This window comes from Taudactylus pleione, unplaced genomic scaffold, assembly GCF_031769625.1.
Source record: "Taudactylus pleione unplaced genomic scaffold, aTauple2 ptg000248l, whole genome shotgun sequence".
Taxonomy (NCBI): Eukaryota; Metazoa; Chordata; class Amphibia; order Anura; family Myobatrachidae; genus Taudactylus; species Taudactylus pleione.
Window position 1 is genome coordinate 4918973 of NW_028284650.1, and position 72089 is coordinate 4991061.

At 44.9% G+C, this 72089-nt stretch overlaps 1 protein-coding gene across 1 annotated transcript; it reads left to right on the plus strand.

Annotated features, from left to right (window-relative positions):
* Positions 1-6250: 6250 nt before the first annotated feature.
* Positions 6251-33802, plus strand: PIN1 (peptidylprolyl cis/trans isomerase, NIMA-interacting 1). The gene is made up of 4 exons (XM_088479879.1): positions 6251-6388; positions 16425-16625; positions 28463-28573; positions 29503-33802. Exons 1-4 carry the CDS (start codon positions 6265-6267, stop codon positions 29610-29612), a joined length of 546 nt encoding a protein of 181 aa, XP_088336005.1. The 5' UTR covers positions 6251-6264; the 3' UTR covers positions 29613-33802.
* Positions 33803-72089: the final 38287 nt, after the last annotated feature.

A 72089-nucleotide genomic window follows, 5' to 3' on the forward strand; every position in this document is an offset into this window, starting at 1 on the left:
GTCACGTTACACATAACATGTGAGCGTCGTTTGACTCGGTAGCGAGCGTCTTTTTGTGTGACTTTTTCCCTTAATATGCAAAACAATGTGAATATGATGCACAAGCAGCTTCTGCTGATTAATGATAAGTGGCATGCCTATATTCTGTGTACCACTGCGGGTGTATGTGAAATGCTACTGTACGTTAGTGTCAGCGGCTGTTACACTGTAATGTAGCATTTTGCATGCAGATACACCACAGTCGCACACAGAATATAGACATGCCACATATCATTAATCAGCAGAAGCTGCTTGTGCATCATATTCGCATTGCTATGCAATGAAGGTGCACATTAAGGGAAAAAGATGCACAAAAAGATGTTTGGTGCTATCGACTCATGCCACAGCATGGTGCAACAAGGGCAGTTTTGTTTTTATATAGGGCACTATATATGGAAACTTTAAAGACAGCACATACCAAACCAGAATGGGTATGTAATACCGACAGTGGCATCCTGATGGTCGTTATCCCAACAGGGGTAGGGTAAGTATACGTACCCTCCATCCTTTTCCCTGTAACACAAACCCTCCCTTCTTGTAGCCTAACTTTAACCCTCCCCACCCCGCACCCTAGCCCTCCCCATTAGTGCCTAAATAATTATAAATTATTTTCAAAGAACATAAACAAATTGAAACTGCCACATGGTGATGTTCTCAAGAAATGTTTCTTATGACATATGAAGTAACTTTATGCACAGTGCCAGTTTATGAATTGTTAATGCCTTAATCCCCCTCCCCCCAACCCATCTTGCCTTGGATATCGCCACCAGGGTCTCATAAAATATGAAGCGGGTACAGGAAGACTTCTTGGGAATGTAGAGTTGGGCTGTAATACCATACCCTAACTGCTACACTCTCAATCAACTACAAATATGTAGGAGCAACAACCAGCATCTTCACAGATAAGTGACTAATGATAAGTTTGGGGGAATCACATTGATAAACTAAGAACACTATGGGCTCTATTTACTACAATCCACATATTGAATGCGGATTGTAGTGTGATATTACCGAGTGAATTCGCATTGCGAATTCAGGCAATATCACAGGGATTTACTATAAATCCCTTGCAGGGACAGAGCTTGTGATAAAGCTATGTCCCTGCGGATCCCATCCACACTCTAGTCGCTGTATTTTCGGAAAAAATACCGCGACTAAGAGCCCACGCATGTGCCGACCCACTGTCGCTGCTACCCCCCACCGACGCTAAGCCCCTCGATCGCGTACCCCCACAACCCCCCCCCCCTCCATTACACTTACCTGCATCCTACTGGCCTCCGATGATCTTCTCCGGGCTTCCCGATCAGGTGATCTCCCATACTGCACTGGGACCCGATCACCTGATGACCGGGCCGTAGTGCACTGTGGGAGACCAGCTGACCGGAGAGGAGCCATCACCGGAGGCCCGATCACCGGTCCCTGGATTCAGGTAAGTAAAAAAAAATGTTTCAATTTTTTTTTTTTTTTACAGCAATCAGCTTGCGGTCTGTTTAGACCACACAGCTGATAACTGGTACCGGCTCCCGTCTCTGCTCTCCCCGTTAGAGAGTGGGAGCCCGGTAACTGGGGGAGACCCTGGATAACGCCACCTCCAGGTGGCGTTATTATCACAGGGCTTCCCCCGGTATTTTTTTTACAATTTATTTTTAGTAACTCTGGTCGGATCACATTTCCCATTACAATTATGGGAAATGCGATCTGCTTTACTAAAAATAAGTGATACTTAGGGGTTGGAGTAGAATTTTACTAATTCTACTCCAATTGCCCTGTAATAACTACAGGTGAAACTAAAATAATGTGAAAAGGGTGTGAAAACACCCTTTTTCACTTTATTTTAGTAAAAATAATGTTAATAAATAGAGCCCTATGTCATTCATTTAGTGAATTTTCCCAGGAGTAGCACTGAAACGGTTTATGCACAAAATAAAAGTGAACATTTATAGATTCATCAATTTTTAGAACACAACAAAACATGAAAGTGTAATCATAAGAAAGCAAAATGCACTATGTTAAAAATGTTAGCTACAGCATGATCTGAAAACTAATTAATGTGTTTATACAAAACAACCACACCTGACAGGGAGTTTGTACCCACATCCCTGAGTTTAAGCATCTCATGCTCGACCTATACAGACCAAAAGAGGGCCTGATTCAGAGCCGGACGCTATTTGCGGACACTCGTTCAGAAAAAGGGGCTGGCTATTTAAATTGAGCGCTCGCTCTTTGCGGTCTGTTGACGCCTCTATGTCTGAACGAGCGTCCAAAACATGCGCTCGCTATTTTGTAAAGACGCCCCTTGGCAGCTCGCATCATACGTCATGTCCGCTATTTATTAGATTAATCGAGTACATCAAAAGGCGTATGAACTGCTCGCTATTCTTGTGGTAGCATTTTCCTACCGCAATCATGCGAGCAGTCAGGCTAAAAGACAACCAAGTGACGTGGTCGATGACGCTGCTTTGTTAATTATGCACACCCTTAAAACGCCCGTTTTGACCGTTTGGCACGCCTGCGTTCGGATCTCCACTCCCCGTTTTCAAGCACCTTCCCGTTACCACCCACAAACGCCTCATCCTGTCAATCAAATTAGCAGGCATTCGCTATTTTGTGAGCATACGATTTCCAACCGCACTGACTTGTTGGTGCATGCAATTACAACCCATACGCATGCGCAGATGTGCGAACATCGCTCGGAGCGGCCGCTTACGAGCGGCTCTGAATCAGGCCCTGAGTCCTTATCAAAACAGGGAGACCACATGCAAGTTACATTATTATTTTTTTATTCATATTTATTCAAGCGAGCAGTGTTCCTAGAACTTAACCCACATTTCATGATCTATTGTGTGCACGCAGATACTGTCATACCCCTTTTACACCAGAGATAAAACCCGGGTTATTGCAGGGTTAACCCGGGTTGTTCCTTGGTGTGAAAGGGGACAGGGTTGGATTCCCAGTTGGAGTGACCCGGCAATCCAACCTAGGTAACTTGCAGGGTTTAACACAGGAATGACCCTTGAATCTCTGCAGTTTAAATGGCGCTATGCGGGTCACGATGACCTGGAGCGCACCGCATGCCGGACGATTGGCCGGCTTCAGTGGCGCTTGGAGATGACGTCATCTCCAAGCGTCCACTTCCATGCCGGAAGAGCCGGGTCACTACAGACCTGGCTCCGGTGTGAACGGCGCCAACTCGGGAATATCCTGGGTCGGTGCCAGCCAAATTCTGGGTCTGATCTGGTTTGGAACCCTGTTCCAACCTCCGAGTCAGACCCGGAATTTATTTATAAAAGTGGTATCAGTTAGGGATTGCCATTGGAAGCCAATGGTTGGCAAAGATTAATGTTTCTGATCTGAAAGGGATGCTTTTTTTATTCAATGGCGGGATTACAATAGTGGCCACCATCGCATGCTTATTTCCAATGGCAGCTGGCATCACTCCTGCTGTATAAACCATGAATGAGATACTCTATCTGTAGCCGAGTGCCTTTTGTGCATGCACAGTTGTCCATTGCGCATGTGCCCTAGCATACCATGGATGGTTAAACCATCAAATGGATAACGGATGACTGCTAGGTTACCGCAAGGCATGCTGCGATGGCAGTAATGCAACAACTATTTGATGGTTCCACTCCAATGGCCATCCTACTGTGAGTTGTTCTGCACAGATTGTGGCGGGACGGTTCCATTTTGCAGAATTCTATCAGGGTAGGGGAAGGTGCTAAGTGTTGTAACAGGGGCAGGGCTAAGGACCATACACCGGAAAATAAGAAAAAAAACATTGCCGCGTTTTTGCAATCAATGGTGGAGTAATATCAAACCTCCACCTTCGTTGGCAAACTATCGATGATGGACTGCCAACCTTATCTTCGTGGAAATTCAGCACAAGATCATTCTGTCTGTTTTGGGGAAATCAGCCTGACACCCCCCAAAAGATGCACTGACATGGGGGATCACTATGGATACCCCCGAATAGCCCTGCTGAAGGTATTTGGGGTGCTTTAATGCTCTCAATTGGTGCTATTTACAGGGGTATTCAATTTGGAGCGAAAATTTCGGAATCGGTGATAAATTATGTGCAGAATTGGGGTTTAGGGGTGCAGGCTTAAAAAAATAGCCTGCACCTGCTACTTTCATTTAAAAATGAACTGTGTCAAAAAAAAAAAAAAAATCAGGACACCGCAAAAAAATAACTTTAATTTTGGGGTTTAATAAAAAAAAAGTGTTTGAAAAAACTCTTAAATTAGCAGAATAGTCTCGGGGGGGGGGGGGGGCATGTATGTGGCAGGTGTTTTCTAGAATGCAGGTGCTAGCGGCAGGTGCATTTTTGCAGAATTTTGAAAAATCACTTTAGGGACTTCAAAAAATGCTTACCCCCATTTTCATGTACCCCAAATTTGATGGGACCACTTAAAAAAAATAAAAATAACCTAAGTGCTCTTCTGCATCACTTCTTCAATGTCGGGAAAAAACACCTTGCGCGGCTATTTAAAAACCCGACTTTCTTTTGCAGGCAAAAACGGGGGTAACCATAGTGATCCCCCATGTCTGGACATCTTTAGGGGGGTCCCAGGCATATTTCCCAAAAATTCCCGTTTTTTTCGGAAATGTGGTCATTTTAAAAAAACAGGGATAATTTGTCAATTACCTATAGCAGGTGAAAAAAAGTGCAGATTTGGGGTTTAGAGGTGCAGGCTTATAAGAAATAGCCTGTACTCTTGGGAATGCACCCTTAAACCTAAATGTGCAAAAAAAAAGTAAAAAAAAAAAAAACCAGGACACCCCCCCCAAAAATTCCAAATTTTGGGGTGAAAAAAAAAATATGGAAACAAAATGCCAAATTAACGAAATTAATTCTGGTAAGGTCCCCAAGTAAGTGGCAGGTGTTTTTTTGCTGAATTTTTAAAAAATTCGTTTAGGGACTTAAAAATATGCTAGTACCCATTTTCATGTACCCCAAATTTGATGGGACCACTTAAAAAAACGAAAAAATAAACCTACTTTCTTCTGCAGGCAAAAATGGGGGTACCAATAGTTATCACCGAGGTCTGGACATCTTTAGGGGGGTCCTACAATTATTTCCCTAAAATTCCCCAGTTTTTTTTCGCCGATCCCAATTCGCCGGGTCCCGTTTTTGCTGGTTTTAAATTAAATACGGGGATAAAGCAGGCGCGCACCTGATACTTTACCCCAGGAAATGCTGCGATGTGGAGCGAAAAGTCCAGCACGGACTTTTCACTCCCAAATTGAATACGGGCCTTAGTGTCTTTGTTCAAGTGGTGAATAGCATTTGGCAGGTTTTTTTGGCCAAAATAAGTAGTCCCAGCAAATTTGGGGTACATGGAAATGCGTGCAAGCATGGTTAAAAATCGCTAAAGTGCGATTTAAAAATCGTTAAAAACGCACCTTCAGCAAGCACCTGCAATTTAGAAAACCGCTTAGGCATACTTGGGGGGCCCCCTGGAGTCGATTTTGCTAGTTTTTAAGTTTGTCCCCCAACTTTGTTTTTTTTTTGCCCCCAAAACAAAAGTACGGTTTTGGGGTGTTCTAAAGTACGTTTTAATCTTTTTTGACTCAGTTTACCTTTGGGGGACTGTCCCATGGCTGCAGGGGTGTTCCCGATTCTGCACTTTTTTCTGCCTCCTTTTAGAGGCGAATCTTTCCCACTGGTTACAAGGCGAAAAGTCTGTGGAATTGAATACAGAGAAAAGTTCTCGCCTGGCGAAATTACGTCACTGGCAAAAACTTTTTGGCGATCTTGGCTTTTCACCGGCAATTGAATACGGTCCTATGTCACCTTGCACGAGAAGTGCAGCTATACGCCCCACTTGTGATATCTCCAGACTATCTGATTTAGGTACGTAACCTCATATGGCTGCTTACAAAAACTTCACTTTTGGGGTGAGATCTGCCCGTAAGGGGGACAAGATGAGGTGCTATTGTCAGCGGTTAAATGCCATTACAACAGCAATTTACCACTCTCTATACAACGTGCTGAGCAGATGGAACTCAGCAAACGTTATGATTATATGAGAATAATTCAGAATGAGGATTACGCATGCGCAGTAAGGCGGCCAAGGCGCAGCACCTCTCCCGCCTCCCGTCGTATCCTGATTGTTGTCACCCGCGCCACCTTGATTGGTTCCGTCCTTCCCGCCCTTTCCTTCTATCCCCCACAGTGATGACGTAATTCAGTGTCAGCCACTCACAGTTCACTGATCCCAGCCAATGGCAAGCGCCCATCTTCTGTGTGACGTCGCGAAGGGCGGTGCTCGACCTGACGCAGGAGGGAAGATGGCGGACGAGGAGAAGCTGCCGCCTGGGTGGGAGAAGCGGATGAGCCGCAGCTCTGGTAATGGTGACCGGGGTAGTCGGGGAGCCAGGCTCGGCCGTGATCCGATCCTTTGTGTAAATGATGTGGTCACTGGTGTATAGATGTATCTGCGGGCGCGCAGGCATTGATCAGGCACTGTGTGAGTTACATAGTCCCAGCACTCAATGTAACAGGCGGAACGAGCCGGAACAGGGAAGGGGTGTGCCTGGTCACAGCGCCTCCTGCAGGCCTCAAGGAGAATGATCGGCTTGCATGTCTGCAGTGGACTCCGTTCCTACACTACAGGGAGTGAACAGAATGGGCCTAACTAATTTCTTTTATTCCCTTGTAGTTGACACTATCATATAGACAAAAAAATATACCAGGGTTTACTTACTCCTTTATTTAGCTTTTGTCCTATGCTATGTAATGTTCTTACACTATAGTTGTCTGTTATGTTGTAACACTACACTGCACACTGGTAGCAGCATGTACTCCTATACCTTCCTTTATCTCAGTTATAGTCTATGGCAGGGATGGGGAACCTCAGGGCCGGGGGCCGTATAATGCCCGTGGAATTATTTGGTCTGGCCCTGGAATGGCACCCTGAAGCCAGAATGTATGCAGCAGTGCTGCCTGGAGCATCCTTAAGATGCTTCAGATGGTCACAGCGCTGCCCTTACAGCTCCCTGGAGCATCGTCAGGATGCTCCAGGCATTGCTGTAATCACCAGCGATTGTGGGCCCGCCCCTGTATGACTCCACTCGGAGAGGGCGTGGTCATCACCGGCCCTCAAATAATGAGAGATATATCAAAATTACCCTCGGCAGAGAAAAGGTTCCCCTTCCCCGGTCTATGGAATTGGTTCGATTAGACTTCGCAGACTTGTTTATTTTGCAGCTGCATACAAAAATTCTCCAGTCCGGATGAGATGCCGGTGTTTCCACATCGTTACAATGACAATCCCCCTCCTTGTGGCTAATTAAATCGACCCTCTTGTGTGTTTTCCTATTTATTTCCCTTAAACTGTACATACAGTTACCATATGTATGTATAAACATTTGTGGTATATTTGGCCCAAACTACAGTTAGGCACTTTCTGGGGCAGCTCACACATCTTGTGAAATAGTATCATTACAGAAGTTACATTGGATGGATCATATTTTCGTGATCCATCTGATATTCAGTATGAACTGTGGTGCTGATGCTGTGTCCTGTTTATCTAGCATATGTAGTGTGAATTTACACTGTGTATGCTCAGAAAATGGGCATGCACCAAAGCGACTGTGCACAGCCATGTGCGCTTTGGATGTTTATGACCAAAGAGGTGGTACTGGGTGTGTGTATGTGGGGCGCAAGGCTGAAGCTATGCCTAGGGTGCCAAGAAACCTTGCTCTGGAACCCAGAACTGAAGAAGACTGAGTGTTGGTGCACCATGAACAAAGGCAGGTGGGCTAGTGTGTGGATTGTTTAGTGTAGCCCCAGAATTGTTAAGGGGGGTATCCACTACCAGTTCTGAAACCGACTGCACGATTACGACATTGTCGTTTGTCAGTTGTGTGATGAGCCTGCACTGAACGAGCAGACGTTCAGTGCAGGGTCATCAATCATCTGGAAACATGCTGAACCCGACGATATCGTCAGGTTGACCAGCATGTTGGCGAGATCATAGATGTCTAAACGACCAGTGGGCACGTGCATCGCTGGTCATTTTTGCAAACTATTTGTGAACGATCGTTCAATCGTTCATAAAAATCGCTAAGTGGATACCCCCCTTTACACAGCCCATGTGACTTGCTTTTTTACCACCTTTGAAGCAGGCCACCCATAGTGCCGGGTGTTGCGGCACTCACAAGAGGAGAGTATATCTGCGCCAGGATTGGGCTAACTACACATTAATGTGGTCTTTCTAGCATTAGAGGGGGGAACCATATGGCCCAATTTTTCTGGGGCAATAGTCATTTTGGTAGGGCTATCCCTTAGATGAAGGCAATTAGTGGAGAGTACAACAATTCTGGGTCTAAATTATGCAGTAAAAGTACAAGGGCATTACAAATTACTGATAAACATATTGGGCGTCGCCACTATGATATAATTTAAATGTACATTACAATGACTGGGTTTGTTTGGCATCAGGGTTACCACTGGCCAAATATTATTAGTCATCTTACTGGATAATAAACTTGAATAGCAACTTTGCTGTTTTCACTGCATATAACTTGTCATTACTATTGTCACAATACAGTTTTCACTGAGCCTTCTGTACTTGTGCCAGCAAGTGAGTTTCTAACAGAATTAACGGTTTATGTATCAAGCAGTGAGAAGTGCCCCAATCAGCTCCTAACTATTATTTTATAGACTGTGCTTGTTAATTGCTACTTCAAAGCTGATTGGTTACTATGGGCAACTTCTCCACACTTTTCACTACTTGTTACATAAAACCCCTTGTCTGTTTAATCAAATATATTTGTACTTCCATCTGCTGGACTGAATAGTGTACCCTGACAAACTTCCCTTGTGCCTTGTTCTTTCAACAATCTTATATTGATTATACTCAACGGACATAGGTGAGGTGTGCGTCTTGAGTTTGTCAATCCCGGGTTAAGATTTTCTTCCCACTCGAGTATTCATTTGGCTGAAAAGATGCAAAAAGAGATCTCAAATGATCCTCATACAACAAGAACTGTGTCGGGAGAATCAGGTTTCTTAAGGGGCACATCCACTAGACGATCTACTCCCTGTCCAATCTCTAAACGATTTTCCCTTGATTTTTTCCCTTGAAATTTTATCTTTCAGTCTGAACGATTTGCAAACTATCTTTAATAGATTAAGTGAAATTGATCTGCATGTTCAGTCGACTGACGAGACGATCAAACAACCAGTGGGAGTGCGCATCGTTGATCGTTACCGACCAAACACTGCGCGATTTAAACAATTTTTAAACGATTGAACGATAATGACGTCGTTATCGTTCAATCGCCTGCTAAAATCGTGTAGTGGATGCCCCCCTTTATACAGCTGACCTCAAACCAGATAGCAATCTCTTCCTCTAAGTACTGAATTTCATGAAGGGGGAACATTCCAGGTCAGGCCTGGCCAAATCCCAGCATGCTTTACCAGACGATTGGTTGGAGGATATGCTGGAACTTGTAGTTTTACTACAGCTGAAGAGCCATATGTTAGCTAGTCCTGCTCTAGGATCTATACATCCAATTGTTAGGTGCTGTTTGGGACCACAGGTGAAGTACCATTGATTCTCCGTGTTGTCTCTATATATTTATGTCCCTCAACCTTCATACACTCTCCTTAATAGCCCTATCACCCTGGCTGCCCTACTTTTACTTTCCTACTTCTCTAGGCATTCGCTCCCTTCCTGCTAATATCCTTGCCCCTTCCAACATTCACTCTACCAATATCTCTTAAGGCTCATACACACTAGACGCTAAACTGAACGGTAATCGTTCAATATCGTCCATTGTGTATGAACGATATGATTAACGATGCGCGCTCCCGCAGATCGTTAACAATGTCTTTCATCGCTCGAACTTGCAGGACAACCTGACAATATAGTCAGGCACTGCAAGTACGGGGATGAGGCAGGTGACGTCACTGAACGATATTGTTCAGTGTGTATGCTCAAAGTCGTTCCCAACATTGAGCCCGGCAGTTCAAGGGATAACACTTAACGGTATGCTCCATGAGCGATATCGTTAAGTGTGTATGAGCCTCTGTCTTGCACCTTCATGCCAGTTTACCTGACATCTGGTCTCCTTCCTGTCCACCTCCTGGGCTAGTTTAGGAAATTGCACTAATCATGTCTCTACTGTCATGTCTCCCTCAACTTCTACAAACCTCTGACCCTTGTTGCCACTGGCATTCATTTACGCCTTTATCTCTTTCTACCCTTCCCTCACTATCTGCTGCCATAAGGCATTGCCACCTTTCCTCCGTTCCACACACCCACAGTTCACCAGAGCTCATAATCTTAATAGCGTTCCCGCTAGGCTGTTTTAGTGGGGCGCGGCGCCCTGCCCTCCTTCTGGAGGGTAAAAAGCACCCTGCCCTCCAGAAGGAGGGCAAAAAGCGCCCTGCCCTCACAGCCTGCGGGTGCCGTCTTCACCCGCGGGACGCAGTGTCCCGCGGGTGGAGAAATGTGCAGTGACCCGGTCACCGCCGGAGAATAGACGCCGGGTGAATGCGCCCGGCATCTATTCTCCCTGTCTGCAGCGCTTGGGGGCTGCCCGGCGTGTCCGTAAGTGCCGGGCACGCCCCCAAGTATGACGAAAAGGGGATGCGTCTTATAGATATGCCCCCTTTTAATGGCCACGCCCCCTTTTCGGGCGGCGCGTGCACAAAGTTGCTCTCTCTAGCTCCGGCCTGCCGCCGGAGCTTGAGTGAACTCTACTTAAGGAGGGTATACACTACGCTATCTATTGAACAATCTATTGTTCGACGCGGATCAGGACGACCGATTGTGCCGATCCCATATTGTGTACGGACTATCTGCGCACGCCTGCGGTTGCATGAGATATCGCCGGTCGGCCGCGCTGCATGGCCAACCAGACGAACTCGCGTGCGGTGCCGTTGGAGGTAACGAAGAATGGAACGAAGGATCGTTCCTTTGTTCATTACATCGCTCAGTGTGTACCCGTGGTATAATATATTGGTCCGTCGGGTCAACAATCGTCCGAGTATGCATCGGAAAGTGTACCCAGCTTTACAGTTCTCCTAATGGCTGGTGACCTCAAACCTAAACCTGTGATCTCCTCCCTATTCCATCTATTAGCTCGAACTAATTGCAAAAGCTCCCATCAAACCACATCTTCACATTCGCTGCCCCTTCACCTGTGCTTTCTAGGATGTACATTCCATCTGCAATAAACTTTTATCTATGATCTCTTCCTTTCTCATATCCTCAGTATCCTTTCCTTCTTTCTGCATAATCTATCTTTCCCTCTGATACCACTTACCCTGCCTCCCTCTCCTTTGGCTGCTTTTACTTTAACATGCTGCATCCAGATACCAAATTTAACAGAGCACTGCAAACGTGATGTAGTCAACATCCCTGCGCCGAAATCCCGACAGCGGGTCGTATTCAATTAGAAGCGATAAGCCGAGATCCATGAAAAAATATCACAGATTGCTGCTTTTTGCCTGTCGGAAACTTATCTCCATATTCAGTGCCATCCGCTTTTCACGTACGCGGAAAGTCAATGCAATATAATAGGCGAAAAAGATTCGCCTCTGAATAGCAGGAGAAAAGAGGTGCAACATTTTTGTTTTGGTGCAAAGCTGGGGAAACCATTCAGGACCCTTGGGACAGCCCCCAAAGGATAACTGTGTCAAAAAGTTCCAGAGAAAAATGTAAGAACACCCCAAAAAAGTACTTTGAATTTGGGGGCAAAAAGCACAAAGTGGGGGGACAAGTTCGCAAACTAGCGAAATAAGGTTCTGTGGGTGCACTAAGAAGGGGGGTCAAGTGTTTTTGGGATTGCTGGTGCTTTTATGAGGTTGGAAATTTGCATTTGTTAAAACTGCACTTTAGAGACATTAAGATGCTCGCACCCATTTTCAGGTGCCCCAAATTTGACAGGACTACTTATTTCCTAAAAAAAAAAAAATATTGCTTTATGCTATTCTTCAACTCTTGTGCAAAGACGGTAATTCGTGCCAATTTTGCGAACTTAAGTAGCCCAAACAGTTGAATTAGGGCTAATCGGGCACAACTACATTGATCCCCCGATGTTTCTGCATCTTTTCGGGGGGTTCAGGCTGATTTCCCCGATTCTGACACCACTTTTCGCACATTCTGACTAAGCGTGTCGCCATTTTCGCTTCTTTTGGTATTGAATAGAACTAATCGCTGGTACGCGTTAGAAGTTTCCGCGGCTAAAATATGCGATGTAGGCAAAGTTCAGCATGTGTAACTTTATCGTGTACGCAAAACTAATTGAATACGGCCCAGCGTCTGGATCCTGGCACCAGAATTCCGACCCCCGGCATCCCGAAGGTATGTATCGGACGTTAGGGTGCAAGGTTAGTTTTAGGCACCAGGGAAGGGAGTGTTGGGGTTAGGGTGGGGGGAGGTTAGGCACTGGGGAGGGAGGAAGGGTTAGGTTTAGGGTGCGCGGAGTTAAGGCACTAGGGGGGAGGTTAGGGTTAGGCACTGGGGAGGGAGGGTTAGTGGTAAGGATTAGTCTTACCTGCTTTCCTTATAGGTGTCGGGATCCTGACCAGCGGTATCCCGACCGCCGGGTGCTTATACCCAACCCCTGCAAATTTTGACAGAAGACCAACAGTGGAGGCAATACAGTCCCATATTCTCTCCCCTTTAAAGACAATCTTGGCGATAGACCTTACTGCTGGCATATTATTATAAGACATAAAACATATTATAGATAGAATTTGTATTATTGTTGGTATTTTGCGTATGGCATATAAGGTTTGGTTTTACTGGCAAGTCTCAGAAGAGACTGGTCAAGTCAAGCGTTGTCAATATGTGGCTGCACAAGTAAGGCAAGATGGGAGTGGCCTGTGAGATGGGTTCTGTGGCGGCACAATCTTGTGAAACCTGTCTTTGTAAAGCCATATAGCATTTATAATGAGGCCTTCAAGTATGTAGGGGATGAGTCTGTTTTTATAATGGCACTTTCCTGATGGGCGCCCGACAGCAATTCAGTTCCCTTTGGGCGCGAATATCTGTGGCTGCACACATTTCTGCTTACACCGTCCTGAGGTGGCGAGAGGAAATGTGTGAATACTCCTGTTTTTGGGTGCCCAAACTGCTTTTTGAGCACCATAACCTGGATGTTAGATTGGTTTAGGCATTTTACGCAGCTAATCGCAGTCTACTTGGGCACAATAATTAATGGGTGTCCAAAAACAATTGAATTGCAACATTGGGAACCCATTAATTAGTGCAACTGAAAATAGTTAAATTGCCCCCCCCCTCTATATCAGTCCTAGTGTGATGAGTGAAAAATGGCATAAAACAACAACAAAAATAACACACTCCAAAATGAATATTTATTATATTTAGGCTATTTAGAACCTTGGACAGGAGAGTAGTGTACTGGTTAATATAAAAGTTTTGATCTCTGCTGAAATATAGATTAAGAATAACTTTAAACATTGGGAGTGCTTAACCACCTGCCTGGACCTTGTCAGAGGAGCTTGCCAGCTGCTTCTGGAAGCTCATCTTCCAGCAGCTGCCGGGCTCAGCCCACCCAGCCTGCAACCTCTCCTCTACTCGCTCCTGCCGTCCGGGCTTCAGAAGGGGGCAAATGTAAAAGGGATCGCCCACCAGTGGCTGGCAGAAGACATTCTTCCTGCAGCCCGAACTCGGGGATCAGGGAAGCTGATCACACACTAGGCTGGGCAGCTGACTGCAGTGCAGCAGCCCTGCCTCCCCCTGCCCTCTCCCCCTCTCAGCTGGCACTCATGTTAGATAGATAGTATAGTTTTTATTTTAAAACTATTGTTTTCAAAATGTCCCCAAAAATTGTTGCTTTTTATGTAAAGAATTGCTTTTTAACCCTTATTCAGTATAATGTTATTAATACTGAATTGGGTTTAAATAGCGATTTAATGTTTTTAAAAAAACGACAATTTGGGGGATATTTTTGGAAAAAATATTAGCCAGTTAAATGCCAAAGAAAATTTTGCCCTTTTTTTTTCTTCCACTTATTGTTTAAAATGATCTTTTAGTCACAAAAGCAAAATTGAAAAATGAATTGTAGTGACAATGTTCTCTAGAAAAAAATAAGTATTCCTTTGTTGCTTAGCAAGCTACAAGGTAAGTGTTCACGCTAGGTCTGGCACCGGGCAGGGCGTTGGAGCTAGAAAGGGGCACGCGTGCCCGAAAAGGTGGCACCCCAATTTCATCACTTCTGGGGGCGTGCCAGGCATGTCTGGGCTTCCCCCAAGCTCTCCTGTCTCTGTGAATCTATTCACTGACGGTGGTCGCTGCACCGCAAATTTTCCCACCCACAGGACACTGCGGGTGGGGACTGCACCCGCAATGTTGTTTTAGCCGGGCGCTGCCACAAGGGCAGAGCGAATTCTGCCCTTTTGAAACCTGGCAGGGCGAGGCGCCCTGCTAGAACATCCTAGCGGGCACCCTAGGTGAGCTATTCCTAGAGAAAACATTATGTTGCGCTGTTGAGACACTGTGGCCCGTATTCAATTCTCCAAATTGTGCATCTGCTCACATCGCGGTAGAATATTTTCCAACATCACAATGTGGTGCAAAAGAAGATTGATGATGTTGGTGGTTGTAAAGTGCTGTTATTCATTAGGCACTTCATTGTTTGCAATTGATTCGCCTCCTAATTGTTAACTGTACTCCTGTGAGGATACCCACTATGTAGTGTTCACTCCAGGTGCCGAGCAAGACAGGTATGTAATCGGGACACTTTACGGCGCACTCAAAAAAGGTGGAGTGGTCACGCAAAAGGGGTGTGGTCTTGAGACACGCCCACTTTTCAGCACAGTAGGGGGTGTGCCCAGCACGCAGAGATGCTGGGGTGCCTCCAAACTCTCTCAGCAGTGTGAATAGATGCCATGCGTATGGCATCTATTCACTCGGTAATTGTTTCCCTGGAATTCCCCCCTCCACATGGGCCACTGGCCTGCGAGTGCTGGCAAAAGGCTAAGGTGCATTTTAGCACTTTAAAATTGGGCAGGGTGAACAGCCTAGTGGGAACACTATATGCAATTAACCCTTGCTTGACAGATATTGGAGCCAGTGTGCAATGCACACTTAAAGTAACCTTGGGGTAGAAGCACACACAGATTGAAATTTAGACTGCTACAAAGAGGCTGATATAGTTAGTAGCATAATGGGCATACATGCCTGCAAATAAATTAATAAATCCACAAAAAATAGCAAATTTCCTCACATCTGCATAGGAGGTTTACATGAGCTGCATTTGCGTGAAAATAGTGTTCATTCTAGCACCCTGCACCTGTCACAACCCCCCCAGTTCCTCTTTCCTGCTTGTGGTGTCACACTCTGGTATGTATCTCAGCAGTGTGTTGCATCAGCTGAGTGCTAGAAGCACCAGAGCAGAGTGACCCTACAGGCATGACAGAGGAACTACATGGGTTGTGTGACAGGTGCAGGGTAGAATGAAGACTAAACATAATTCCATCTGTCCAGTGGTAAATATGGGTGGGTCTGCATAGGTGCATATGCTTGCATTCACTTTCTAAGTATGCACAAAGCTGTATCGCACGAAATGCAGCATGCAAACTGGGGAAGTACTCTTGGGGAAAAAAATGTTCAGAATCCAAAACTATTCATTTGTGTATTATGCAACATAAATTTGTTCATTTAATATGACCCCATCTAACTATAAAACTAAAAAGTCTAAAACTCAATACAGGTAATAAACATATATGCTCACGTGAGGCAATTTTCCTGTACATGGAGCCTTAATCCCCCCCTCATTGTAACTGTCAGATATTATGAGTGTCAACCTGAGAGTAAATAGGTCAGTTATGCTTTAGTTGCACAGTTTGTGTTATTTCACACATGCTGCCAGTGATGACCTGCAGAAAATAACAGCTGGTCTGATGGGGTGGATAGGCAGATTTCTTTCACTTGTTTAGTTCATAACTGAATGGTGGAAAAGATTATCAATTATGCCACACAGTTGTGGCCTTACTGCACAGTTCCAGTCATTAAATGTCGGGCCTAGTAGGCCAATTGCGTTTCATTGAACCGCTCTTCCCTCCCCTTTACTTACATGTTCTTAGTGCAGTAGCGCTGTATGTCGGCTCCATCATAACATATCAAAATCTGGTCCCTGTTGAATATAAATAGTCTTGTTATGATGATGAGTCCTTTGTATGTGTGTTGTATAATCCGCCAACATTACTTATTTACCTCATAAGTTAATTGTTATTCAGCTGGCTGATGTTTGATATGTTAAGATGGGGCTGCTGTTTCCAGCATGTGTGGTTTCAACAGGTTGATCTGCAAATGTTTCTGCCCTGAGGTATAGAAACGTTGCTGAATTTAAACTTGTTCACTCTCCGTATTGAGATAAAATGTACACACTTTATTTTTCAGGCCGTGTGTATTATTTCAACCATATGACAAACGCCAGTCAGTGGGAGCGGCCCAGTGCAGGCGGAAAGAATGGGCAAGGTGATCCGGCGAAGGTGCGATGTTCTCACCTGTTGGTGAAGCATAATCAGTCCAGACGTCCTTCATCGTGGAGGCAGGAGAGGATCACACGCACCAAAGATGAGGCCCTGGAACATATTAATGGTAGGTAAGCACTCGATATGCTGGTGAGTAGAATGCCGTGTGTGGATATGTAGGTTCACCCCACAGTCTTTGTAGAACTACTGTACCTATAGGGTCTTGTAATCGTATTCTGTATAAGTATGTCTCTCACATAACATTTGAGAAATTCTGGTCCTTCCCTCCTAACATCACTACGTCAGATCGCTAAAATTTGACGACATGCATTCATGCACAATTATTTTCATTCCCCGTTACTACATATATATTGGGTGAGCAATGGACTTTGGTTTGGTCATTGCAACTGAAAATATATGCAGAGTTGCTGGTGGGCTCTGGATCTTTATTTCTAACTTCAGCTAAGCTTCAGTTGTCAAAAATGGGCTCCACAGTTAAGGCAGACTTGTGTCCGTGCCTCGGGTCACTGAAGCACCTTTTTAAGCCGCGGCACACGTTGAGGCAGCGGGCAACCTCAGGGTACAGTTAAAATGGTGGGTATTCCGTACAAGCATTAAGGGGAAGGAGTTCATCCCTGTCAATCTGCATTCAGAAAGCCTGCCAAAATTCTCTCCCAAGTGTCTTGAGAGAAGATGCTGTGTGTCTGCTCTGTGAAACGGGCTTCATTTAGTGTATTGGGAAGCTTTTATTATCTTTCTATAACGTAGTTATATGTTTATCATTGAGGGGAAAATTTATATTACTGTACACCTTGTTAATTGTATTGTTTACGTGTATATGCTTTATATAGTGTAATATCTTTAACTTTTTCTCCGAAATTTTCTTATTTTGTGTCATTACTTTACTGTTATAGTTAATGTTTTAATTACACTATGCTTATTGTCACAATGTCTACAAAGGGTTCTCAGTCCAAGAGCCTTCTGGGAATAAAAGGGCAACCATTTTGCCTGTTGAAAATTCTCCCAGAACTGACCATATTGCTGTTTGTGCATCATGTGAGGTGGTGGGGCCAGAGTTTGTGTCCACCTGGGGCAGCTTCTAGGGAAGCGCTGACCCCTGCTTGGGCCAGTAACGAAGCTTTCTGAACAATTAGTGGCTGCTAAAGAGCCGTGTGCTGGACCCTCTATTCCAGCTTCAGGTCCCTCCCCTCTTACAGTACCTATTCGATTTCCCTCCTAATTCTACAGATCCTCCATGGGCTCAGGGTTTAGCCCGTTCAGTTCAGGGGTTAGTTCAAGTTTCTACATCCCTGTAAAAGATATTGGAAACCGTTTCTGCTTCTACATCTCGGAAACGATCCCTTCAAAACGTTTTAAGCTGAGTACACGTTAGACGATATTTCACCCGAGGGATCGGGCCGAACTATTGTCAAAATGGGCTAGTGTGTACCCGTTGTTGGCCGTTGCGTGCTTCCGCGGGGTCATCAGTCGCATCGTCAGGTCGGCCCTATATGCAGCTCATTCTGACAATGTGACTGGCGACCACATGCGGCAGGAGTCGACATGTTGGACACCGGATCGTCTTATTAGCTAAGGCAGACAGGGCGAAATGGGAGAAACCTCCTATTGTGGACACTTCAAATTGTGCTTATCCAAGAGAACTGCAATTCCAGTTCCTGGCGCTGCTACTCTACGAGATAGTTCAAATAAGAAATTGGATTCCAATCTTCAATTTTTATTGCAACAGGAGCATCCCTTATACCCATATCAGCTTTGGTTAATTAAGCGTTGGAAAGATGGGCTGAGATGCTATCTCGGGAAATCCCATCTGGTTTTGCAAGGGCTGAACTCCTACAACTTATTGAACATATTCAAGAATCTGCTAACTATCTTTGAAGGAGCCATCGATGTAGCAATTGTTTCCTCTAGAATTTATGCATCTGTTATTGCGGCAAGATGGGCATTGTGATTGTGTTCCTGGCAAGCAGATTCAGATTCCAAGAGGTTCTCTTTGGTGCCGAATTAGATACAATTATTTCAATTTGCAACAGGTAGAGTTCATTTCTCCCTTTCTTGGCACCTAAATCTAGTGGGCCGTCCTTTTGTTCATTTTGATTTTCTGGTAAATCCAGAGGTCAGATGTTGGCCAAAGGACAGCTTTCAACTATTTGTGGAAGTTGATCCGGAGTAAAGGTGGGTACACACCTGACAGATAGATCTGCAGATGATGGTCATTCCTACACACTGAATGGCAATCATCTGCTTGTGCCTGCGTGTCCCGCCCCCTCCTCGCGGCTGCTGTTGTGTATGTCTGCAGACCGCCCGCGCACACTTGCCGATGGACAGATATGTCTGCAGACATATCTGTCCATCGGCTGTGCAACACAGCCAATGCTTTATGTCGGTGAACGACGTTCACCGACATATCGCGGGTAGACACTGGCCGACGGGCAGTAGATACATTGGGCGATCAATTGATCGGCTAATATATCTGTCAGTGTGTACCCAGCATAAGACAGGCATGAACAGCCCATTGTTCGTCTCAAAGTCCTTCGAAAAATCGTCTGCATGACGTGATTTCATTCCTCCCAGGGATTTCCTTGGTTTGGAGCTTGTCTTCTCCTTTTCTGGAGCAACAAGTGGTCACTACCGATCTCTGATATGTGCTTCTTTACCACAACCTTCCCATTCTACCCTAAAAAGCGACCATACAGGACCTTCTTTCAGCAGGAGTAACTGTTCCAGTACTGTCAGAAGAAAGGTGAACAGCCTTCTACACACACATTTTTCTACTCATAACACAGAACGGCTTTTTTCTACTTCAGGGTCCATAGGGGGTATAAAGGGTTGACCTTGGGGTATAGCTGGATCTGGATCCACGGGCACCACGCAGTTAAAGCTTTTGCTGCTCCCTGGATGATCTTGGGTCCATCCTCCTCTATACCCCGCCCCCGAGCCACAGGCACCTCAGTTTTAGTTGGTGCCCGGCCGGAGTCGGGTCACCCTTGCGCAGTGGGGCTGCAGGAGTAGCCCCATGGCTTATTTTTAAATGAAGAAATTATTTATTTTTTTCACTCTTCAGAGCGGCAGCATCAGACTGTCCATTAGGACGTCCACGTTGCCGCTCCTACACCCCGCTGGCGCTGCGATGCCAGTACAGATCTGGGGATCGCGGCGGACCCCAGAGTCTACTAGCCGGGCTCTGAGGACTCCCACGACTGCTGCCAGAAGCGCTGGGGAACAGGTAAGCCGCGAGTCGCCGCGTGCAGTGGCCCGCGGGTGTTATGCAGTCGGCTGCCTCCGGTCTCTGGGGACAGACCGGAGGCGCTAGCAGCGGCGGCGGGCTCCCCCTCAGTAAAGGCATATCCCGCGTGACCTTTAGACTACCAGGGTGGTATGCCGGCAGCGGGAACCGGCAACCCTGGGGTTAATTGCTAGCCAGGGGAGGCAGCCTTCCCTGTCTAGCGGCTCCTCCCCTCAGCTCAGCGCACCTTTTCTCACGTTTACTGGCGTCGCTGAGCTGCTCTCTTCCTGCGGCCACTCCTCCTCTGAGATTTCCAGCAGCCATCTTCTACTGGCAGCGCAGATCTCCCAGGCGGTGCATGGACCGGTCCCTCTGTGTACCTTTCCCCTGCTAAAGGACAGTGTACACAGCGCTATAGCCCTCCCAGACACTGAATCTGGGAGGTTGATTGTAGTGAAAGGTGCAGTGAGTATTGACTTTTCTGCATGGTATGTGACTTTTGCTAGTGCTGCCTGTCTGTGCTAATTTTTCTACTTACTGTCAGCTTATACCTATTCCTTTCCTTCTCCTACGGCCCAGCAGGTGTGTGGGGGAAGGGCGTTTTCTGTGGACCTTGCGTATATATATCACGTATTTGTGAGGTCAGTCACATAGTACCATATTGTGAGATTGAGCACTCTGTGGCTCCTGTGTTTTTCTCCTGCAGATGCTGTTCTGCGGGAGTGGAGAGGGAAGATTTGTCACAGGATGGTCTGTGCGGGCAGTGCCAGCTATTGCCTGGTCCCTCTCAACCCCCTACATCACAGGACCCTCCTTGTGCGATGTTTTCACAGGTGCTGGTGTCAGTCGCGGACCGTCTAGCAGTCCCTACTAGGGGGCTGCCCCAGACAACCATCCCCCATTACCCGGGTATTCCGCAGTTATTGCAGTCTCCCCCCGGGTCTCAGACGGTTGGGCAGTATACGGGGTTGCCTATGTATGTTCAGTCTACCCCAGCGACGCAGCAGTCTGTGGTGCCTTTTCAGGGTTTTCCTCAGGCGGCTCATCCACCCTCGGTGGATGTACTCTCCAGCTCCGTCCAGAGTTTGGCGGTCTCATCTTCGGCTTTTCAGTCGATGTTACAGGGTGACATGCCTTCAAAGGCGTCTAAGCGTCCAATGCTGGCTGCGCATTTAACGGACACTGAGTCTTCAGATGACGGGGAGGTACATGAGGACTCTGACTCGGACGCCATGGCACAAGAGGTAGAGACTAAGTCCTCCATTAATGTGCCGGCATTGGTTAGGGCGGTGTGGGCCATCCTGCACATAGAGGATGATGCATCAACCCCTAGGTCAAAGTATCCTAATTTTAAGAGGGCTAAGGTGACTTCGACGGTTTTTCCCCTGTCTGGCCAGTTGACGGATCATATGGCAGTTGCCCAGTAAGAGATTCCAGCCACAAAAATGGTTGGCATCCAATTATCCGTTTCCTGAGGCTCATTGCAGGAAATGGGAAACCCCACCGGCGGTGGATTCCCATGTCACCTGCTTAATGAAAAGCGCTACATTGCCCTTACGTTTATCTCCTCTCTCAAGGATACCAAGGACAGGAAGGTGGAGACTTGTTTAAAGTCTATCTACTCTCTCTCAGGGGCAGTGACCTGTCTGTCTATGGCAATCTCCTGGGTGGCTAAAGCCATTGAGAGCTGGGCCAACACATTAGAGAATACCTTTCCAGATGAGGCTCCGGATGTCCAGAGAGCGTTAATTGGACAGATGAGAGATGCGGCGTCCTATATTGGGGAAGCGTCGTTGGATGCAGGCCTGCTGACCTCTAGAGTTTAGGCGGCAGCAATGTCTGCTCGTCGGTCCTTATGGCTGAGGTCCTGGAGAGCAGACGCAGATTCTAAGAAGGGCCTGGAGGCCTTACCCTTTAATGGGGAGTTGTTGTTATGTCCAGACTTGGACAAAATAGTGGATACTCTGGCTAAATCCAAGTCCGCTTTCCTCCCTTCGACTACAACGCATCCTAAGGTCAGGAGCTCTGCCTTTCGGTCCTTTCAGGTTCAGGGTAAGGCCAAAGGTCAGTCCTTCCCAAAGCAGTCGGCGACCACCTCTAAGCCCAAGAAGCAGGCTAACATGGAGTGCTAGGCGCCCTTCTTCCAAGCAGGAAGATAAACCTTCTGCCTGATGGGACGGGCCTCCCTCTGGGGGACCCCAGAGTGGGAGGCTGACTTCTTCAATTTGCCCAGTGCTGGCACAATACCACCACGGATGCCTGGGTTAGAGAAGTGGTCTCCCAGGGGTACGCCCTGTCTTTTCGGCACAGACCGCCCTACCAGTTTTTCTGCACGAGTCCTTCTCAGGACAAAACCAAAGCTTTGCAGATTCAGGAAGCTATAGAGTCCTTGCTGAAAGCAGGGGTCATTGTTCCCGTTCCTCAGTCACAACGGGGGACGGGGTACTACTCCTTTCTGGTGCAGACACCAAATGGTTCTCATCGCCCTATCCTCAATTTGAAGTCTCTGAACAAATTCCTCAGAGTTCCCAAGTTCACGATGGAAACGTTCTGGCGATGGAACCTGGGGATTACATGGTCTCACTGGATATCCAGGACGCCTACCTTCCATGTTCCAATAGCACCTTCACACCAGCGGTATCTGAGGTTCGCTATCCTACAACATCACTACCAGTTTCGGGCGCTACCCTTTGGCCTTTCCACGGCACCAAGGGTATTCACCAGAGTGATGGCGATCATAGCCGCCCATCTTCGGAGCCCGAATGTATTGCTGCTACCGTATCTAGACGATCTCCTTTTGCTGGTGTGCTCTCCGCAGGTACTGCTTCAACATCTCCACCTGATGATCGCTTGTCTGCAAGCGCACAGGTGGTTGATAAATATGAAAAAGTCCTCCCTGATTCCATCACAGCGGATGGTTCATTTGGGAGCCCTGCTAGATTCTCGTCAGCAACGGATCTTCCTGACTCTGGAGAATGTCTCCTCCATACAGCTGCGGATACACAGTTGCCTGAGCAGTTGCCGACTGTCTGTCCATTCAGCAATGAGCGTTCTGGGGTCCATGGTGTCGGCATTCGACATGGTGGAATTTGCCCAGCTTCATTCCAGGCCCCTACAGGGGCTGATTCTATCCGAATGGAACGGGTTACCTCACCGAATCTGGTCTCAGATGCTGGTGTTGTCCCTGCAGGTTCAGCAGTCTTTAGCTTGGTGGCTTCAGACAGCTCACCTAGTCGAGGGGCACCCCTTTTGGATCCCTGCTCACAACAGATGCCAGTCTCCGGGGTTGGGGGGCAGTGACAGACTCGTTGTCACTTCAGGGACGTTGGACTGCGGAAGAAGCACTTCTCCCCATCAACATTCTGGAACTGCGGGCCGTGTACAGGGCCCGGCAGTCGCCCGGCGCAGCTCGTCAAGGAAGGGCGGTTCAAGTTCAATCCGACAACGCCACCACGGTGGCATACATCAACCACCAGGGAGGAACTCGCAGTCGGGCTGCGATGTCGGAGGTGTCTCGCATCCTTGCTTGGGCGGAGTTCCACATTCCAGCAATCTCTGCAGACTTCCTCAGCCGTCACGACGTGCATCCCGGGAAATGGTCGCTTCACCCAGAGGTATTTCAACTACTCGTGGACAGATGGTGGCTGCCGGAGCTGGACTTGATGGCCTCCCGTCACAATCACAAGTTGCCAGTGTACGGGTCAAGGACAAGAGACTCAGGCGCAAGTCTGGTGGACGCACTGTCGGTGAATTGGGCGTTTCAACTGGCGTATCTATTTCCTCCGATGTCCCTGCTTCCTCGGGTCCTGCGGAAATTCAAGCAGGACGGCGGCACACTCGTGCTGGTGGCTCCAGCGTGGCCTAGACGTCCTTGGTACTCCGATCTGAGGAGCCTCTCCATCGACGCTCCGTACCTTCTTCCTCAGTGTCAGGACCTGTTGTCTCAAGGGTCCTGCCTTTACCCGGATCTGGGTAGGCTGTCTTTGACGGCTTGGCTCTTGAGACAGCCGTCTTAAGGTCCCGGGGCTTCTCTGGTTCGGTTATTAGTACCATGCTCAGGGCACGCAAGCCTGCCTCCGCACGGCTTTACCACAGGGTGTGGCACACTTTCATTGGTGTGAGTCCAGAAACTATGATCCTCAGGTGTTCCGAATTTCTTCAGTCAGGTTTGGACCTAGGCTTACGTCTTGCCTCAATGACGGTACATGTGTCCGCGCTGTCTGTGTGGTTCCAACGGAGGATCGCTACACTGCCAGATGTTCACACTTTATTCCAAGGTGTTCTTCGTATCCAGCCTCCCTTTGTGCTTCCTGTGGCTCCTTGGGACTTGGAGGTGGTTCTTCGGGCCCTGCATGGTTCTCCATTTGAGCCTCTTGATTCGGTGGAACTCAAGTGGTTAATGTTTAAGACTGTTTTTCTCCTGGTGATTGCTTCTGCCAGCAAGGTGACAGAATTGGGGGGCGCTTTCCTGTCGTCCCCATTTTCTGATTTTTCACCAGGACAGAGCGGTGCTTCGTACTCGTCCTGAGTTTTTGCCTAAAGTGGTTAAGTTCTACATTAATCAGGAACTTGTTGTGCCAGTTTTTCAGTCACTTGATCTTTCAGCTGGTGAGGTTTCCTTGGATGTAGTCCGTGCTCTCAGAATTTATGTGGACCAGACTGATTCTGTTAGGAAGTCTGATTCATTGTTTGTCCTCTTTGGTTTCCACAGGAGGGGTTGGCCTGCCAACAAACAAACTGTAGCCCGTTGGCTTTGTTCTGTTATTTGTGAGGCTTATGCACAGGAGGATTTACCTATTCCAGCCTCCGTTAAGGCTCATTCCACTCGGCCTGTGGGTCCTTCTTGGGCTGCTGGATGTGGCGCCTCTGCTGTTCAGCTATGTAAGGCGGCCACCTGGTCTTCCATTCAGACATTTGAGATTCTATGCGTTTGACACCTTTGCCTCTCAGGATGCATCCTTCAGGCGCCAGGTTCTCCTTTCTGCACAGGAGCGTCCCCCGCCCTTAGTTGAACTGCTTTGGGACATCCCCAAGGTCAACCCTGTGGACCCCTATGGACCCTGATGTAGACAACAAGAGATATGGTAAGAACTTACCTTTTTTATCTCTTTCTACGAGGTCCATAGGATCCACTGGGCACCCGCCCTGACGCACCTGGCTTCATATGGGCTGTGTGGCTGGTCACCGGTTTTCCGTCTCCCATTTCTGTGAGAGTGGTTTCTTGTGTGTTCCAGTCTTCCTTCTCTCTGTTTAGTCTCCTCCTCCGGCTTGGCTGCTTACCAACTGAGGTGCCTGTGTCTCGGGGGCGGGTTATAGAGGAGGATGGACCCAAGTGCATCCTGGGAGCAGCAAAAGCTTTAACTGCGTGTTGCCTATGGATCCAGATCCAGCTATACCCCAAGGTCAACCCTGTGGACCCTTTGGACTTCGTAGAAACAGAGATAACAAAGGTAAGTTCTTACCATATCTCTTGTTTTTGCACTTCCTTCAAGCCAAAAGTGGTTACTAAATCCACATAAATTAGGTACTTGTGTACTTTACGGACTCATTGCAGAGAGAACCCAGTGAACGTTTTAAATGGTACTTGTTTACTTAAAGTACACAAGTACTGAAAGTTGTCCCCATCTAAAGAAGAAAGTTGTCCCCTCGCGGGCTTGGTGGCTCGCTGCGCTCACCACAAGGTTATAGGTTATATTCCCCCTCTATGCTCACTTGGATGGTAGGGAATGATGCTGGACACTGGCTGATGACGTCAGGGTCCTCTCCGTGAAGGGGATTTAGACATTACCATGATTAATAATAACAATGAGTGTAGAACACTTGGGTTTTCTTTGCAATGAGTCCGTAAAGTACACAAGTACCGGAAATTGTAGTTCACACAGTAGATAGTTAAATTTTTTTACAGGAATCTATAGTGCCTTGTGTTCTAGATCTGGTCGGAGCACGCCGAATTTATGTTAAACGGACAATCTTTCTGTACTTCTTGACTCCCAAAAGAGGGGATGACCTGCTTCCAAGCAAACTGTTGCCCATTGGTTTAGGGAAGTTATCCGTAGTGCCTACAGGTCAGCCTGTACCTACATTTAAAGTTCTAACGGAGACATGGGTTCTTTGCGGCTTCTCAGTGCATCATACGGTCTACGATTTACAACTTTTAGTATTCTCCATTTGTAAATAATAATTTTCACAGTAGAATAATAGACTTCAAATTCATTGGAAGTAGCCTTAGAACTGATTCCCTCTGAAATTATTGTGCAACACAAAAGAAATTCTGCTTCGTGTTGCCCTCCCATTTATGTCCGGTAGCTCATAATTTTTTAATTTTTTTTTTGGTCGTCCAAAATTGAACCTTGCTTAAATGTGATGTACAGCTAAACAAATCCGTATCCAAACACCGCTTATTTTACTGCGCACCCCTATGGGTGTGCAAGCTAAAATTAGTGTTGGACTCACAAGCATTCTTGCACTATTTTCAACAGCACTGTTGAAATAATTGAATTGCCCTTCCTCTGGGATGTAGTTGGCATCCCAGTGTGCGGGATGCCGACAATCTGAATACCGGCCCCGAAATCCAGACAGGTCGGGATCCTGGCACCAGTATCCCGACCGCCAGCATCCCTAAGGTAAGTATCTGGCTGTTGGGGGGCGGTTAGGGTTAGGCACCGGGTAGGGAGGGTTAAGATTAGGGTGCGGGGAGGGGGAGGTTATGTGTAGGCACTGGCAAGGGAGTCTTTAGGATTAGGGTGCGGGGGAGGTTAGGTGTAGGCACTATGGGGGGAGGTTAGGGTTGGGCATCATGGAGGGTGGGTTAGGGTAGGGGTTAGAAAAATACCACGACTTCCTATGGGTGTCGGGATTCTGACTGTCGGTATTCTGACCAGCGGCATCCCGACAGCCAGGATTTCATACCCAACCACTTTTCTCTCTAGCTCAAACTTTCACATGTATTAACAGCTATTTTATATTATTTGTTCAATATCCACTATTGCACAGATTCTCAAAGTCAGAGCCCCAAACAGTGCACATTTTCCTGGTCCCCTCACAGAATGACAAGTGAAATAATTGGCTCTACCTGTCGATCTTTTAAAATGTGTGAGTAATGGCTACACCTGTGTACCTGCTAGGTGACCGGGAAAAAGTGAACTTTGTGGGGTCCTTAAGACTGAGTTTGAGAACCACTGCACTATTATGCAAATGGACGACCACATTTCTCATCTCTTTATTTTAAACTAATGTTTTCTATATGTACTTTAGCTTGACATCTGAGTATTGGTGCTATTTCTTCACTGTCCAGTAGATGGCGCTATGAAGTGTACATGCAGCCTGTTACTTTTTTCATATTGTGATTTTTTTTTTAAATTCTTTTTCAGTAGTAGAATGACTGGGGGCTTTTGTGGTAATATGCTCTGGCACAGTAGTGCATATTGTGCCACTGTGTGTATATACAGCAATAGAGCATAAATCTTGTGTATATGTATACAAAGTGACGGTCAGTGTTATCTGCAGAAAGCTCCATCAATGTGACCTCATAATGCAGGAGAGAATAAATTGACAAAAAGAAAAGTAGCATCCGAAATAGAGCAAAAATACATAACATCATAGGGGGGCACTGTGACCACTGCATTCTGTATTTGTGGAGCACACTGCTCTGATGGGGAGGGGGTTTGTCTCCTCATGCTCATCTTTAGAATGTTGTGGCATTTTTCACCTTGTTCTTATTGTTGGACAGTGGACCTGGTCCTAAGTGAGTGTTTCTTTATCGGACACCAGTGCTGCTTTTTTTTTTTTTTTTTTTTTTTTTTTTTTTTAAATTGTGCAGTCCAAAGAGCCAGGATAGGCGAGCTAAGGCGTCCTAAACTTGAGAACTTATTGGAGCAGCCTGTTTATCTTGCTCCGCTCACTCTGTGTGGCTAGGGCTACTATGTTATGGGACAAACCTATTCTATTACAGCAATATTGTCAAGCAGTAGAGACTGAGGGAGAATGGTAACAGCTCCAAGTCCTCTAACGCAGCAATACAAGTTCATACAGTTACATTTATAAAAAAACTACCGGCTTTAAAGCTATGCCTATCATCCATTTTATATTCCGTTTTCTTGTTTGTTGACGGTGTCGCAGTTATTATATTCTATTATAGTTCATCATTATAAAAGTAACAGTATCCATTTAGAACCCGTGGTTGATTATGAATGTCTGTTAATAGCAAGTAACTATTGTGTCTAGGACCAGCCCAATATAATGGGAAACTGTTTTATAGATGTAAATGGTTGCTATGGTAACAACACCTTTTCTGCGATCCGGTTCTGCACATGAACACAGAACTGCGTCCCTAACTGGCGAGATGGTTGAATGCGGATGGACGCATGTTACTGCACAGACGGGGGAAATGGAATAGACTTTCCCCATCCCTGCGTCCATCTTTGTGAAGCACGTATATGAACTGTTAGACCGTATCCCTATAGAGATGAATGATCTATACAAGCAGAAGCCTCCTGACAGTGGGGAAAACAATGTAATAACTGCTGTGTGGCCAGGTTGTATTACAGCATATAAGAGGAAACAAAGTCTGGCTGCTATGGATTACATTACCTTTTCCTATGGGCCAGTTATCAGCAATGTACTCTGATGTGTTTCTATTTCATGCTATTGAACTGTGTTTATCATCTGCATTTCTCTATACTGATATCTTATACTGTGTTCCTGCTTGTCTGCATTCACAGGTTACATACAGAAAATTAAGTCTGGAGATGAGGATTTTGAAGCTCTGGCCTCTCAGTTCAGTGACTGCAGCTCCGCAAAGGCTGGAGGAGACTTGGGTAATTTTGGGAGAGGCAAGTCCAGCTCTTTATCTTTTTAGTTTAATTCTTGTTGGAAAAGTGTAGATGGTTAGCAGCAAGTAGAATATTGCTGCTATCTTTTGTTACCTTCCTGTTATACTCCTCCTCTTTAGAAGGGCTGGATGTCCTGTGGTCACTAAAGCATGATGATGCTGCACCTTCGTGACTGGAGCCGAGATTGTTATAATGTGAGCACAGTGAGACAACGTCCTCATTGCTGTCACTGAAGTCTAGCTCCTGTTTCTCTTGGGGAGAGAAACATGCTTTAGTCCACTTTCTAATCACTGGAGGCCCCGTGTTTTTAGTAACTGACAACCACACTGCTATATAACATGGGCATCAAAAAAATAAAAAGCACCTCTTTCTATCCAGCATATCCCTTTTTACGTAGGTTATTTCTGCATATGACACTTCTGAATCATCTAATCATTGCGGATTAGATGGAGTATAGCATGTGAGAAATGTAAGACAAATATTCAGTTATAATCGGCCATATTGTGGACTGAACTAGTGTTCATAATGGCGCAACTGATCAATTCAACAAAAAGTAAAGAGATGCTTGAGAGACAGGAATACATCATTAGCCCATTAACTGGCCGCCTACGTAGTATGTAGTGGTATACATTAGGAAGGGCCCTTTAGCATATTGCATGTACTCTGCCGTGTTAATGAGGGAGGATGAAAACTAGACCATTTGTCAACCACAGAGGGGGAAAAGTAATGACCAGTGATTTTTGACATTTAATTTAAAGCTATAATTTTTGAGGCGCTAAACCAGGCTGGTATTACCTTTTGAAATAAATACCTGTAGACATACTCTTTAGGTGGTAGGTCCTGTAGACATACTCTTTAGGTGGCTGCTCTTTAGGTGGTAGGTCCTTCCTTCATATACCTGTAATTGTATCTCTCTCTCTGTCCTGCAGGTGACATGCAGAAACCCTTTGAAGATGCTTCCTTTGCTCTGCGGCCAGGAGAAATGAGTGGCCCGGTTTTCACAGATTCTGGCATCCACATTATCCTTCGCACAGAATGATTCCCTATATTTACAAGGATCGGGGGTTGGAGAGATGAGGGGTGTTGTACAGGCAGGACGAAGGCAGGTGGGAAGGGGTAGACTAGGCTTTAGTATACCCTGGGGATTGCTGAAGATATGAGTTTCCGTTTATCAGCGTTCAGTGGTCATTGGCAGCCTAGTATCAATGTTGAACATTTCAATTTACAGCGAGGGATCTGCATGAAGGGGCTTCTTCTTGAGTCGCGGGCTACATGTGTACACTCCCCTATCTGTGAGAGCTACCTAGATAAGTAGGAAACTTTGGCTCCGTCAATATACTATTGTTTTTATCCAAACATAAATAGTATAGTTTAACTCCTGCATGCCGGGCGCTCTGGCGTGTGCTTTTACAACATACATATTGAAAACCAGTGACCCAGGATCTAACTGTTTAGATGATTTGTTGCTGGTGGTCTGTGTAACTGGGACTAAATATTTAATTTTGCATGATAGTTGTGTACTAGAGCAGTCATTGCATCAGCCTATAAAGATCTATCAAACTGATCTTGTTTCTTCAAATGGTGCATTATTTTGTTACAATTTCTTGTTGCCTCCCTCCCACACAGTGAGTGAAAATGTAATCATTGTCTTAAGGTTCCATTAAAGAGCACCTGTCCCCTACACACACACACACACATTGGAATTGCCCATTTTCTTGGTTGAACCAATGTCTGACGTGTTAACAACATTCTTGAGATACTGGTTCCTAAATGAGCGTTGGGTTCAGCCCACAAAATGGCTGACTCCACTGTTTGTAGATGTTTGTAGAAATTTTTTAGGTGTTGTCTTTTTATAGATTTTGAGGGCAAAGTGTATGGGTTATTTAGACCGTGGCCATTTTGTGGACCGAACTAATGTTTGAGTGTGCAACTGATCAATTCAACAGGAAATAATGCGATCCTTGAAACACAGGAATTAAATACATCCTTAGCCCATCAACTGGCCACCTACATGGTTATGTAGTGGTATACTTTAGCAAAGCTCCTTTAGCATATTGCTTGTACTCTGCTGTGATTATGAGAGAGGATGAAATCTAGACCACTTGTCAACCACAGAGGGAGAAATGTAATGACCAGTGACTTTTGCCAATTAATTTAAAGCAGTCATTCTTTTCGAGGCAAAACCAGGCTATTACCTTTGAAATAAAATCGCCGCTTTAAATCCCGGGGAGAAAAAAAACAGCAATTTTGACTTTGTGGGATATATATATATATCCCACATGTTCTCTTTACAGAGAACATTCTACTTGTGACACAAACAATCATTTATTCTGTTGTGTTAAGACTCTATATGCAAATAGTTTTCCAGCTTAGTAAGTTCCTTTTCTATCAGTTTGTGCATCGGTCTGTTCCATGATACTTTAGTGTTTAGTAACAATGTACACATGGCCCATTAATAAATTCTTTAAGTGGTTCCTAAACCAGAAAATAGCCGTTATATACTTGGTCTGTTTCAGATGGGTGTTCATGACTTATCCAAGAAAATTGAAATTGTGTAACAATAAAACCAGACCGTATACTGTCTATTTCTGGTATACACTTGCAGTGTGCATAGCTATATGCACCATGACATTATACAAGACCCATTGCTCTAATGTTCAATCCATTTGCTGTAAGCAGCTAACACATTACTCTTACATATTGGGATTAAATGACTGGGAAGCTTGTGAGTGGTTTGAATTTTCTAGATAAATGCTCATCCAGCTACAATAGCCATACAATAAAATTGCCTTCATAGCTACGAGTTGTCTTGGAGAGGTCTCGTTCCCCTAGACTTCCTTAAGGTGCGTATCTACTACACGAGAGTAGAATGACTGTACGTTTACAACATATGTCGATCAGTGCAGGCACCCTCTCTCATCTCCGAACATGCACAACCTGGTTGGCCTGCATGTTCAGGCGATGACAAATGTCGACAACGGCCAGCGGAAGCGCGCTTTGGTCGTTGCCGGCATAATTACTGTACGATTAATAAGAGATTGAACGATAACTATGTCGTAATCGTTCAATCACTAATTTTTCTCGTGTAGTGGATACACACCTTTAGAAGCGGAGCCAACCTTCGGTTGTCAGATTCTCGATGTTCTACCACAGCTCTAGATAGTTACACAATTACTATTGTCCACTAAATTTAAACTTGTGATATTTGAGAGACAATGGTCAAATATGTTTCCCTGTCGCCAAATATGTGGTTATTGCTTCAGTACTATCTGTATGATGAGCTTTTGAATCCAGTAGCCATTAAGGTACGCTAGCTGGCTAAATCAGTGGAGACCGCTCCTATATTTGTTATGAATTCCTAATTGTTGACTCTTCTGTTGAAGTGACAAATTATATGCCATGAATATCAGAAGGTGACTTTGTTTAATATCTCTGCCATGTGTCTCATACTCATGGATATTGGATCAACCTAGAAAAGGCTTCTACCTTTGGCTGCACGTCGGCCAGTGTGTACAGACGATATGTCTGAGCGACGTCGTTCATAGACATATCGCATTGGCTGTGCTGCACAGCTGATGGACAAATATGGCTGCAGACATATCTGTCCATCGACAAGTGTGTACAGGCGATCAGCCGATCGCCCGTACCCACACAGCAGCAGCCGTGGGGACGGGGGTTGCCCCGACCCGCCTCCCGGCCAGCGGGACCCGCGACTCACGCATAATGATGGTCTTTCAGTGTGTATAAACGACCATCATCTAAATATATATCGGCAAATCACTCGATCTGCAGATAAATCTTTCAAGTGTGTACCCTTAATCACATTTAGGGCCGGATTCAATTAGCCACGGTAATTAACCGTGCACCAATTAGTCGTTCAAGGATATTCAATTACAACCCGCGACAGTCTGAGGAAGGCTCGATCAGAAATCCGCGTAAGTGCCCTTATCGCAGGTGCCACAGGTTCGGCTACTTATCTTGGAACGTATGGGTTAACGAGTGTTATCAGTAATTTTACTGCAGAAAAGAGGTAATTGAATAGGCTCAGATGTAAAAGCTTGAGGCTACCACCCTTCCTCAAGCTGTAAAATACAGCGACTAATTTAATCCGGCCCATAGTTAGAAATGTAATGTTTAAACAACAGTACCTGGAGTCTGGTTTGAGTCCATAAAAAAAAAACCACTTCTGACTTATTTGGAAACAGCATTAAAACACACACAAACCATGTTGTAGCTTTCCTTTTCAAGGCTCACCAAAGTAGAAACTTGGCTTTTAAAATTTTATAAGGGTAGCATGTACCAAGCTGTATAGAGAGATGAAAAACCAACCAATTACTGTAATTTCTCAAACACCGCCTGTAACATGACAGCTAGGAGCTGTTCGGTTGGTACTTTCTCTCCCCTTATCTCCAAGACTTAGTTCATATATTTATTTTAATGCCACTAATGTAATGGTGGCATCAGGTGGTGACCAACATGATGAATACTATATTACTAATAGTTTCATTGTGTGATTATGTACAATTCATACATTCCTGGTGTTTAAGTGGTTTAGGAACATCTTTAAAGTCTGGGTTGTTGGGTTTATAGGGCTCATGCTGTTGCATGCTGGTTTGGTGTATATTATGAAAAGGAACCTCGGAACATTTTTTTGCTATCTGATTGTATTCGCCAGGCTCAATTTACTGAATGTGATTATAATAAAGAGAAGTATGTATTGAAAAACCAGCTTCAGTCCTTTATCTGATAGGAGTGGAAGCGGCCATCTTGTGGGCTGACCCAATATTCATGGAATTGCAATGATCTCACTAGTTCCTTGTGAAATGATTTGCTGAACATTGGTTCAGCCCACAAACTGACTGCCTTCACTATATATAAACAATGGGTAACTTTTTATATATGGCTCATGCTTGGCCAAGGATAATTGTATAAGGCTGTTACCATGCACCATGCATGTCACTGAGCTCCTCCCTGTTTCTGAAGCCACAAATGCTGAATGTGCCTCCCTAGTTGTCCACCCATTCTGTAGACGCTGCTGCCGGGGTTAATGCCAATGCCTATCCAGTTCTTCCACATAAATTGTACACAACACAATATTTATTAAGCTACTCTAGTGGTTTGGCTCTTAGTTGTCCAACTGTGGTGTTTTTTTTTTTTTTCTGTTTGTTTTTTTTTACTGGTTTTGTTGAGAACTTGTATCACAATAAAAGTGCAATGTGTGTACAAGTATTCATTGTATGTATCCTTTAATTGGATGGGCATCTTTGTTTCTCGTGTCAAGTATTGAATAAGCCATAATAATGTAAATACTAATAAGCACACGCTATATTCTAAGGAGAGGGGCTCATTCACACAAAAAAGCATAAAAAGTAAACCGCTTTAGTCTTGCTTTAATAATGTTTCATACATCACCAATAGCATTTATTGTATTGGCAGCACACTTATGAAATAGTTACTATCCTGTTGAGCTTTAAATGTGATGGTGATATGGTATAGCACAATACTGGGAATGAGCCCATTCCGCCTACTTTTTATTGCATTTCAGGTGTAAACTTGTGGCTGAAATGTGCGATATCAGTGAATCGGTGTTAATGAGCCCTTACATATGACAATATGCAAAATACATAAGTTATTTATATAGCGCTTTTCTCCTAAAAGAAGTGCTTTACATTTGCCTTTACAGCACAAAATACAAAACAAGCTTAACAATGGACATTAGTGAAATGCTTGGGTGAATAGGTGAGTCTTGAGTTTATTTTTGAAGGACTCTAGAGTGGAGGCCTCTCAAATTGTGCGGGTAAGTGAGTTCCATAGAGTCGGAGCCACAAAGCTAAAATCTCGACCCCCAGACGAATTCTGGGAGATTCTAGGTACTGTTAATAGTCCTTCACCAATGGATCGCAGTAATCGAGTGGGACAGTAAGGAATCAGAAGCTGCTTCAGGTACCTTGGGCCCTGATCATGTAGGGCTTTGAAAGTTTGTAAGCCAATCTTTAAAGCAATTCGCCATCTGACCGGTAGCCAGTGAAGAGTAGAGAATGGGTGTTATGTGGCTGGTTGCTTAGTAGCCTGGCAGCTGCGTTTTGTACCATCTGCAAGCGGTGCAGTTCTTTTGCTGGGAGACCAAGTTAGAGGGCGTTGCAGTAGTCTAGGAGTGTTTATATAAATTCATGTATGACTTTAGGCAGATCTTCTGAGGGAATTAAGTGCTTTATTCTGGCTAAGTTCCTCAGATGAAAGAATGAGGATTTGATTGGCTAATACCTGATGTTTAAGTGTCAAGCCACTATCCAGGACAATACCAAGATTCCGCACATGTTCAGTGTTTTGTAACTCTGAGCCCCCAAGCGTAAGTCCTGTTGGTTGGCTATGCTGTAGCCTTGTCCTGTGACCTGTCATAAGGACCTCTATTTTATCAGGGTTCAGTCGCAGCCAACTGGCACTCATCCACTCCTGGAGCTCAGCTAGGCAGCCATTTAGGGTTGTTATGGGGTTCTTAGTACCTTGAACAAAGGACATGTACAGTTGTGTATCATCTGGATAGCGGTGGTAAACCAGGCCATGACGTCTGATTATTTCACCCAATGGTAGCATGTATACTGCAAAAAGCATGGGAGATAGTATAGAACCCTGTGGGACACTGCATGGAAGTGGCACTGGTGATGAAGAGTTTACTCCAGAAGAAACTCTGTGACCTACTAGTCAGAAATTATTTGAACCAGCTAAGGACTGTGCCATCCAGACCACAGAAGTTTTCTAGGCGCTCTATTAGAATCCTGTGGTCCATTGTATCAAATTCTGCAGAGAGATCCAGAAGGATTAAGATTGAACAATCACCTCCGTCTCTTGCCATCAGAATATCATTTAGCACACATACCAGGGCTGTTTCAGTGCTATGTCTTCTGAATCCTGACTGGAGTGGATCATAAATATCATTGGTATACAGGTGGGTTTCCAGTTGCTACTGGTCTATAGTTGGTCATGCAGTCGGAGTCTAATTAGGTTTTTTAAGAAGTTGCTTCCTTTAGTGGTTCTGGAAAAATTCCTGTCTGCAAAGAGCATTGAACTATTTCTTCTTCAGGGATCATAGGCTCCACAGGGAGACCTTGGGGTGTAGTGATGGGAACCAAATCCGGGTGCCACGCAGTTAAAGCTTTCAGCTCCCAGGATGCATTGGGTCCACTCTCCCTATACCCCGCCAGGAGCCTGAGGCACCTCCATTTGAGTTGGTGCCTGGCCGGAGCTGGGTCACTTAACGCAGAGCCCCTAAAGCTATTTTATTTAATTTTATGATTTGATAGTTTTTTGAACTGTCTTAAGAGCGCAGAGCAACAGACTGTCCATTGGACGTCTGTGCTGCCGCTCCGCCACCCCGCCAGCGCCGATCTGGGGATCTCTGCGGGACCTCGGGGTCCGTGCTGGCTGGGCCCTGCGGACTTCCCAGACTGCGACCGGATGTATGGGGACATGGTAAGGCTGGTCACCGCAATATTAGCAGTCATTGCCTCCGGTCTCGGGACAGACCGGAGGTGCTGAGGTGGATGCAGGCCCCCCCATACCCTTTCGCTTCCACTAGACCATCGGACAGTATCGGCGTGGGAAGCCAGCGTCCCAGGGGTTAATATTCAGTCAGGGGAGTCAGCCTTCCCTGGGGAAGCGGCTCCTCAGCTCAGCACGCCTTTTCACTGCGGTCTGGCTATGCTGAGCTGTTTCCCCCTGTGACCACACCCCATCTGAGGTCTCCAGCGGCCATTTTCTCTGGTGGTTAATCGCAGATCTCTCAGGCCAGCGTGTAGTCCAGTCCTCCTGCATACTTCTCCCTTGGGTTAGGCAAAGGGCTCCTGCAGCTTACCAAAGTGTCAGACAGGACCAGTGTGTCGCATACTTAGACAGTGGGCTCCTGCAGCTTATCCAAGTGTATTCAGGGGTTTTCCTGTGCTTTGTGAGGTTTTGTCATACATTCGTTGCACTGTGCCATATTTGGGCTGTGTGCTCCTGCAGCTTACCCAGGCATAAGACAGAACCAGTATATTGCTTCCTACTAGTACCCTACATACACGGTGGTTGCATTATACCCAGTACCATATTGTGTGCCATTTACTCTGCAGCTCTGTCTAGCAAAGGCAGGAGCATTAACAGGCATCTGACACCATACAGCTATCAGTCAAGCCAAGTTATGGGCTGCAGGCTTAAGGAGGAGTATTTGATAGGGGGTATATATATAAAAAAAAAAAAAAACATGGGCTCCTTTGTTCAGGTACTAGCCACTGTATTGGACCGCCTAGCGGACCCGGCTGTAGTTCCCCCGAGGGAGTTATTACAGCAGGACGTAACTCCCCCTTTGGGGTTGTCACATCAGGTTCAGGAGATACTGGTACCCCCACCATGGGTAGATGTACTCTCTAACTCGGTAGAGAGTCTGATGGCTACAGCTCATGCCATCAGACATCTCAAACCATGTTGCAAGGTGGAAAACCCCTACCCAGTAAATCCTTTTACACATGCTGTGTTTATCGTCACAGATGCTGATCTCTCTACGGAGGAGGATGAGAGTGTCAGGAATTGCTATTACTGCCTTGGTGCGAGCTGTCAGATCCATCTTATTAATAGAAGATGACGAGCCAGCCCCTATATCCAAGCACCCTCTGTTTAAATGATAGAAAGTAACTTCAGCAGAATTTCCTCTTATCGGATCATCTAGCTAAACTCATGACTGCAGCCTGGCAATCTCCTGGTAAGAGGTTTCATGCTAACCTCATGTTACTTTTTTCAGAAGCCGAAGGGTCTCATCGGCCTATCTTCAACCTCAAATCCTTGAACAAATTCCTCGGGGTACTCAGGTTCAGGATGGAAACCCTACGCTCCATCATCCTAGTTATGGAGCCTGGGGACTTCATGGTATTTGGATATTCAGGATGCGTACCTACAGGTACCTATAGCGCCCTCACATCAATGCAATATCTCCAGTTTGCTATACAGCAACACTTCCATTTTCTCGTTCTGCCCTTTGGACTATCCACAACTCCACGAATGTTTACCAAAATTATGGCTGTCATGGCGGCTCACCTACGTGGTCAGGGCGTCTGACTGTTAACATATTTGGATGACTTCCTGCTCCTAGCAGGATCCCCAGAAGTGCTTCACCGCCATCTGCAGTTAACCATTGCTTTCCTTCACAAGCACGGATGGTTAATTAACTGGAAAAAGTCCTCCCTGAATCCCTCACAGAGAATGATTCATATGGGAGCCTTGCTGGATTCTCAGGATCAGAGAATCTTTCAGACATCAGACAAGATCTCCACAATTCAACTACAAGTGCGCAGATGTCTCCACAGTCGCCGAGTGTCGATCCACTCAGCAATGCAGATTCTGGGATACATGGTGTCCACCTTCGACATGGTGGAATATGCTCAGTTCCATTCCAGGCCTTTGCAAAGGCTGATCCTCTCCAGGTGGAATGGGTTACCACATCGGATCAAAGCTCAGACGATTGTGCTCTAGCCAGAGGTGTGTCTGTCTCTATCTTGGTGGCTACAGACACCTCATCTAACAAAGGGTTGCCCCTTTTGGATCCCAGACTGGGTAATCCTAACAAAAGGCGCCAGTCTCCGGGGCTGGGGCGCAGTGACCAGCCCTCAATCCTTTCAGGGCCGTTCAACAGCAGTCAAAGCAATTCTTCCAATCAACATATTGGAACTTCAGGCTGTATACAAGGCACAGACATTCTTCATGGCAAACCCGTGCAGATTCAGTCTGACACCACCACCACAGTGGCTTACATCAACCATCAACATCAAAGAGGCAGTCTAAGTTGGGCAGTAATGGCAGAAGTGTCCAGCATTCTGACATGGGTGGAGTGCTCATTCCAGGGGTTCTCAGTTGGGAAGTGGACTTCCTCAGCCGTCACTACGTGCTTGCAGGGAATTGGTCTCGTCACCAAGAGGTGTTTTAACTCCTAGTGGACAGATGGGGCTTCCCAGAAGTGGACCTCATGGCCTTCTGTCACAATCATACCAGTGTATGGGTCCAGAACAAGAGGTGTCGACGCAAGCTTGGTGGACGCTCTGTCAGTGAAGTTGACCTTCCAGTTTGCGTACCTATTTCTTCCTGTATCCCTGCTTCCTCGATGTCTTTGGAAGTTAAAGCAGGACGGAGGCACGGTCCTGCTGGTGACTCCAGCTTGGCCCAGACGTCATTGGTATTCAGATCTTCGGAGTCTCTCCATCGACACTCCGTTCCTGCAACCTCAGCGTCCAGACCTGTTATCTCAGGGTCCTTGCCTTTTACCTGAACTTGGGTTGTCTGTCTTCATACATCCATCCTAAGGTCCAGGGGATTCTCTTGCTCAGTCATCAGCACAATGCTTCGAGCGCGTAAACCTGCCTCAGCCAGGATCTACCACAGAGTGCGGAATACTTTATTTCCAGTGGTGTTGCTCTCGGGATTACGACCCTCAGGTGTTTTGTATTTCCAGAATATTGGCATTCCTTGTAGCTGGATTGGACCTCTGCCTACGTCTGGCGTCATTGAAAGTACATGTCTCTGCATTGTCAGTGTGGTTCCAACGAAGGATAGCTCCCGGATATTCACACCTTTTTTTTTTTTCCCTCCAGGGTGTTCTCCGGATTCAAACTCCTTGTCCACTCTGTGGCTCCTTGGGATTTGGTGGTAGTTCTTCGGGCCCTCCAGGGTCCTCCATTTGAACCACTAGATTCAGTGGACCTCAAGTGGTTAACAGCTAAGTCTCTCTCCTGGCAATTACTTTGGCCAGGAGGTTGTAAGAACTGGGAGCGCTCTCCTGTCATCCTCCCTTTCTAATATTTTAACAGGATAGGGCTGTGCTTCGCACCTGCCCTGAGTTTCTTCTTAAAAGTGGTTTCTAATTTCCATGTTAATCAGGAAATTATTGTACTGTCCTTTCAGGCACCAGACCTCTCGGCAGGTGAGGCCTCATTGGATGTTGTCCGTGCTCTCAGGATTTACGTGAACTGTACCAGTTCCCTTCGGAAGACTGTTTGTCCGTGCTCTTTGGTTTTCACAAGATGGGATAGCCAGCCAATAAACAAACATTGGCTAGATGGCTTTGTATGACTATCTCAGAGGCTCACACACAGGCAGGCTTGCCTGTTTCGGCTTCTGTTAAGGCTCATTCTACTCTGTCCTTGGGCCCCTCGTGGGCAGCTCGCCTTGGCGCCTCGGCTGTTTAGCTTTGTAAGGCGGCCTCGTGGTCTTCCATCCAGACCTTTCGAAGGTTCTATACATTTGATACCTTTTTGTCTCTTAGGATGCTTCCTTTGGGCGCCGGATTCTCCTCTCAGCGCAGGAGCGTCCCCAGCCTTCCCCAAGGTCTCCCTGTGGAGCCTATGGACCCTGAAGAAGAAAATGAGTTATGGTAAGAACTTACCTTTGTTTAACTCTTTCTTCGAAGTCCACAGGGCACCCACCTTGACGCACCTGGCTTCATATGGGCTATGTTACTGGTCACCAGTTTCCCGTCTCCTCTGTGAGTGTGATTCTTGAGTCTTCCAGTCTTCTTTCTCTCTTTCCGCTCCGGCCTTTGACTACTTACAAACTGAGGCGGCTCGGGGGCAGGGTATAGGGAGTGTGGACCCAATGCATCCTGGGAGCACCCACTCTGGGTCATATAATTACAATTAATGTACTGCATGTATAAGCTGAGAGCTGACTCACCTAGGAGGTACCCCAAAAACCTCCAAATGGCACCAGAGTGGGTGCTACTATTTTGTAGCAATAATTATTTTGGGGTGAGCGTTTGGGCGTGGGGCCCCCGGAGTGGCTCTGGCTGGGCCTTTTTCAGGGCGTCACCACTTAATTCACATAGATATTTTTTCATTACCTTTCCATTTGTTTTATTATTTATGTAATTTTAATTCTTTCTTATTATATTAACACATTGATTATCTTGACACATCTATACTTTACACTTCACTATCACCTTTCTTCCATTTTTCGTGTGATGCCCTGGGAGTGGTCCTTGGCTGGGTTCTTTTGGGCTGCTCTGCGCCTCGTACATGAACCCCTTAATGTTAGGGATGCTGGTATAGAGGAGCCTTGACGCTGGCCCGGCGCTTAATCATATATTTGCAAATGTATGCAACCAATACCTCTGAATTTCTATTATCATGTAGGATTCAAGTATTTTTCCTAATATTGCTGCAGTGTGCTGGAGGTAATCTTTTTTCTGTGGTTCAGTATAAACCCCTCCCTTTACAAGCACCTGTGCAATATCATTAAGCTGATGTGAGCGACCACCATACTTTCTATTTGCAGTGTTGCGCAAGATTTAAATGTCCTAGTGGGTTTGGTGCTTATGACATCGGTGCTTTTGCATCCGGAGCATGAATGACAGTGAAAGAAGCTGTTTGATAGCGTACATAAAGTGGTTTGTTGTGATCTTATTGGCGGAATATGATTTTTTACCAGTTTAGACCTAAGGTCTGGTGCCTTCCTGTAGGTCATTCTGGGTTTGTTGGGTATAAATCCTGCTAGCATATCATCTTCCTGAAGTATTTTCCAATGTTTTCTTAGAATCTTCTCTAATTAATTGTGTACTCTGTTTTGAATATTGTGTAATGAATCTGACTTAGTCATTAAGTTTGTGTTCTGGTTTGATCCAGGTTCCTTATGAATAAGTAGGTCCTCTCTGTTCCTATGTTGTACTGCCTCTAGTGATTATTGCACTAGGGTCTGTGAATAATATTTTTCTTCAAATTGTTTGGAGAGTTCTTCACTTTGTTTGAGAAAATCTATTTGTCTGCAGTGATCGTGCTGAGCGACAAAATATGTGGGTCCCAGGGACCCACCACTTTAAAAAAAAAAAAAAAAATGGGATCCTACCTGATCATTTCTTGGTCCCATCATAATTTATGCTTTAGAGCTCCCCATTGGACCTTCAGACCTCCCCACATGCCCATATACCCCTAGAATACCCCTCTGATACTCCCAATTGAATTGGTCAGACTGCAGCACCCATTGACAATAATGACTGCAGTCTGCTGCAGTAGTTAGCCTTCTGCAGGAGATTTCTGTGAATCTTCTGCATTAGACTGTTCTTACATAGCGGTGATACATAAATTTATGCAGAAATTGTAGTTTCAGCATAATTTTATGAAACACCACGGACCAATAAATACATTTTAAAAATATACTAAGAAAATTTTGTTTTCTTGCCTTTGAATGCTTAAGGAATTTTTAGCATCTAGCTGTGCACTCTTCTGTCCTTTTAATTCTGTGGGAGCTGGATGGGGGGGCGCTGCGCTCATGCTGTAGGTTCTTTTGGCTCCTTATCTTGACATATGGGAGGCAGAGCTGGGTACAGGAGTAGGAGGTGGGGAGCCGGGCACAGGAGTAGGAGGTGGGGAGCCAGAGACAAAAGGATTTTGGGAGGGGATTAGGGGTAGGCAGGGACAGGAGAAGGGGCTGGGTGCCCCCAGGTATTAGAGGGGAATGGGAGCCACATACAGGAAATTATAGAAGTGAGCTGGGGATAAGTGAAGTAGACAGGGGAAGGGGCTGGGTTCCAGGAATCAGATGTGGAGGGGAGCTAGGAACAGGAAGGTTAGGCAAGGACAGGAGAAGGGACTGGGTATTAGAGGGGGTGGGGGGGGCCACATACAGGAGCAGGTGGAGGGGAACTGGTGACAAGGGGAACAGGTAGGGACAGCAGAAGGGGCTGGGTGACCCCTGGTACTAGAGTGGTTGGGGAGCCACATACAGGAGCAGGTGGAGAGGAGCTGGCGACAAGAGGAACAGCAGAAGGGACTGGGTGACACTGGGTATTATAGGGAGTATGGAGCCACATACAGGAAGAGGTGGAGGGGAGATGGCGACAAGAGGAACAGGTAGGGATAGTAGAAGGGGTATGGGTAACACCGGGTGTTAGGGGTGGAGGGGAGGTGGGGATTAGAGCCAGAAAGTCGGAGACTGCTGGGACCAGGTGCATTGCTGTACTGTCATCCTCATTTGCAGCAGGCACCTGGCTGGCTATTCCAAACATGCTGGCTTTGGTCGCGCTGTCCATTTGCAGAGGAGATGCGAGACTGGGGGTGGGGCCTTGTGTCTCCACAGTGCTTCTGGCCGCACATAGTGAGGGGCGGGTCTGCACTGTACTTCTGGCAATAGACAACACACGCAGCCCAGCAGATAACAGCGGCTGCCCCAAGGAAAATAGGACCTGCCACTCTGTACAGCGGCCCAGCGTTCTGTATTTTGCTCCTGACTGTGAGCTTGGTCTCCAGCTCCGCCTCCAAACAGCAGGAGGGGCGGCAGCGAATGAAAGTTCTTACTGCTTCTGAAGGGATAGACAGGGTAGCGCTATTGGCTGCAGCGCACAGCATCTTAGCCGACTCGGTAGCTAGAGATTGGCCGCAGCGGAGCGCGTTCCCGGGGACCCACTCATTCTACAAATGTGAGTCCCCGGTCCTCAATGCTGGGTAAAATACGCTCTATAGCACGTATTTGCAAACACTGTCTGGAACAATTGCTTTTTAAACGTAGGAACTGTCCTTTGGGTATAGCATTTAACCAGTTAGGGTGGTGCCAACTTGTAGAAAGGATGAAACTATTTACATCTACTAGTTTTTTATGGGTGTTCTTATATATCTTTCTATTCTGTATAAAAATATTGAGATCCAAAAACACGACATCAGTTTTACTATAGTTAGCTGCGACAATCAGATTGTTTGAGTTTGTGTTGATTTTAGTCAGAAAGTTATTGAGTGTTTTCGTCACCTTTCCATATAAATAGACCGTCATCTAGATATCTTTTCCAGAGCAAGAGGTTTGCCCCAAGTTCCTGAGTGTGCCAGATGTTGTGTTCCTCCCTCCAACTCATAAAGAGGTTGGCGTAACTTGGGTCAAACCTCGTGCCCATCGCTGTGCCAGTGGTCTGTAGGAAGAATTTGTTGTCATACCAAACAGAATTATGTTTGAGGATATAATCTATGCTTTGCAAGATAACCTCAAGGAGTTTTGGGGGTCAATCGGGGTCTTTCTCTAGATGAAAACGGATGCTATTGATCCCTTGTTCAGTGATAAATCATGAATACAGAGATGTCACATATGTGGTGACCAACCAGTAATAGTCATCCCATTTTACTTGTTGTAATATATTGAGGATCTGTGTAGTGTCTTATGGAACATATTAGAAATATCAGCAAGGGACTAGTTAGCCATAATCTATCTAAACACTTTTATGACCATCACAACACTAATCCGAAACATCTCAGTTTTATAGCGTTGCAAACTGTGAAACCAAACTGGAGAGGGGGCGACTTTGACAATTACATTAATAAAGTAGAATTAGAATGGATGTCCAAGTTACAAACTTTTCACCCCAAAGGCCTAAATCGAGACGAGATAAAATCAATAATATGTAAGAAGTGAGATAAACACCTCACCTGCATCTCTAGATAAATTATAGAGATACAGAGGCCATCCTTCCACAATATTCGTATATTTGACAGTTGAATATTTAGCTAGATTACAGTTCCTTTACCTAAACAGCTATACAGATAATGTCTGTTATGCCTTTTATGTATTTCCTCCTCATATATACTCCATGACATAAGTACTGTATACATCAATACAGCATGTCAGTATTATGTTAGGTCTGAGAACAATATTTTTTTTGATACATATTCTTCAAACATTCTCTGAATTATACATAAAATAAATGAATCTATTACTACTGTATACATATCCAATATTAGGATTTATACTTCTACTTGAAGTCCTTTTATTATAAAAATAAAATAAACAATAAGATAGTGTCCACAATGCCTATTATGTATTTCCTCCTTATTGCACGTACCATGACATAAGCACTGTATGCATTAATAAAGTACATCTTTATCAGGTTAATTATGAGAACTGTATTCTTTTTATACAGATTTTCCAAGCATCACTCTAATCATACGAAATATATGAATCTATTACTATTGTATATATGTCTGATATAAGGATCCATACTTCCACTCTATATCGAGTACTCTATCTGGATTAAGTATACATAGAAGCGGAAACAGCCTCGTCAGTATGAAGGCATTACCACAACTATCCACCCCTATGTTTATCACCATGACAACCAAGAACCAATCACAAACAATGATGTCATCACATAAACCAATCACAGATAACGCAGCTGTATTTGAACGTCCCAAGCAATACTATCATATTCCATGCTTCCAGAAGACGACCACAAAGGTCGAAACGCTTTGGAGAAACACCCCATCTTATCCTGTCATCCAGTGTCCGATTCAACCTGCATCTGCCATCCGCTGATCATTATCACCACAAGACCGGAAACGGTAGTATCCAGCAAGCGTGCCAACACAGCTGACAAGAAGACCATCAGGATCGGTAGCTGAGCATCCGGGTAAGTATCCTCTGCTGTGGAAGCGTCCGCAGCCCCCAGTTCGTTAGAGCCAGGACCGCTGGTACCCCCTACCCAGTCTGCAAGTGTGTTCCAACGCACGTGCACTGACCTGCCTCTGGTTGCAGGGACACTGTCCATGACCGCGCTACTCAGAGCGCCGCAGCGTAGAGTGATCCCCGTCGTCTGCTCCAGCCATCCCCGGACCGGAAGAGGACTACCCCCGGGCAACGTACTGACTTTGCAGTATATCAACCACACAACACAGGTACCCTTCACTGAGATAGTGGGACACCGCCATATCTCCACAATAACATTATCTTTATCACCTCTGGACTAAGTACTCAGTGGTGCGACACAGGTTGAGATTGGCTCTAGTGCACATTCCTCCCTTTAAACATAATATATCCGTATATATATTTTGTTGGACCTCTATCTTAATTTTTTCTCATGTTTATATATGATTAGCAGTGCTTCATATAAATACCGTTATTGTATTTGATGTATCTCCATCAGAATATGCAGAATATGTTCTTTTTGAGCATTGCAGACACCCTTGTTGACATTGTGTCTGCCATTATCAGTAAAAGTTATATTTTAGAACCTTCTCAATGTGCATAATCATCTGTCTTTATCAGCGTCACACTATCTGTGACCTCTATCTATATAGCGTTCCCGCTAGGCTGTTTCAGCGGGGCGCCCTGCCCTCCTTCTGGAAGGCAAAAAGCGCCCTGCCCTAACAGCCTGCGGGTGCCGTCTTCACCCGCGGGTCACAGTGTCCCGCGGGTGTAGAAATGTGTGGTGACCCGGTCACCGCCGGAGAATAGACACCGGTCGCATGCGTCTGGCATCTATTCTCCCTGTCTGCAGGGCTTGGGGGCTACCCAGCATGTCTAACTGCCGGGCACGCCCCCAACAGTGACGAAAAGGGGACACGTCTTATCAATGACCAGGCCCCCTCTCGGTCACTCGCGCGCCTTCGGCGCGCACACAAACGTGCCCTCTCTAGCTCCGGCACCCTGCCTCGAGCCGGAGCTAGAGTGAACATATATATATATATATATATAATATACACGGGTTACAGTTAGCAAATAATTAGCAGGAGTAAGGTTGTATGCAGCATCTGGTCCTTTTATCGAAGTATGGAATATGCCTAGTAAAAAGTTTCCGTTGCCTAAACGCTTGATTTCCTTTTACCCTCTTCCAGCTACTGACTTTTACAGGAGCTATTACTCGTTCTGCCAGGGCTACGGCCTTGGTGGCAGAAGCCATTGAGAGTTGGGCTGTTGCCCTAGAAGATACATTTCCCTCTGATGCTTCGAGGGAACAGCTGTCCTACATATCTCACATTAGAGAAGCAGCCTCCTATTTAGGAGAAGCGGCTTTGGATACTTGTCTACTAGCTTCCAAGCCATCTGCTACTTCCATGGTAGCCCAACGTATTGTTTGGCTTTGCTCATGGAAGGCAGATTCGGACTCTAAAAAGGCTTTGGAGTGTCTGCCTTACTCTGAGCAGATCCTGTTTGGCCTAGAATTGGACAAGATTGTGACTATTTTTGGCAGCTTCCAAGAAGGCATTCTTACCCTCTGGGTCTGCTATGAAGACTAGGATGTCATCCTTTTGGCCATTTCGTCCCCAGTGAAAAGCTAAAGGTCAGGCGCCTTGGACCAAACAGACCTGGGCTTCAAGATGTCCACCTACCAAATCTGAGGACAAGCCTTCAGCCTGATGGGGCGGGCCTCTCCCTGGTGGCTCCCAGGGTGGGAAGCGAACTTCTTCAGTTCGCTTAGTTCTGGCATCAGACGCCTGGGTAAAAAGTGGTCTCCAACGAATACGCCCTCTTAATCCTGATGCGACCCCACCAGCAGTTCTTTTCCACAGGACCTCCATCGGACCTAAGCAAATCCCTGCTCCTCCAGAAGGCCATTCAGTCCTTACTGCTCTCGGGAGTAGTAATTCCTGTCCCCTCATCACAGAGAGGGAAGGGATATTTTTCTACCCTTTTCTTGGTTCAAGGGCCTAACTGGTCTCGACCTATCCTCAACCTCAAGTTTCTGAACAAATTTTATAAGGGTTTCCATATGAACCTGGGCACCCTAAGTTCTATTATAAACACAATACAATGAACACAAGGGTATAAGGTTAGGCGCTAACGAAAATTAAATATACATTCCTTAAAGGGTGGTAGTTTGTAGGATTTCTGTTATCTTTAAAATGGATCCGAAGAGTCAAAGCATGTGCAGTTTTCTCATTCGACGTAAATGAATATAAAAGAGAAAAACATAGCCATTGTTTTCACATGTTCATAATATATCAATGGAAAAAGACAGGGAGGGGGGTGTATTGAACACCACTAAGTTGAAAAGGTGCATACCACACTCACAAGAAAGAGTGATTGGTTGCTCCCATAAAGGTTTCTTTTTTGGGGGTCCACCAACATTCAATAAGACGTATAAAAAACTCCCAACAGGTGCGTACCAAAACTCACATGTGCAGAGTGATGGCGAAATATATAAAGGTATCTTTAAAAGGTATCTTTTAAATACACAGGTGGCGTACCCCAACTTACTACAAATGACATAGGAATCCTCACATCAAGGTATCTTTATACGTCCACTGCTCGTGTGAATCTCTCCACACAAGTTATTCCATCCCCAAAAAAATAAAATCTCCATGGCAAAGATGAATAGTCCCAAACAAATTTATTTCAATGTAGCCAGTATATCAAAAAAATAATATATATACAACCAGTGGCTGATGCCAAACCAACAGGCTAGTATATCCAAAAAGAGTTTTAACACACATATGGTGAATGTAAGTCGCAAGATAAAAATGATGGTCATAAGATAAAAAATGTTCAAATGATGGTAATACCTCAGGCGTTTGTGGGTCACAGAATCCTCTAGGTCGACGCGCGTTTCGGCTCTCACTGGAGCCTTTGTCAAGACATGAGGATTGTGGGACTCTACGCTGGTTATATACCATGCTCTACCTATCAGCATGTGCGCAATGTCAATTGTACCTGCATCAGGTGAAACTTGTTTGAGCATAATTGCTGCCTCTGAAACGCTGTTTTGTGAAACACAGGAAGCGCTTCTGTTTTACCTGTGTGTCACAGAAAACCTCTTCCCATGAGAGGGATGCCGTGTCAGGTTCCGCCTGCTAAAGGGGGCCCGCATGTCCTTTTACGCTGTGTGCCGCCGTCACACGAAACCGGAAGTTGAGTAGGCCGTCACGTGATCCGACCTCCTGGCGGAAGTTGGTAATATGACATCTTTGGTTGCCCGCTTTCTGAAGTCAATAATGACGTATCGTTGGGCTTATGTGTAGAACGTCGCTATGGGAACTGATACTTCCAGAGGACGCACATTTGAGCATAATATAATAACAATTAAAATAAGTCATCTAGACAGCCTCTAAAAACTACATAATAAATCTAATTATATATATCAATATTGTGACATATAGTATATGTACCTAAAAGAAGAGAAAAGAAGAAGGCTCTTTTTGTGGGGCACTCTTATGTAGAAATAGTATAGTGATTAAGATTAAACTTTAATTACAATCCTTTAGAATTTACACAAATGTATATACGACACAAACAACATATAAATAAAGTCAAGATTGTTATATTATAATTCATAAATCATATTGTGTATACTGGACATCAAATTTTCACAGCATATAAGAAAAATATTCCATAAAGCATCCCTTCACTTTTGATGGCACGGCACCCCTGACAAGTGCCGCATCTAAAGAAACCTTTTGACACTATAGTTGTAAGATTTTTCGATGGTGGAAGTGTGCTTTTAACAAGTTTAGACCTTAAATTGGGAGCTCTTCTAAAAATACAAACCGGTTTATCTGGAATTAATGGCCCCAAAATGGCGTCTTTTTTCAAAAGACCCCAATCTTTTTGGAGAACTTTTTCTACAGATTTATAGTCATCCGAAAAATCAGTAACAAAGGCCCATTTAAAGTTTTCTCCTTCTTTGTCATTATTTCTAAATTCCCTCTCCTCATTGTTAAGAAGATCTTTTCTTTCCACCTCTTTGACTTTATCAAAGGCTTTGTTAACATAGGATTCATCGTATCCACATGCTATAAATTTATTAGTCATGTCCTCTGCCTGGGCAAGGAACACCTGTGGTTCAGAACAATTCCTTTTCAATCTCAATAGCTGACCCCTTGGGATAGCATCTAACCAGTTATGATGACAGCTGGTTCTCTTAATCTATGTACCTGAATCTGTGGGTTTTGTAAAATTTTTGGTCTGTAACTTTCCGTCTTTTACATATATTGAAATATCCAAAAAATTAACTCCAACATCACTGATGTCAAAACAATGTTTTTAGTATTGTTATTTAAATGTTGACAAAATAACTCCAAACTAGACCTGTCCCCTCTCCATATAAAGAAGATATCATCAATATATCTTCGATAGGACACCAAATTCGCACCGAGCTCGCCACACCCCCAGACGGCTTCCTCCTCCCACTTGCCCATGAAGAGGTTGGCATAGCTCGGTGCGAACTTGGTGCCCATCGCCGTACCTGTTTTTTACAGGTAGAATTCATCCTTGAAAAGAAAAAAGTTGTTGTGGAGAATAAAGTCAATACCCTCCACTAATAAGTTCTTCATATTTTTGGGAATATCTTATTTATCCAAAAAACTTTTCACTGATTCCATACCTATCTCATGATTTATAATGGTATATAGAGAGGACACATCCGAACATACCATTGAAAAATTCTACGGCGATGGGCACCAAGTTCGCACCAAGCTATGCCAACCTCTTTATGGGCAAGTGGGAGGAGGAAGCCGTCTGGGGGTGTGGTGAGCTCGGTGCGAATTTGGTGTCCTATCGAAGATATATTGATGATATCTTCTTTATATGGAGAGGGGACAGGTCTAGTTTGGAGTTATTTTGTCAACATTTAAATAACAATACTAAAAACATTGTTTTGACTTTTGACATCAGTGATGTTGGAGTTAATTTTTTGGATATTTCAATATATGTAAAAGACGGAAAGTTACAGACCAAAAATTTTACAAAACCCGCAGATTCAGGTACATAGATTAAGAGAACCAGCTGTCATCATAATAACTGGTTAGATGCTATCCCAAGGGGCCAGCTATTGAGATTGAAAAGGAATTGTTCTGAACCACAGGTGTTCCTTGCCCAGGCAGAGGACATGACTAATAAATTTATAGCATGTGGATACGATGAATCATATGTTAACAAAGCCTTTGATAAAGTCAAAGAGGTGGAAAGAAAAGATCTTCTTAACAATGAGGAGAGGGAATTTAGAAATAATGACAAAGAAGGAGAAAACTTTAAATGGGCCTTTGTTACTGATTTTTCGGATGACTATAAATCTGTAGAAAAAGTTCTCCAAAAAGATTGGGGTCTTTTGAAAAAAGACGCCATTTTGGGGCCACTAATTCCAGATAAACCGGTTTGTATTTTTAGAAGAGCTCCCAATTTAAGGTCTAAACTTGTTAAAAGCACACTTCCACCATCAAAAAATCTTACAACTATAGTGTCAAAAGGTTTCTTTAGATGCGGCACTTGTCAGGGGTGCCGTGCCATCAAAAGTGAAGGAATGGCAAAATAGAGAAAATATTGATTAATGGGCAAGATTTTCAAATAACTGATTTTATAACTTGTCATAGTAAGTACATTGTTTATGCCATTAAATGCAAATGCAATAAGTTCTATGTTGGGAGAACATCGAGACCCTTAAAAATTAGAATATCTGAGCATCTGCGAAATGTGAGGAAGGGTCTAGAAACCCATGCCTTATCGTCACATTTTAAGGAGTCCATGATTGTTCTTCAAATGACATTGTGGGTTTTTATGGACTCAAGAGTGTTAAATCAGACTTAAGAACTAATGATCTAGCCACTAGGCTAGCCAAAACGGAAATTAATATGATCTTCACATTGAAAACCTTGGTACCCCTAGGACTGAACAAAGACTTCGAGCTGAAGTGATTCCTGTAGTTTTACTGTGTACTTTAGGGACCATTATGGGTTATGTGATATTAATTCCAATTTGTTTTGTAGATACATAATGCCTGGGACTTGTTATTATTTGTTGGGACTTTCCCATGAGGACCTTTCTCCCTTTTCTTTGACATCAAGATTTTGGAATCGCTCAGAAAAAGAACGAATAGATAAATAAGAAAGAAAAGGAAAGAACTTTTATATATCCCTAGACTTTTATTCAATTCAATTTTTTATTCATTTCTTCTATGGTTGTTTTTTGTTTGGCTATAAAGTGGAGGATTATGATATGTTTAAATGAGATTCTGTCCATATACTATATGTCACAATATTGATATATATAATTAGATTTATTATGTAGTTTTTAGAGGCTGTCTAGATGACTTATTTTAATTGTTGTTATATTATGCTCAAATGTGCGTCCTCTGGAAGTATCAGTTCCCATAGCGACGTTCTACACATAAGCCCAACGATACGTCATTATTGACTTCAGAAAGCGGGCAACCAAAGATGTCATATTACCAACTTCCGCCAGGAGGTCGGATCACGTGACGGCCTACTCAACTTCCGGTTTCGTGTGACGGCGGCACACAGCGTAAAAGGACATGCGGGCCCCCTTTAGCAGGCGGAACCTGACACGGCATCCCTCTCATGGGAAGAGGTTTTCTGTGACACACAGGTAAAACAGAAGCGCTTCCTGTGTTTCACAAAACAGCGTTTCAGAGGCAGCAATTATGCTCAAACAAGTTTCACCTGATGCAGGTACAATTGACATTGCGCACATGCTGATAGGTAGAGCATGGTATATAACCAGCGTAGAGTCCCACAATCCTCATGTCTTGACAAAGGCTCCAGTGAGAGCCGAAACGCGCGTCGACCTAGAGGATTCTGTGACCCACAAACGCCCGAGGTATTATCATTTGAACATTTTTTATCTTATGACCATCATTTTTATCTTGCGACTTACATTCACCATATGTGTGTTAAAACTCTTTTTGGATATACTAGCCTGTTGGTTTGGCATCAGCCACTGGTTGTATATATATTATTTTTTTGATATACTGGCTACATTGAAATAAATTTGTTTGGGACTATTCATCTTTGCCATGGAGATTTTATTTTTTTGGGGATGGAATAACTTGTGTGGAGAGATTCACACGAGCAGTGGACGTATAAAGATACCTTGATGTGAGGATTCCTATGTCATTTGTAGTAAGTTGGGGTACGCCACCTGTGTATTTAAAAGATACCTTTTAAAGATACCTTTATATATTTCGCCATCACTCTGCACATGTGAGTTTTGGTACGCACCTGTTGGGAGTTTTTTATACGCCTTATTGAATGTTGGTGGACCCCCAAAAAAGAAACCTTTATGGGAGCAACCAATCACTCTTTCTTGTGAGTGGGGTACGCACCTTTTCAACTTAGTGGTGTTCAATACACCCCCCTCCCTGTCTTTTTCATTTATATATTATGAACATGTGAAAACATTGGCTATGTTTTTCTCTTTTATATTCATTTACGTCGAATGAGAAAACTGCACATGCTTTGACTCTTCGGATCCATTTTAAAGATAAGAGAAATCTTACAAACTACCAACCTTTAAGGAATGTATATTTCATTTTTCATTTTCTTTAGCGCCTAACCTTATACCCTTGTGTTCATTGTTGATTAGAGAAGTAGGTGATATTCTCAAGAATTCAGGGGAATACCTTTGGGCTGCTTGTGCGCAGTTAGGTTGCAGCACGACTATATATATTTTCACCCTAAGTTCTATTGTCTTGGTCATGGAGCCTATTGACTTTATAGTATCCCTGGACATTCAGGATGCTTACCTATATGTACCTATAGCGCCTTCTCATCAGCAGTATCTCTGGTTTGCTGTCCTACTGCTCACATTACAAATTTTAAGCACTGCCTTTTGGGCTTTCTACAGCTGCTTGGGTCTTTACCAAGATCCATGGCAGTTATGGTGGCCCATCTTCGTCGTCAGGTGATCAGACTGCTCCCATACTTGGACGATCTCTTGCTCTTAGCAAGCTCCCCAGAAATTCTTCACCAGCATCTACAAGTAACCATTGCCTTTCTACAAACGCACGGTTGGCTGATCAACTGGAAAAATTCTTCCCTGACCCCTTCTCAAAGAATGGTACATTTAGAAGCCTTCCTGGACTCTCCGGCTCAGAGAATCTTCCTGACAGCGGAAAAAATCTCTGTACTACAGCACCGAGTCTGCAGATTACTCCAGTCGCTGAGTGTCATTTCACTCTGCAATGCAGACCTTGGTGTCCACCTTCGACATGGTGGAGTTCGCTCAGTTTCACTCCAGGCCCCTACAACACCTGATCCTCTCCAGGTGGAACAGTCTGCCTCATCTGCTCAGATCGCAGACGATGGCCCTCTGTCCATAGGTTCATCTGTCACTATCCTGGTGGCTACAGACGTCCCACCTAACAAAGGGTCGCCCCTTTTGGTTCCTGGGCTGGACACTCCTCACCACGGATGCAGTGACCGGCCAGCACTCTTTCCATGGATGCTGGACTCCAACGTCCTGGAACTTCGAGCAATGTACACGGCCCTCACTCTGGCTCAGGATATTCTTCAGGGTAAGCCAGTACAAGTGCAGTCTGATAACTCCACGGCAGTGGCCTACCTCAATAACCAAGGAGGCATTCGAAGTTGGTCAGCAATGGCAGAAGTCCCTCATTCTCACCTGGTCCGAAACCCATCTCCGCAGTGTTCAGTCCGGATCAGGATCGGGTGCCCTATGGACCCTGAAGAAGAAAAGGAGAGTTATGGTAAAACTTACCCTTGATAACTCTTTCTTCAGGGCACACCTGGCTTCTATCATTTTTTCTTTTGGTCACTTGTTTCCTTCTCTGTGTGAGGGTGTAATTCTTTAGTGTACCAGTCTTCCTTCTCTCCTATCCTGCTCTTGCCTTGGGCTTGTTAACAAAACGGAGTTGCCTCCAGGCTGTTGGCGGGGTGTAGGGGGAAGGACAGGAGCCTCCTGGGATTGAACAAAGTTTTGCCGTTGGTGTCTGGTCCTACAGGTACCACCTACACCCCATTGTCTTGCTGTGGACCCTATGGACTTTGAAGAAAGAGAGTTAACAAGGGTAAGTTTTACCATAACTCTCCTTATTGCAGTGACTGTACTCATCATAGTTGACCATGGGACTCCTAAGTAGCAGATCATGATATTGCAGGACAGGGTTTCATAGTCTCATGACTGACTTACATCATTACCTTGGATGCTTCCTTCAACTAGGTGTACATTGTCTCCCTTGTTAATGAAGTAATTATTGCATTCCTGCCAGTGGGCTGCATCCTTTAAAGCTGTGCTACCACTTGGGTAGGGAATGCAAGCATATAGCCCCTTATGCTGCCTGGTAGAAAGTTCAGTGCAATCTTTTGTTTTTTCTCCTTTATTACTTCAATAATAAAATTGCTCAGGTTAGGTTGGTAATTTGTACCCTGGAAAATACATGCTTTATAATTGTGTACTGTAACCCAACTGTGAGCAGGGCTAGTTTTTGTCTTCCAGAGGCAAGGCTTTTTGGCTTTGTAGGCCAGCATTGATGGGGTCTAATGCACTGAAAAGGCCGCCTCTGTAAGGGTAGGAGGTTGAACGGGAGGGAAGACGCATTTGTTGGTGATTAGTGTTTATCTTCAGAACCCTTGGAGATCCTGTTGGAATAAAGGATGAGCAGTAACATTAATAAAATCTCTACAGGGATGCTGGCACCTGAATCCTGCTGCTGGCAACCAAACGGTAATGGGGTTAGGGTAAGGCAGTGCGCGCGCGCACGTGTGTGTGGGTGTGTGGGGGGGGGGTTAGGTTAAGGGGTAGGATTCTTACTGACAGGTGTTGGGAGTCTGACCACTGCCACCCCATACCCAACTCTCTACAGACTATAATGAGTTTTTTTATTATTTCATAGCCAGAGCATCACTTAAGCAATTTAGAGAGACAAGTTATAAACCAGCAGCCACCAATCTCAGAGGGATCTCCCTGTACCGAGGGCTCTGCCCCCAGTGTGTCTCGACCACTGCTGACCACAGGAATCGGGCACTCCAGTGTCACCCATACCCAGTGGCCCCTCTCACAAGCATCACCACAGCGGTGATGGACAATGTAAGCTCTCACGAGCAGGGCCCTCTTCCCCCACATGCTTCTCCTTCCCTTACTTGTACATTTACTCCTAACCTCCATAACACTTGATCGTTGACACCCTGCTGCTTATTTCAGTGTTATGCAGCAATGATTATAAACCTTGACCTGCATTGTTTTGTACTGTTAAGAAATTGTTTTCTTGTGTGCTCATTTATGTACTTTGTAAGGTGCTGCAGAACCTTTGTGGAGCCATATAAATATAGGATAATAATGCCCGGCCACTGCTGTTTGCTTCTCTTAGTGCTGTAAAGTCCTGCAAAAAATAGTTTTACAATATATAGCTAAAAATAAATACACAGCAACTTTACTGTGTTAAAATGTCATAATTATATTAAAGCTAATACAGTAGTATTTTTTTTTTTTTTTTAAGTACAAAACTTTTTTTTTTAAATAAAAATGTCCCCAATCACATTTAGGTAAATAGCTATCTAAATTTGATTAAATGCAAATTATTGTTAAAAAAAAGGTTATTTTGAATCTGGCTTAAATAGTTATTGCTTACATAATTTTATTAAAACAAATCAACAATTTTGGGGTAATTTTTTGGAAAATAAAATGTAGCCATTTAAGTGGTTAACCAAGAAATTAGGTTACTATATTTTTGTCTGGATTGTTGAGAAGAGACTACCATATCTTTATTTACTTAGTACAGATAACTGGGGATTTATCAGTGTTTTAGGAATACAAAACCATTATCTGTGATTACAACAGGATCTTAGAACATTTGTCCCCTATCCAAACACACTGTTCCTAGATGGATCTCACAAATCTTACAGGCATACAAAACAGGTTAAAAGGTTGTAGCCAGTGCTACAACGTAGGAACAAAAAACTATAAAATGATCGCTTGAAAATAAAAGTGTGTAAACTGTGTATTAGCGCAATACCTGTAAAAAAAAAAAAAAAAAAAAAAAAGATTAAAACTATTTTAAATGTTTAAGCCTCTTTTGTGGATAGTCTAGAAAAAAAAGCAATTATTGGGTTCCCAGATATGCCAGTTGCATATATAGTTAGGTTTGGCTGCAGGTTGGTCTAACTGACTCACCCTAACTTTCTCTTGTGTTGTGTTCGCAGCCGCTGGCTGGTCCCCTTGTACAGCTTGAGAGATCCGTTTGTGTGTGCACTCCTCGTTCGGACCGTCCTAGTGAAGGAAAACTGAGCGTGTCTCCAGTGTACTAAATACTACCAGCAATTGGCAATACACCATCGCGGCAGAATCTATCTTCAGTCAACCATAGTAACATCTGACAAAAAGTTCTAAAAACACTGAAGCAGCAAACTTTGAAAACCAATACTTATCATTCTCAAAACTTTTGACCATGGCTGTACATTGGCTCTTTTAGGGGTGCCTCTTTCTGTAAAATTCAATGTAAAGTATCATGTTTCCTTGTAGTGTACAAAAACAAAACATAGCTACCAACCCCTTGGTTCAGGTCCTCTTTGGTCCATGTAGAACGTCCATAGGTATTGGATAATTAAAGAAAAATTAAAAACCCGAGCCGGCAGATGAAATACCTGGAAGGCCGGCACATGAAGAACCCGACAGAGGTAAGTAAGACCCCTAACCCTCCCTTAGGGGTGCCTAACCACCCCCTCCTAGTGCCTAACCTCCCCCCAGGGTTGCCTATCCCTCCTGGGGGGTGCCTAAACCTAACATCTCCCCGGGAGTGCCTGACGTTAACCCCCCCTTTCCCCAAGCCTAACCCTCCCGAGGGGGGTGCCTCACCCTAAGACCCCTAAACCCAACCCCTTCCCCCATGGCTATCACCTCCCGACGCCCTGCTTACCTACGTTCGGTTTTCCGGGTTTCGGGATTTTGGCGGGCTAATAATAGGCGTTGGTATTTAGATGCGTATCAGTCCCATGCCGGGCTTCCTGGCTACAGATCCCGCCAGGCTTAGAATGGTACTATTAGTACAGTACGATGCATATAAAACTTCAGTTGCTGTCTTTTCTATAGAAATATATGGGCGGATCGTCACAGAGCCTGGTGCTGGTTTTCCTTTTTTAAAATAAATTTTTAACAGCAGCCTGCACCGATCTCATTGATCTATACAGGCTTCTGTAAAACACGCTGCTGCCAATCGTTACATTAGCTAACTTGCACTTTGAAATGAAACTTGTTTTACAATTTGTGGGTTTTCCAGCAGTAACAGTACCAAAAAATTTACATGGACCCGTATGTCAGATAAACTCTCACTTTCCAACTCGCAGGCTATTACATGTAGCGAGTTTTGGAACAAACTTGCATCATACTCACAGCGAGATGATGCGAGTCTATACTCGCACAGGGACTCTGTTCCTATTACATTCCCCCTTCAGTGATCATTTGCAGTAAATTAAATAGAATATTTGTATAGGGGCATAGCACAACATTGTAGGCTAAGATAATGCTGCCTTTCATCACTGCTGCCACTAGAGTGTGCTATGGGACATCTAATTTTAACTTTAAGATGTACAAGGGTAAATTTGTATTAAAGTGAGTATGACTAGGTCTAGGCAGCTTTTATAACAATTAATCTACTTTTCTGTGTATCCAGTTTTAAGGGTGGATTGGGATAAAAACGTGTCATCATCGGGTTATTTTAAAAATCATAGCAGCAGGAGGTGTGGGTGGACCAGACATACTCAATCAGCATATTGTATCTGTTGTACAGCCGGTACAAAAGAAATTGTGCATGAGGCATGACGGTATAAGGAAAACAGGTTTGCCGATATGAGAACTGCTCAAACATGGACAGTAGTGTTCAGAGTTCAAGTTCAAAAAATATATAAATAAAATTAGTATTTTTAATTATTGTTTATAAATCTTTAAAATTAGCTTTATGTAGATACAGCTCACTTATACTACAACAGCTCATTTAGGAAGTAGTGACCAGTCCCCTTGTGTGATTGAATTAGTAAGGACGGGGCTGCATGTGATGCTGGGCCTGGTTCAGAGGTGCACTCCATGCGCGTCACTTGACAATGTCTAGATAGACACCAGATGTTAGACAGTCAATAGGTCGACTGCGACAAAAGGTCAACGCACTAAAGATCGACAGGGTCACAATGTTGACATGGAATTGGTTAACATAAAAAATAGTCTACATGATTTTTAAAACATTTTTTTTAGAGTAGACACTTACTGGAGAATTAGGGTTAGGCACCAGGAGGGAGGGTTAGGGTGAAGATTAGGGGGGAAAAAAAAAAAAAATCATGTGTTGACCATTTTTGTGGCGACCATTTTCATGTCGACCTTTTGTCCCAGTCGACCTCTTGACTGTCTAACATCTGGTGTCTATCTAGATACTGTCAAGCTTTTTACTGTCTATCTGTTAATCCATACCCCGCTGCAGCGATCACATCCGCAGCGGACTTGTGAAAATATGCTGCCTCCATCTTGTGCACTGAGACGCCCACCTCCAGTGTCTCACTTATGCCGCATACAAAAGTGGTAACATTGGTTGCACATTGAACTTCAGTGTAACCCCATGCTGTCTCAGAACGAGCACTTCACCTAAGATGCCAGGCCTCTCCAGGTGCGTACAAATTTGCAGAGGCTCACTAGGGCACTCTCAAATGCTGATGACCTGTTACATTACGAATCAATTGCTGTGTGTGCACATTGCGACTGTGACGCGTGCGCAGTGGAAAAACATCGCCTTACTCAGTCTGACTTTGACATTTTGTCTACCTCTAAATCCGTAGCAGTGACGTGAAGGTCTTTTCGATCCGATTGTTTCATTTACATGTAACATAGGGCCTGATTCATTACGGATTTCGATCACACATGCAGATCTGCTGCGAAAGTATGCTAATGATTGCAATTGCACAGCCAACATAGAGACGCCCACTACCGCTATCTCACATCCGCAATACCTTGCAGCCCTGTGTATACATCGAGTAACATCGGCCACTCACAATTACAGCAGGGCTAACCTTACTCAGAAATCGCTAACCTCCACGCACGCAGAGATTACTCAAGCTGCGTATGCCGTCGCAGTGGCTAATTTATACACGCCCATTTAACGGCGTTCAAACAAACAGGTACGCCTGCATTTCTGCAACCACTCCCCCATCACCACCCCCAAATGCTGACTACCTGTCACTCTGCGATAGCCGTCAGCATATGCTTTTACAATAGCGATCCATGCTGAATCAGGCCAATAATTCATACATCCAGCTTACTGCTACATGCAATCATCTCTCCAACCTGAGCACTCTGTAATTTGCAATGTTCATGGGTGCCGCCGTATTGGCTTTCAGTTCCCTTTGCAGCGGGCCAATCTCATTCCTGGACCTGTGATCAGCTGAGTGTCGCCAGAACTCTAGAAGTTGTTTATTTAAATGGCTCTAGTATGCTCCCTCTTTGTACTTCATCTAACCTTCAGCTACGGCTCCCGGTTCCTGGAAATGTTTGTGCTCCAGTGTTTTTGCATCTCTCCTGAAAGACCCTCTGGGCAAAATTTACTAAGCGGCAGGTTCTAAACCCTGGTGGTTTGATGGTGGTTTCTATTCTGTTCTAAACCCCGGTGGTTTGGTGGCGGTTTTGCAGCGGTTTCTAAATGACAGCCCTGTTCTATTCTAAAATTTGTTTTGACGGCGGTTTTGCAGCAGTTTTGGCCTTAGCAAATCTGCAGATAGCATAACCACCACCAAACTGCCATCAAAACACATTTTTAGAATAGAATAGAACAGGGCTGTCATTTAGAAACCGCCACCAAACCCCCGGGGTTTAGAACAGAATAGAACCCGCTGTCAAACCACTTGGGTTTAGAACCCGCCGCTTAGTAAATTTTGCCCTCTGAATCTTTGGTGGACTATTTGGTTTATGGCTTTTCCAAAGCTTCAGTTGCATTTCTGTCTCCTCCTGCAATCTCTTTGTGGATATCCCTGAGCCTTGGCTGCAGTGTGTCCTGTGCATAGCCCTCACACTGCTTCAGCAGACCTGCTCTTGCAGTCCACCTGTGCTTTAACTTTAGCTCTGCTCCAGAAGACTTCCAACATCTCCAGTGCAGTCTTATCACACTACTCCTGTAGTACTGCAGAAACATTTGTGCTTTAACCCCTGCTGTGCTCCAACCGCCCTGCAGCATCTCATGTGTATAGTCTCTCACACTGCTCTAGCAGTCCTGTATTATCATCTGTGTATAACCCTTGCTCTTTTCTACAGTGTCTCCCCTAAATGATTGTACCTTCAGATTGCATGTGTTTCTACTTACCTCACCAATCTCCTCCTGTGCTTCCCAAGGGGGCCACAACCTGCAAGCTCTCTGCTGTGAAGTCCATCCTGTCTTGCAGCAGTTCTTGATGAATACCAGGGGGTTTGTTAGACTCCACAGCTCCAGACTAGCAGTGTAAAATCAGGGTAGATTGGGACAAGAGTCCACTTGAAATCCCAGTGACATGATAAGAGGTTAATAAGGACAAGGGGCCCGATTCAGATATTTACGCAGATCCAGCGATTGTTTGCCATTGCGCATGCGTATAAGCCACATTGCGCATGTGCAGCAATCGCATTGCGATTATGGACACAGAGAAATCCATCGCAAAGTGAGTGACAGTTTGTCAGCGTTTGGGGGTGGTAACGGGGGTAATCAGAAAAACGCAGGCGTGTCTGTCCGTTTGAATGCCGTTTCATAGGCGTGCCCTCTGCATGTCAGGAGAGCTGCAGAGTCTGCGGCTGGACAGACCTGCCGCATGGGCAAGATGGCCGCTCGAACTGCTTCGATGCTACCGATATTTACGCAGGTAAGCGACGTCGTACGCAGATAAGGCAGCAGTGGGCGTCCCTATGCTTGGCTGATCTTTGGCACCATTAGCATTTTCGCTGCAGTGTTCCATACGAAATCGCAGCTGCGGACACATTACCGTCCATTTCTGAATCGGGCCCAAGGTCCAATGCAAAGTCATTGGTTCCCATCTAATAGCTTAGAGGTTCCCAAATGCCGCCATTATAGTCCAGGTTTTAAGGATATCCATGCTTCAGTCCTGATGGTTAAATCAAATTGACTGAGATACTAATTAAGTCACCTGTGGCTATTCCTAAAATGTGGACTGTAATGGTGGAGTTTGGGAATCTCTAATAACTGTAGCCCAATCTATGTTCCATCTATGAAAACCCTTTACCTATCCCCCGCCATTTATTCATGTCTATACTTTCTACTAGTCCTAACACTTTCATTTTGTGTGATCCAAATCTCATCAGCATTGCCAAAATCTACCTCATACTAACAGATTACTATAGTCTAAAGGATGCAGCTAACAAAACAAATAGTCACAATTACGCATTTCTAAATGGGCTTCTTTTGTACTTCTAGATTTGTAATGACCCCATTGCGACATTATTAAGTATAAAGCCTTTCCCTTCTGTATTCAAACATGCCCTTGCTCCCCCATTCTTAAAAAACCTACCCTTGATCCTAACACTCTCATCAACTACAGACCCATCTCTCTCCTCCCTTTTGCCTCCAAACTCCTTGAATGTATTTTTTACAACCGCCTTACCACCTTTCTTTCCTCCCACTCCCTCCTTGACCCTTTTCAGTCTGGCTTGCGTTCTCTCCATTCCACTGAGTGGAGAGAAGTCAGCAATTACCTCCTTGCTGCCAAATCCAAAGGCCACTACTCTCTGCTCATTCTCCTTGACCTCTCTGCTGTTTTTGACACTGATGACCACTCTCTGGCCCTCATTCAGAGCCGCTCGTAAGTGGCCGCTCGTTCGTTATGAGCGATGTTCGCTCATCTGCGCATGCGTACGGATTGTAATACGCATCCGCGAACCAGTCAGTGCGCCCGAAAATCGTTTGTTCGCTAAATAGCGAATGCCTGCTATTTTGAGTGACAGGAGGAGGCGTATGTGGGTGGTAACAGGGGAAGGTGCTTGAAAACGGGGAGTGGAATTCAGAATGCAGGCATGCTTAAAGGTCAAAATGGGCGTTTTAAGGGTGTGCATAATTAATACAGCAGCGTCATTGACCACGTCACTTGGTTGTTTTATAGTCAGAACTGCTCGCAAGATAGCGGTAGGAAAAACCAACCACAAGAATAGCGAGCAGTTCATACACTGTTCGATGTACTCGATTAATCTAATAAATAGCGGACATGACGTATGATGCGAGCGGCCAGGGGGCGTATTTTTCAAAATTACGACCGCAAGTTTGGTTCGCTCGTTCAGACATAGAGGCGTGAACAGACCGCAAAGAGCGAATGGTACATTTGAATAGCCACCCCTTTTTTCTGAACGAACGACCGCAAATAGCATCCGGCTCTGAATCAGACCCTCTGACCGATCCTTCTGTCTCCTCTCATGACTCCTCTTCCCCCCCACATCCTCTTACAGTAGGTGTTCCCCAAGGTTCTGTTCTTGGACCACTCCTATTCTCCATCTATATGTCCTCTCTAGGTGAACTCATCAGCTCTTTTCACCTCCATTATCATCTCTATGCTGATGATACTGAGAGCTACCTTTCCTCCCCTGACCTCTCCACCTCTCTCCTCACTTGTATCTCCAACTGTCTCTGCTATATCTTCCTGCATGTCCCAGCAATTTCTTAAACTTAATATGTCTAAGACTGAGATGATCATCTTCCCACCCTCCCACATAACCTCACTTCCCACTATTTCTTTATCAATTGATAGCACACCTATCTCCTTTAGCCCCAAAGTGCACTGTCTTGGAGTTATCCTGGACTCCCTCCCTCTCCTTCAAACCACATATCCAGAACCACTCACAGTCCTGTTTCCATCTCAAAAATATTTCCAGGATGATACCCTTTCTCACCCAAGATGCTACTAAGACCCTAATACACTCACTGGTCATCTCCAGATTGGACTGCAGTAACCTCCTCCTTTCTGGCCTCCCCATCTCCCATTTCTCTCCTCTCCAGTCTGTCGTCAATGCTGACGCTCGACTCATCTTTCTCTCCAAACACTCTACATCTGCCTCCCCTCTCCTACAAGCCCTCCACTGGCTCCCTTTCCCCTTCAGAACCCAATTCAAGGTTCTCACACTCTCTTGCAAAGCCCTCACACATTCCTCTCCCATTTAAATCTCTGACCTCATCTCCCTTCACTCTCCTGCCGCCCTCTTCGTTCAACAAATGCACGCTGCCTCTCATGTCAACTGATTACTTCCTCCCACACCTGCATTTTGCCCATGCTGCTCCCCACCTTTGGAGCTCTCCCTCTCCCCATCAGACTCTCCACCTCTACAATCCTTCAAATGGGCTTTCAAGACCCACTACTACATCATAGCCTTCCAGCTCTCATCCTAACCCGCTATTCCATGCTCCCTCTACCCTGTCTACCCCATCTGTGTCACGCCTGTTTGTCTGCACCTCCCCTTTAGAAAGTAAGCTCTTTCAAGCAGGGCCCTCGTCCCTCTTGTGCTTCTCATTTTATTTTCATCTACTTCTTACTCCCCACTAGGGCACCTAACACTTGGTTGCTTATGTGGGTGTTATGGTCACCAATGTAGCAATGTATATTATACCTATTCTTGTTCTGCATTGTCTTTGTATTGTACTGTTAGTCACTTTTTTGGTTATGTACTTTGTAAGGTGCTGCAGAACACTTGTGGCGCCATATAAATAAACGATAATAATAATTATGTACAACTCATTCATGATCAAATTTGAAGAGAGGTATGATTTTGTGATCTTTAGTTCAGTTTAGGTGACAATGTTATGGCCTCACTTACCTGTAGGGCAATAAATACAGCTTAACATCTGTAATTTAAGAATGGAGACAGAGTGCGACAGTTGCTGCATCGAGTCGGCATGTGCCCAAGAGGTGGCCTTGTCACTTTGGGGGAGTGGTCAGCACTTCGGAAGCATTGGGTCACCCACAGCCCCCTTTTTCTTTACTAAAAACATGCCATCAATGCTGCAGGCTGGCATGAGTGATATCAAGGGGTCATTATGTAGTGGGACATATCACACAACTGTCCCTGAATTGGGATAAATGTCCTTTTAAATGGGACGACAGGAGGTATGTAGTGACTGTTTCTAATTTCCATAGACTGTTGAAGTATTAAAGATTTGTCTCTGGAAATTAAATTTTTCTATGTGCAACACATACACAATACTATAAATTTTCCAATATTCACTAGTTATTATTCTCCTCTGCTTAATAAGGTATGTGAAATGTATTCTATGCACAGATATGACATTATAACCAATCCAATAAACATCAAGATGGTCTTTGGAGTGCACTAAGGTCTGTCTAGACATTAATGTGTATCTGATGCTCCACAGGCACCAACCAAGCAGCACAATGTCCCTAGGAATCAGTGTAATACATTAGCAACAAGAATAAAAAGGGTTTGTATTGTGTACATTCTATATGTTGAAGATCATTAGCATCTGTGATCAGCAAATTATACACATATACTGTATATGTCTATGGGAAGAGTACGGTCAATATCCCGATAGGGTTAGGACACCAACACCTGTCAGTAGGTATCTTAACCCTAACCCTCCCTCCCCTCCTTAGTGCCTAAACCTAACCCTCCCCCCAACAGGTGTCAGGATTGCAGGTGCCGATATTCTAAGCGCCAACATCTCCTCTGCCAGTATTCTGAAGGTATCATATATATATATATACACACACAGTACTGTATATATACAAAATACTGTAGCACTTTACTATTAGTGTGTGTATATATATATATATATATATATATATATATATATACACATATACATACTAATAGTAAAGTGCTACAGTATTTTGCAAAATCTATCCCAACTTGTTTCATTTTGCATAATTAGATCATATTATTTGCCAGCAGAGCGTTTCTGGGCGCAGATAAGATAATGGAAAATTGGACATCACTGGTTTGAGCTATGAATGACATCACATTACCTTCTCCAATTTGGTTTGCACACTGGACCGTAACGTTTTCATTACAATATATTATACATAAACTCTGACATTTAACTATGACAAGGAAAATATTTTCATATCCGATGTAGAATACTTATTTTTATATTTTAACTTTACGCTGCCCTTTGTGAAGACCTGACCTACTGTACTATCTAGAAATTGGCCATTTAACCTATTAAACATGACTGTCAGCAGCTCGTTTTGCTTTTATGTAAATGTATTTCAGCTCATCCGTAAGGTTCACCATTTAACTAGTGAAACAAGTTGTTGACATTGCTTCTACACGTTGTGTATATAACGTAGGCTACAAAGAACGCAGGAGCACACTAACGTAGGCTATATACTGTACACACTGGCTGATGCAGAGTGGGATGTTTGCGGAATGCTTCTTACATAATTTCGCACTGCGCATGCTCTGGAACCACGTGTAAACATAGGGGTGGTGCAGAGTCAGATATATTTCACTCACATTTCTGCTTAGGATTGAAGACATGTAACTGAGCTGTGTCGGGCATTCTCACGTAGACAATATTCAGTAATGGCGACTCGAAGCAACCGCAAACTTTGCAACGTTGGACATAACAAAGAATCTAAATAGCTTGAGATTTACGGACATTGTAGCTGATTCTGAGACGGACACATCTACGGCTTTTTCTCTGTATGGTCGGAGCAGCCTACTTATTTCTGTACTTCATACTAATGCAATACTTGTCGACGCAGCTGGCCTCTTCGGCGGGGCAATGCGGTCAATATCCCAACCGCAGGGATTTCGGCGCTCAGAATCCGGTGCCGGAATCCCGAAGGTAAGTAGCGTGGTTAGGGTTAGGCAGTAAGGAGAGAGGGTTAGGTTTAGGGTGCAGGGAGGAGGAGGTTAGGGTTAGACACCGGAGAGGGTTAGGGTAGGGAGAGGGGGAAGATTACATACTGACTGACAAGTGTCGGTATTCTAATCCTGTCGTGATGCCGGCATTGGGATTCTGACTGCCGGGATCCTGTACCCATCACCTTCGGGGGGTAAAGGCCTGGCTCCTATGTCATTATGTCCCGCTCCCAGCACAGTAAACTACTACGAATCTCGGGACTGCAAGGAGGGGGCAGGCTAAATGATGCGGTTTGGCATCATTTAGCCATGCCCCTCCATACAGGGCCGCGATTCTCTGCATTTATCTGCCCTTCCTGCCCATTTCACTTGGAAGTGGGTGGGATGCGGGAAATCCGGACACTCTTCCGGGGGTGCAGGGGACTACCCAAAAATTCGGGAGCCTCCAGCAACTTCCAGGAGAGTAGGTAAGTATGGCTAATGCCAGTCTCCGCCCATGTATGCTGAGTACCCCTGTGTCTGCATGCAGAAGTCTTTTCCACCCATTGTTTCCATCATGAAGTGTAACGAGATCTGCACCGACTACATGCTGGACGCAAAAGTTCCGTCTAAAACAGGCGTCCCAGATCTGTCTGCACTAAACACATGTACATTTAGGTGAAATTAAAACATGATTGTACCAAATAAGACCGTACATATTTGAATCCATACATTTAACTTGCATTGTTTTGCATTTAACTCCATTTCATTGATTCTGATACGTTGTATCCACACAAGTGAACACCTCCATGAATTGTAATGCAATCTGATGTGGATTAGAAGTGTCTGCACATACATAGTGTACAGCCAGATACATTCACAGACATGTTTAAAAAAAAAACAAATGAAACACACCTTGAAATTCATATGAAATGGTTACTAAGTGAGGAAGTGCACACAAATCACTTTTATCAGGCGTCTTACTAGTATTATAAAATGGATTGGAGATGCCAGTGTGTACATAACCTAACCCTATAACTCTTACCCTGCCTTGCCCTTCACCAGTCAGCCAGCAGCCAGATAATGAACCACCCAACAGTAAGTGCAATGGAATGATATCATTTATCTCTATTACTGGTACTGGGAGCGCAGACAGATTGCCCACAGCAGATCAATCAGAATAAACTCTGCCCTCTAATATCCATTCTAACAGGCAAAATTGCTTTTAGATCTGATAAAGGACATGCTCGCTTGTGGTATTTGTAAAACAATTAGACGGAGAGAGTCTCGCCTGTGCCGGAAATGTATTTTATTTTAATTGCATCGCTGTTGTGAGACTTAAATAACTTGTTTAAAGTCCTCTGATTTCTTTTCTTCAAGAATATTGTGCGGTGATCGATAAAACCTGCTGAATTATTTTAAAGGAACAACCCCTATTACCTTATTTGAGAAAGTGTCTTGTACCTGGAAATTGGCTACATTGTGCTGCAGTGAACTAAATTAAGTGATCCCCTAATTTAATATCGTACTTTAATATAAAGTTATTATCTTTTCCTTCTAGTAATTGATGATTCTCCATTGTATTCTTCCCAATATAAACGGCATAAAGATAGCATGTTAGTAACAGCTGTGGATTATAGTAAGCATGAACCTGCATCCCACATGTAAAGCACAGTACCCTCCCTCTTTTTATAAGTTGATATATTCATTTTATCCATTTATAGTATAGAGGCACAGTCAGGACTGCCTCAGCACCACCTTCTGAGTAAATGTGCCCTGGGGTTTGTTTACATGGTGTTAAAATGATAGTTTGTGCTCCACTGAGGCAGGGTGTTGATGTGCCTGAATATTATTATTATTGTTATTATCAAATTATGCTGTTCAGTACAATATGTTGGTGCTACATTTAACAATAAAAATAGCTATGTCTATTATATAGTTAACTGGAGCTGATTAAAAGTACCATGAGTTTTCAGCAGTACTCAAGCTCCTACAACACCCCCTTTATTCAATTATTTTTGTTAATTTCCAGTTTGGCCGGAAATCTTTTTTCTTTTTCATACTCTACCCTTTTCTGAAGGGGGCAGATAGAGTTTTCTTTTAAAAGACGGAAATTAAAATAATTTTTATTTTAGTTATGTGCATTACACAAAAAAAACGCAGTGTGTAAAGCAAAAATCACCTTTTGTTCAGTGATGTGCGGTCACGTGAGGTAGGTGAGGCAGAGCCTTTCCTGTCATACTTAGGTACACTCCAGAGTTTTGACAAAAAATTATATTATAAATATCTTTGTATTATTCTAATAATTTTTATAGTCAAAACTCTTGAGCAAAAAGTGTATGACAGGCGAGGCACTGCCTCCCCTGTCTACCTTCTCATACCTGATCAAACACACCAAATTTCCAGCAAAATATACTACTGCAACTGTGTATAATGGGCCTCATTCTGAGATGTACGATAACCCGATAGTTAGCATACATCTCCGATGGTGGGAGGACTGCATATGCGCAGGAGGGATGAGGCCAGGGTCTGCGTGGGTGCACACAGACTTCCTGGTCTCGCAAGCTGCCAGGAACCCAGTCAGGCTGGTAAGCTTCAGTTACCGCAGACTGGCCGAAGGGATAACAATCACGACCAATGGTCGCAATTGTTCCCATAGTGATCCCTGTCTGAGACCTCGGTCGCAGCGCTGCGATCATGCAGATGCAGCAAAGAGGTGTCTGACACCTCCTTCTGCATTTGCATTTTAAATGGACGGAATTGCACAGCTGCTTGTGTGCGGCTGTGCAAATCCGTCCATCTCTGAATCGGGCAAAATGCCCACATGAACCCTCGGTTTCATATATGTACCTAAATCTGGCTGTGGTACTAGCCAGTGCCTCCCCAGCCATTTACCTCACGTCACTGCAGCTTTGTCCCATCATACTTTGCAAAAGTGCATCGAAATTTCCACCAAAGTGCGTGGGTCGGAGTACCGCAATCATGTAGGAGTAGATGTTTACACAGCTCCCACTCTGCAAAGTACTTGAATTTTGCACCAGCTCTGACCTGGCTGTTTTCAAATCCACCCTGTTAATGGAAACATTTTGTTGCTCTGTGTTGCACTTACTCTCCTGAAATTTCCTGAAGATGACTGTATTTCATAGAGTTCTCCCTGACTTGCGGGAGAGCAGCCGACTCTCCTGGATCCCATCCACTTTTCTTTTAAGGCAAGCCGTGACCTGATAACATGATTTGCAGCAAATCGCCTCATAATGGTCCCGTCCCTCCCGCATCACCACGCCACCTGCACTTACCACATATTTCAAAAGTTGGCTTGTACAGTTTGACTTTAGCGCACTCCAAGCAATGTAAAAAAAATCTTCACAATCACTAGCCACATGTATTAATTAACAGCCTCAATACATACTTGCCTATTTTCCCAGGAACGGCCGGGAGGCTCGCAAATATCGGGTGGCGCCCCTGGCTGCCCGGAAAAGCAGACAAGTCTCCCAACCAGCCGTCTATACCCAGCGCACACATACCCCCGCAGCAAGGGGGCTGATGTCTCGATACCTGCTGAATTGCATCATCATGGCTCTGCCCCTTGCTTCACAATACCAGAAATCTCGCAATTGTGTAGCAGGAGCAGGGCCACCATGACACGATTGTGTGGTCCCTGCTCCGACCCAAATGCAATAATAATGTATCTGGCCACGCCCTCTCTGCCCCTATTGCTGGGTAACTTACCCAGCCAAGGTCCCACTTTGATATGCCATGCCCTCCACTCGATATGCATTTTGGCTGCCCCCTCCTGGATCAAGCATGCCCCAATATCCCCTTCCTCTGTTGATTCATTAATGAAATCGAGGAGGCAAAGCTGAGAAGTATCTTAGTGTAAAAAGAGTGTTTTTTGTTAATGAATGAGTAGTGGAACGGTAGTAAAAAGGTTAGACGCTCATGTGAGGTTTCTACTTTTGCTTACTGTGCGCCTATTCAGACCTTTTTTTCTACTTCAGGGTCCATAGGGTATCCACAGGATACCTTGGGGTATAGGCGATGGCGGCAGACATCGGGCACCTCAGAGTTAACTTTCAGCCTCCCAGGATGCACTGGGGTCCCTCTCCTATACCCCGCCCCCGAGCCAAGGCATCTCAGTTTCGTAGGTGCCCGGCTTGGAGTCGGATCACCATTTTGCAAGGCACGTTCTCCATGGAAGGCCTGTGCAGGTGCAGTCGGACAACGCTAACACCGCCAAGCAGGGACAAGAAGTCAGATGGCACTGACAGAAGTGTCCCGCATTCTGGCCTGGGCGGAGGAAAATCTCTCCACCATCTCGGCAGTGTTTATACCAGGAGTCCTCAACTGGGAAGCAGACTTTCTCAGCCATCAAGACGTGCATCCAGGAGAATGGTCTCTTCACCATGAGGTGTGGGTGAACAAGTGGGGTCTTCCAGAGATCGACCTCATGGCCTCCGACACAACAACAAACTGCCTGTGTACGGGTCAAGAACAAGAGACATGAAGGCTCTTCTGGTAGATGCTCTGTCGATCCAGTGGACCTTCCAGTTTGCTTACCTCTTCCCTCCGTTCTCCCTTCTTCCTCGAGTGGTTAGAAAATTCAAGCAAGAAGGGGGTATGCTTCTGTTGATAGCTCCAGTGTGGCCCAGACATCACTGGTACTCAGATCTTCGGAGTCTCTCCATAGACACTCCGATGCTGTTGCCTCAACGTCCGGACCTGTTGTCCCAAGGTCCTTGCCAGTACCCGGATCTGGGTCGTCTGTCTTTGATGGCGTGGTTGTTGAAACAGCCATCTTAAGGTCATGGGGTTTTTCTAGCCCTGTAGTTAACACCATGCTCAGAGCTTGGAAGCCTGCTTCTGCAAGCATTTACCACAGAGTGTGGCATACTTTCTTTGAATGGTTCGCCCTGGGGGCTATGATCCTCAGGTGTTTAGGATATCCAGGGTTTTGGCTGTCGTATAGGTGGGCTTAGATCACGGTCTTCGCCTTGCTTCCCTGAAGATGCAGGTTTCTGCCCTGTCGGTGTGGTTTCAGCATAGGATTGATGTCCGCACCTTTATGCAAGGTGTACTTCGTTTTCAGCCTCCCTTTGTTCCACCAGTGGCTCCTTGGGATTTGGCTATGGTCCTGAGGGCTCTCCAAGGACCGCCTTTTGAGCCACTGGGCTCAGTGGATTTAAAATGGCTTACAGCTAAGACTGTGTTTTTTTTGGCCATTGCTTCGGCCAGAAGGGTGTCAGATTTGGGGGCTTTCTCATGTTGTCCTCCCTTTCTGATTTTTCATAGGGATAGGGCAGGGCTTCGCACTCGCCCTGGTTTCCTACCTAAGGTGGTAACTAGTTTCCACATTAATGAGGAAATTATAGTACCGGCCTTTAATTCCCCAGACCTCTCGGCTGGTGAGGCCTCCTTGGATGTGGTACGTGCTCTGAGGATTTATGTTGACCGTACCAATTCACTTAGGAAGTTGAACTCCTTGTCTGTCCTCTATGGCTTTCGTAAGAAGGGTTGGCCTGCCACTAAGCAAACTTTTTCAGGATGGATTAGCATGGCAATTTCTGAGGCTTACATTCATGAAGGCCTTCCTGTTCCATCCTCTGTTAAAGCTCATTCCACTAGGTCTGTGGGTCCTTCGTGGGCAGCTCGCCGTGGTGCCTCTGCTATTCAGCTTTGCAAGGCAGCCACGTCCATACCTTTGTGAGGTATTATGCATTTGACACCTTCGCCTCTCAGGATGCTTCCTTCAGATGGCGGATTCTCCTTTCAGCATGGGGGCATCCCCACCCTTAAAGTATACTGCTTCGGGACATCCCCAAGGTATCCTGTGGATACCCTATGGACCCTGAAGTAGAAAATATGAGATATGGTAAGAACCTTGTTATCTCTGTTTCTACGAAGTCCATAGAGTTCCACAGGACTCCCGCCCTGTCGCACCTGTACTGCAGATGGGTTTTGATCTGGTCACCGGTTTTTCCATCTCCTTCTGGTGAGAATGTGATTCTTGTGTGTTCCAGACTTTGTTCTCTCTCTTTCTTCTCCTCCAGCCTATGGCTTGTTTTACGTAACTGAGATGCCTTGGCTCGGGGGCGGGGTATAGGAGAGGGACCCCAGTGCATCCTGGGAGGCTGAAATTTAACTCTGAGGTTCCCGATGTCTGCTGTCATTGCCTATACCCCAAGGTATCCTGTGGAACCCTATGGACTTCGTAGAAATAGAGATAACAAGGGTAAGTTCTTACCATATCTCATATTTTTTGTAATTAATT

Bases quoted from the DNA above. Each gene is read 5' to 3' on its own strand.
- PIN1 (XM_088479879.1), top strand. From the start codon at position 6,265: ATGGCAAGCGCCCATCTTCTGTGTGACGTCGCGAAGGGCGGTGCTCGA. The intron at 16,626-28,462 runs GTAGGTAAGCAC...CTGCATTCACAG, and splicing joins GGCCCTGGAACATATTAATG to GTTACATACAGAAAATTAAG. The intron at 28,574-29,502 runs GCAAGTCCAGCT...TCTGTCCTGCAG, and splicing joins CTTGGGTAATTTTGGGAGAG to GTGACATGCAGAAACCCTTT.